Below are 72,089 nucleotides of genomic sequence, written 5' to 3' on the forward strand. Positions count from 1 at the left end.
CTTCTGAAAGTGCTGTTGAAACAGAGCCAGCAGATAATGCAGCAGGGGGTGTGGCTTAGGGGTGAAAACAAAATGTGTCTTCTGCAGCTTCCCCATAAACAGTTTCTAAATTGTATCAGAAGTTGATGTAGCCTCTGGCGATATTCAAAGTGAGCCAGAGCTAGTGAAGAGCCACAACACTCCCAAAAGGCTACAAATCCACACAAACCACAGGAAAAAATCCAGAACTTGCGTAAAAATTGTCCCACATCCACTCCTTATCTTATGAAGCTTGTAGGATATCCCATGAGCTCCTTATCTCTTCCTAGACTTATTATTTACTGAGAGTCAACTCAGATTTCTGGGTCTTTATCTAAATGCTTAGTTATATTGGCAGTAAACATTTAGCCCAAAGGCCTTGACAACACCTACCAGCCACTATAACAATTGGCACTTTTAGTTTGCAGAGCGTAATATACAGTTCTCTTTGCTTAACATTCCATATAATTTTTCAATTCACCAGGTGCAAGGTTTACATTAGTCTTCTGGGACTCAGTCTATATACAGCAAAGTAGAGTAAAAAGAAAATGCCCAGAAGACTTTTACACCTTGAAAAGAAGTTTGCCTCTATTTCTTTTACTTCTGCGAGAGTCCCAAAACGGCTATGGCTACTGAGGCGGCATCTGCAATGCCAATAGTGAACACAAAACGAGTGACATACCTCAACACACATGGCTACTCGTAATGCGCGTTTACACCGCAGTTAGTTCATCCAAAAATTATCCATAGAAGTAGTGTGATAAAACGCAAATACACCGTGGACATCCTGTGTTGTGGCGGACCTCTCTCGATAGGCGGACATCTTAGGTGGCACCGTAGCCACGCCCCCTTCATGTTACACTTTCACTTTTTATATTTCATGTTTGTCCTAGTCTCTGCTGAAATATTTGATGGAGAGTCTGTTCGCCAGTGTAAAAATTAGACTACCCAGGTGAGTGATGGCGAAACGCTTAATTCAAATCTATAGACTATCCTTATCTCAGGAGATTCCAAATGAGCTTCACATTCCAACTGCCACTTATGAACAAACCAATGCAGCAGAGAGGAGTTCAAGAATCGACAAATGATATGGTAAAAGGGAAAAATACTGATAAGGGAAACAGAAATATTTCATTATATATATACTATACCAAATATAATTAAACAAGATTACAATGAAAGTGTATCTAATCACCTTCTAGAAGTGGTAAGCAATAGGATTAGCTTAGATTTAGTAAAAAGGCATCAATAGCTTTATTATGGAGCACTTTGCATACCAATGTTTATGAGTCGCGAATATATAGATAACTTAGAATGAAGAAACAGGCCTACTACACACCCACGCTTCACATGCTAGTAACGGAATTCTACTTTTCCAGTAGGAGATTTCTCCAAAACGATACAAGGGGACTTCTAAGTGCAAGCAGGTTCTCTCATTTGTTCTTTTACACCGGCAATACCCGCACACATTGACATTATAGTAGAATTATCATTAACATGGGATAGCAGAAGAGTGGGTTAAAAAGTTCCTGCTAAATGCTCCCATCCCAGAAAGGCTTCTAATAAGTGCATGAAACATGTTGACCACGATAATAAGACCTATAAGGTTACCTTTGTTTTAGGTCTGCCTAGGGACAGCCTCAGCTGTCTCGCCGGTCTAACATTTCCAGAAAAAGCATGACAATATACATACATAGAGTGACTTTCAAGCAGCTCTCTTCATCCATTGGTCTGGTCAACAGTCATTTATATTTTGCTTCCACCCAACACAGCATTGGGGAAACGGGTAAGTCAATTCCAGCAATTGACGAGTGTGCACTGCGAGTGTTGCTATTTTTCCTGATCACACGTGCAGAGCTTCTGGAAAAGGAGTGCACTTCAGTGCCAGGGCGTGCTTGCCTAGAGTCTTTTTTAATGTTTAACATTGAAGTGGAAGCATAAAAGTTTATAAATAAATAAATAAATAAATTGCCTTTTACACGTGTTTACCTGTTAGCTGCATGCGCAGAACAGTTGTACATCTAATCTAATTGATATGTTAGAAGCCAGGCAGACCAAGCTCAGCCTCTTACCGACCATAGACGCAACGCCTTCTTTGTTTACTGAACCATTTGCTGTGGGTTGGCCCCTCTCTGATGCTTCATTTAATTTCTGTGCCAAGTTTCTAGCACAAAGCAATGGTTTCCGAGCTCACAGTGGCATCTCTGTTCCAGGGCACTTCGAACCTTCGAGCTGTGATACATTGTGCCCAGCCACTGAAGTTGTTTCCTTTTCTCTGCGGGTGATATTTGAAACCGCTCTTATCATTTGGAGCTGTAAGAGCTGAAATTAGGACAGCTTAATATTCTTTGAATGTGTTTTCCTGTCTGTTTTTTATGTTTGAATTATTGCAGCGCTTTTGTTTAGGGAGGCCTTATTTTCACATGTAAATGAAATCACCTGTACATCTAAGCTCAACTCGGGTGTAGCATCTAGCTTTGTGGCTAGTTTATCAACACTTGTGATTAGAATGGGAACCAGTCTCTCCTCCCCTCTAGAGTTTTGATCCACATACTGCAAACGAAAATGATGAATAAATATGTGCTACTTAACAATTTCACAGTGGTTCCAGTTTAGATTCACAATGTTTTCTCCTTAATAAAGGAAATATATGCAGGGATAGCTGATGACTAATGAGCAGGGGGATGGTCTTTGCTGCGAATGGCTCGTGACTGGACATTTGGCCAAGTCCACGAGCAAATTCTCAAAGGCCATCAACTCAATTTTAAGTATCCCCCGACCGAAGAATTTAGGTGCTATTGAAGCTATCGTTAAGATTTTTAAATTACAATGCATCCCTGTAGCTACTTATGGGGCTGAAGTTTGGGGAGCGGCAAAGAACCAGTGTATACAGCAGGAAGAAAACCGGTTCTGTAGAAAGCTGCTGGGCGTACTAATTTCTACCCCTAATTATATTTTGCACAAGGAACTAAATTTACATTTTATTTTTGATTTTATTAGCGCCCGACCTGTGTTATTTTGGCACTTTGTGTGGACGAATAATTTAGCCACTCTGACACAAGAAATTATAACTGATTGTCTAAACTGTGCAAGGGGAATGGAGATTCCATGGCTCTCGTCGGTCTATAAAAGTTTGTGCGTGATAGAAAAAGGTATCATCTTCACTGACCCAAGCAAAGTTAACTTGGTACATAAGAATGACCTGAAGAAAGCACTTTATGCACTTTGCACTACGGACAGAACTAGGAAAGAATCATCAGAGAAAACCACAGTTGTTATGTATATGGGCAGGGAACTATATAGATACCCTTTGTCATTATATTTAACTCTGCCCATGGCACACTGGGAAAGACGTCTCTTGTTCTGACTGAGGGCTGGATTATTAGATTCTTGTTAAACTTTCCCCTGGGCCACCACCCAAATGCAGTCAAAATGAGTTGCCCTTGTGACGGGCTAAGTCAACAAAATTATTTTCATTTTTTCGTCATTTGTAAGTTCTATTTGAAGTATATAAAATGGCTTTTAATTCCCCTTTTTAAAAAATATAGACCAATTACTATGGAAGAATCTTACCAACTGCTGCTTACCTTGGACAATGAGGAGATAATTTATTGCACTTTCACTTTTTTGAGAATTGCTGTTTGTGCCCGCAAAATGACGGACAATGCCTGAGTTTTACTAACTTGTGTAATGATGTTTTATGACAAAATTCATTTTTATATGGATTTTATGATAATTGTGTAATTGTGTATGTGCTTTTATGAATTCTTGGAATTCAAATAAAGATTTTTTAATTGAATTGACTAATGAGCATCTATGACATTTTGCACAAGGGTTGGTGTTATGGTGTTCTAATCTTGCATAGTGAGGCAATTCTGCATCGATCTGATATTTTTAGGGAGAGTGACTACTGGCATGTAGGCTGTTTTCACGAACACAAGACACACAAGCATACAAGGAAATACAGATTTGTGATTGAAATTTTGCTTCCTACGTAAAATGTTGAGCAAATATTTATTCAGTGAAATGTAGCTGCACATTCAAATGATGTGAAATAAAGTTGCATATAGCTCAGAGGAGCATCACATCATTTGTTTGCAAAAGAGAGAAATATAATAAAACATTGAGGGGTTAAATGGCTTGCTTAGACAGGTAATAATTCAGGACAAGAGTAAACTTAAAAGAAATTCTCAAGAGCGCTGGTAGAGACAATATATAGATTTAAAATATATGTCTCATTGGAAATATTTTTATGTCTGTGCTGATTTTCAGTGGCACCCTGATGTTGAGCCAAATAATGCTATTTAGGAGGCTGCTTTGAAAAATTCAACATATTAATCTGCAATGCAACACCTGAAATAGGAGAGAGGTGCATTGACAGGCATTTGCGAATATGGTCATTAAGGAGTACAAAAAAGGTGATTGAGATAAAAGACAGCACCACATTCAAGCACAGTAGCAATGTGATTGGAAGCACAGCAGATTAGTGTTGCTATTTGGAGTGATGTTTGCAACCACTATGGAACATTACTACTGTATCTATGGAAATATGTATACCAGTTCATGCACCATTAGCACAATGTTGGATGTTTTCATTGCAAGTATGTGGCCACCACATTCAAGAGGTAGTACGCGTTCTCTTTTACATTTTTGACCTTTTATTCGCGTTGTTTTTGCTAGAAAAAGGGAATAAATAAAATCAAAAACCATTGAGCCAGAAAAATAATTTCTTGCCAATACCAGACCTACTGGCTTTGTCAATGCTTACTTCTTTTTTACCTTGAGCACATGAGGCAAAAACAAACAATCACTAGCCTATTCGATACACAATGCACAATACATGCATGTGTTCACCGCTATCTACAAGATCAACCCACACGTGAACACACCTCACAAAGAGCTCATGGCAACCTCACCAGCAAAATTGTTTGCAGAAGAAGAAGCGACCTATGGAGTATGAGTGAGAAATCCGCACCCCACATCAGATGATAGAAATAGAGCACGATTAACTGCAAGCTTGCATATGCATTGGAGACAAAAGGATTTCAAGTCTCTAGAAAGGTGCTTGTTATAGGATTGTGCTATTCTCACATCAGATTGGGAGTAAAACCCTTGCACTGCAGGAGTGGTTCTTAACCCGTGTTACCTCTTGGGGTTCCCGAGACTTCTCAGTGGGTCCGTGACTGCTTAAAATATTAAATAATATTAACAGATAAAGAAAGTGTACAAAAATGAAAAAGCAAACTTTACAGCTGAGCATTTTAAAACGTTCTATAAATGTGAAGGAATCTGAAATCGGAGGCCAATATTTTAATTTGAATTTGTGGGAGCAGTGCAAGTGCGTCGAAGAGAATATAATATGGACGATGAGTGGCCTAAATTGAATTTATAAAAGCTCCAACCTTCCTATTAAAATTTGAATACAGATTGTTTTCTATTTGGTTGCTTACAATTTAGTGATTGAAATATTTAATCTTTTGTGCATTTTTTTTATCAATGTTTGTTTCTGTATATTGTGTGTATTGTTTTGCAGTGCAAGTCATCAAAACATGCTTAGAATGGGGTCTCCGGCTTCCAGTAATGACCAGGTGTGAATCCACAGATTCCAATAAATGATTCATTGGGGATTCACGGGTTACAGAAATAATTAAGTGGGGGTCCACCGACGTCAAAAGGTTCGAAACACTAAGCTGCAGTGTTAAAGTTAAAAAGAAAACCTCCTTATTTTGCATTGGGCTACTAACCCACGTTACTTAATACCTACTTTCAAACACTATCAAACTCGCTCAGTCCCTGTAGAACTACTGCCATATAGTCTTTGCAGTTGAAAAACGTTTTCAACAAGCATGGACGCACCATACATTACTTCTAGAAATATAGCAGATGATTCAACAGTATTAATTAGAGTTGATCAATAAAACTGTATGTGTGATCTGTAAGTATACAGGGAGGTATGTGCAAGGGTTATTGTTATACTTAATTTATTATGTTTGATTAGTGAAATTTTAAAGCACTACTATCCATCCAGCAGTGACCCTTTGTTAGATTTGGGGGTCTCTAGTTGCCATAGGTAGGTACCTGTGACAAATAGGGATCCTTGCGTCTAGTCAGGATAAGAGGGTACACTCCTAAAGTAACCCCTGCTCACCCCCTTGGTAGAACTTGGCACGAGCAGACAGGCTTATCTCAGAGGCAGTGTGTAAAAGCATTTGTGAACACATACAGTAACCCAGTGACAACACTACAGATGGATACCACACAGGTTTCATATCAAAAATAAGTATTCTTTATATATGCTTATCACAAGACCACAAATGACAAAACTCCACAATACTGTACTTAAAATGGTAGAATTAGCTTAGTTCTCTTTAGTTCTTAAAATGCGACACATTGAGTCAATGTACCTTAAGATGCGTAACGCTACACAATGAAAGTGTTGCAAGGAAGGTGATGCGTCGGTTCATCACATGCAAGAACGGTGATGCGTTGGTTCCCATCTGCTGCGTAGGGGACAGTGATGCGTCGGCTCTTCTCTGCGAGGGGAGGTGATGCGTCGGTTTCTTGCTGCGCTTCTGTGGCTATGCGGCCCGCAATGCTGTGATGCGATGAAGATCCAGTGCAAAGAAACAAAGATGGCGTCTTCTTCTTGGTGCAACACGATGCGGACCCCGACAGGCCCTGTGACACGCTTCTCTGTGATGTGGCGGCGTCTGCTGCGTCTTCGATCTTCTTCTCCGCGATGCGCGGTGCTTCGACAGTGATGCAAGCTCCGGCAGGCCCTGTGACACGCTTTCCGGTGATGCAGCAGCATCTGCTGCAACGTTGATCCTCTTCTCCGGCGATGCGAGGCGCTTTCGTGTTGTGCAGCGGTAGTTCGGCATCACGCTTCTAGCTCGTGAGTCACGCTTTCAGCTCCTTGCGACACGCAGTTCATCAGAAAGCCCAACACAACTACAGGAACTTCCAAAGAACTCTTGGGGAGCTGGTGGGTGAAGTCTGTTGTCCCTGAGACTTTAGCAGGAGGTAAGCTCTTTTCTCAAGCCCTTGGAGATCCTTTCAAGTTGATGAAAGTACACACAAAGTTCCTCTCTCCTTTGTTTGGCAGTCAGGCAACCACTGCAGGCCAATCCCCCAAGCAGCACTTGAGCTCCTCTCCTCAGCAAAGGTTTCTTCTTGTTGTCCAAAGTGAACTAAAGTTCTGGGGTCTGGTTCCCCCTTTTATACACAGTTTATCTTTGTTCTCTGAAGGCACAGAGGCCTTTGCCTAGTCCAAAACAGTTCTGGTCAGTCCTGGAGCACTCTGTTTACATGACTCCTTCTTTCCTTTCACAGTGTAGGGCAGAGAGACCAGATGCACCACAGGAGGTGGAGCCAGCATTTTGGAGGGAAGGCACAACCCTATTCAGGTCTCAGGTGCAACTCCTCCCTCCCATATAGATGCAGATCATTCTATTCAGCACTTGGCTGACTCACCCTGTCTCCTGGAATTCCCCAGCCCATGTCACTCAAACTCCAGACAAGGAATACACAACCTAGCAGAGGCAGGCTTGGATAGTTAGACACAAAATACAAATACCTACTTTCTAAAAGTGGTGTTTTCAAACGCAGAATGTTAAAACCAACTTCACTAAAAGATGCATTTTATCACTCTGAGTTCAGGCATACTGAACTCTAATTTCTACCTAGTTCCCTGAGTCAGTTAGGATTATAAAATGCAATAATCAAACTTCCCATTTTGGCCTATGGGGAATAGGTAGCCTTGCAATAGTGAAAAACGAAATTGGCTGTAATTCACTATTAGGACATGCAACACACATCAGGGCACCAAGCCCAAGGCAACATCAAGCGATCAACGGTTTGCTTTGTTGATGTTCCCGCCAGAGTCCGAGCACAGAGCCTGACAAGACCTAAAATTCCAGACTTCCTTCAGCCCGATCCACAGCCACAGCAAAGCTGAGACCCGTGGGACCGGCCATCTTGGAAAAGCCTGCAAATTGCTTCCCGTGCAACTTCTGAGGCACCCTTGAAGTTGTGCATTGTGGATTGAAAAGCGCCAGCCCCGAGCATCATATGCACCGAAGATCAGCCCTCCACACTCCATGAGTGCCGCGTGGGGCCCTTCTGCATTTTCCTGCTTGACGCATCTGTCCAGTCACTTGCCTGTTGGCTAGTGACCTCTGTGGTGATGAACCTTTGAATCTACACCACTGGCCTGGTTGCTCCAGACTGGCCCCTACTTCCCTGAAAAGGAGAAGCTCATCAGACCTTTCTGGTCTGATCAAGAAGCTATCTTTGATTCCTGCGTGGGTTACCTTTGCCAAGGCTTGTTGACTCCAATCCGGAAGCCGACACCGCTGACAACGAGATCCTTTTTAAGACAGACCTTGCCCAGCTCCTGGTTGTCGTTGACACCTCCTGGTCCACGTGGCTGCAGAGACAAGCTTCAAGCTGGACTCCTTGACCAAAAGGGAGATTCTTCAGTCTTCTATCTTCAAGTAGAACATCGAAGGTCAAGAGTTTTGTTTCAAGTTTCAGTTCAGGATAAATCTAAAGTCTCTAGGCTCAGCTTCTACCTATATACTAATCTGAGGGACTGGATTACCTGCTAGGTCCCTCCTATGGGTGGGACCAGGGAAGGGGGCGGTTACACCCCTTTCCCTTTGTCCAGTTTTGCTCCAGAGCTGGGGCTGGAGTGCCCCAGCAACTGGTTTCAACCGGACTATGCATGGGGCACCTAGTGTGCCCCAGGCAGTGTCTCATTTCATTCAGCCCTCCCTGCCCCAATACACTATGGCCTGTCTGGGGTGGTGCTAGCACCTCCCAAGACAAGAAACCTATTGTCCAAGCCTCCCTCGCTAGAAGGACTCCCAGCAGTAGGAGGTCAGACTTGTGTCTGTGGCAGCAGCCTCCATTTTGTGATGCTGAGGCTCTGGTTAACTTTAACCGGGTTTACTAGGAACAATATGTCTTCTCCCTCTAGAAGGGTGGAATGCTACCCCCGTCACCAGAACTGGTGAGGGGGTAGTATTCCAAAGCGTATGACACCTTACACAACATGTTTTGATAAAGCCAAACCAAAGTTAGCATTCAACCGCGAGGATGATAATGCACTTAAGAGTATATAGTATGGCTATATCATAGAACAGCTATAAGGACATGGTCCCGAAAGCTGCAGACAGGCTCAGCTCATGCTAGAGCCTCATCTCACATAAAACCAAGCACTTTGCCTCCAGGATTGTTAAGGCCTGCCATAGGAGTGACTTATAGGTATATATGTGTCTATATGTAATGGTAGGTATAGGGATACTATACCTAAGCAAGGGGTGCTTACACGACCTTGCCCCAGCTGAGTAATCAGCCATATGTGTCAATGTGAGTGGCCAGCCAGGGGTGGCATAATACATGCTGCAGCCCCTGAAAGGCCTTGGATGCACCTATGCCCTGGGTACCTATAGTACACTGTACAGGGCCTCATAAGGTGACCCAATGTCCAATTGGTAATGTACCTAAAGTACATGGTATGACTTTAGAGAGAGCACAGCTGGGCTGTGGGTCTGATTAGCAGGCCTACAGCCACATTAAGTCGAAAACCAGTAAAGCAAAAAGCAAAAAGTGGGGTGACCATAGGAAAGCATACCATAGGAAAGCAGACCCTACTCTACCTCTACCTCTACTACATTTATGTGTTGTTGTTTTTTTATTTTTTTATTTTTTTTATTTCAAATCATTTTTATTTCAAATCGAAACAAAGTACAAGACAATACAGTACAATAAGGATCAAAGAGGTAAAAAGGATATTACAATGATTCATCATATGCGAGACCTGAACAAGCAGGGAAAAGAAAAGGAAAATGGTGGGTGAATCATTGATTCATTAGTTTCGTGGACAAACCTAAATAACAAAAAGAGACGTCAGCAGTGGTCATGTTGTGACATACAAATTATATATACATGAATACAATCTCAGTTGCGAAACCATCAGTTGGCGCGCTTTAGGGACAAGTCTTAACTCGGAGGGTTGCGGATTAGAACAGGATGACTTGAGCCTAGTTCATTGCCCTAAGGGGGGGTCGAACGAAAAGGAGGAAGCATCCAGGCCTTCCAGAGTTTTTTATGGGAGATGCGGCCCGGCGAAGAGTGTAATGTAGGGTTATCTGCACCTTTTAGGAAGGACAGCCAATCTTGCCACATTTTGAATGTCACCTCCGAAGGGTTCTTCCACTTACACAGAATAACCTTGCATGCCAAGGTGAGGAGGAGATCAAGGAGTTGACGATCCACCGGATTTGCCAGATGTGGCTCTTGAATCCCCAGTAGAACATACGCAAACTCTCTAGGTGGATTGAAACCAAAGATGTGTGTAATACAGTCAAATATTCTGTTCCAGTAGCCCTTCAGTAAGGGGCAATTAAACAACATATGTGCCAAGTCCCCCACCCCTGCCTCACAGTTCCAGCAAATTGGGGAGTCCCTTAGGCTTGTCTTAAAGAGTCTTTCAGGCGTCCAATACGTTCTGTTAATTAACATATATTTAGTCTGTGACAGAATAGGCGAAATTTTGTTTCTAAATGCAGTAGTGTGTATTATCTCCCAATCAATGCTCATACCTGTCGAGTTCGATTCTGCTTCCCATCTCGTCTCATTCTTCTTATTAGCTTTCTGAGGAAGTGGAAGGAGCATTTTATAGACCTTTGAAACGAAATGTCCAGTTTTATAGATGCGTGGAACAGAGCCCCACAGCCATGGTTCAGATGAGGACAAGGAGCGAGCAGAGAGTATTGCTTTTAACTTCAGGAAGTCATAAAAGTCTAATTGTGTGAGGGCATGTGTGGCATGTAGGGACGAGAATGGCAGGGGGTCAGTTCCCTCGAAAAGGTCACTTGCTAAGTTAATACCTTTCGCGGACCAGTGAGCCCAATGAATCGGTGCTCCGTTGATTTTCAGTAGTGGGTTGTACCAGAGAGCAATTGATGTGGATTTTTTGATCTTTAGGCCTTTGTGGTTTACTTGGTCAAGTTTCAGGAGAGCCCTTCTTGTGTTCAAAAAAATATATTTGGAGTGGGGTAGATGTGTAAGGTCCATGGTGAGTAGGGCCCTGAGTGGGATATTGCCCAATATCGCTTTTTCAATGTCTATCCACAGCGGAGTGTAGTCTGAGTCTTTGATTAACCATAAAGCTCCTTGTTTACATAAGAACGCTGTTTGGTAGTGTCTGAAGTTCGGGAGACCCAGGCCGCCTTTATCTTTAGCTAGTTGTAGCTTTTTCATTGATATCCTTGGCTTCTTCCCTTGCCACAGAAACGTACCAAACAGCTTCTCTACTCTGTGGATAAAGTCATCAGAGAAAGTCATTGGGAGCATACATGCTATGTAGTTGACTAAAGGGGTTACCATCATCTTCAGGGTTTCAGCCCTGCCCCACCAGGATAAGTATTTAGGAGACCAGCCGTCTAGGAGCTTGTTTATTTTGTTTAGCACAGAGTTCTCATTAGTGCGAACTGTAGAGATTAAGTCGCTATCAAAGTCTAACCCCAGGTATTTAAAGCAGCCCGGCTGCCATGTGAGTCCCGAATCCCCTATCATGTCCTTAGTCCCAGGATTATTGAGTGACTTGACTTCTGTCTTGTCTTTGTTTAATTTGTAGCCGGATACTTTTGAAAATTCATCAATAGTCGTAAGTAGGGCCGGTATCGCTTCATTCGCCTTCTCTGAGACTACCAATACATCATCAGCATATGCTGTTAACTTTATGACACAGTCGTTAAAGGGGATTCCAGCTATAGTCTTGTTGTGTCTAATTTGATACAGGAATGGCTCGATCGCCAACACGAATAGTGACGGGGAAAGGGGACATCCTTGTCTTGTGCCTTGGTGTAGTCGAAAAGGTGACGAGAGTGACCCACCCGCCCTACCCTTCGCTACAGGAAAGAAGTAAAGGGACAAGATCATCTTTATGATTGAGGGGCCTAAATTAAATTTACGGAGCACGGCCTCCAGATACCTCCAGTCTACTTTATCGAATGCTTTTTCAGCATCTAGTGTTATTGCTGCTGTGGGAGTAGATAGGAGTTTCGCTTTCTCTAAAACATGGGCTAGTGTCCTGGTGTTGTCACTAGACAACCTGTTTTTCATGAATCCTGCCTGGGAAGAGTGTATGAGTTTTGGTAGTATTATCTGGAGACGTGCCGCCAGGATAGAGGCAAAGAGCTTACAGTCAAGGTTTATGAGGGAAATGGGCCTATAATTTTTAGTTAGGGTGGGATCTTTCCCCTCTTTCGGAATAACTGCAATGGTGGCCTCTGATAGGGTGCCCTTAGCTTCCCCTGTTTCGCTTATTTCCTCGAACATGTTGAGTAGAGGCTCCGCGACTGACATGGAAAAGCATTTGTAAAATTTCGCGGAGAAGCCGTCCGGACCAGGGGCTTTACCACATTTTAAAGATTTAATGGCCGACTGAACTTCCATTAGCGAGATCGGGCCGTTTATGTCTGTTTGCTCTTCCTCAGACAAAGAAGGGAGATTGCAGTTATTCAAATACTCATTAATCTTTTGGTTTTCCACTTCTGCATTCTTGGAGTAGAGTTTCTCATAAAATTCTTTGAAGAGGTCTGATATTTTCGTTGGGTCGGAATGGGGAACACCCATATGATCAGCTATGGAGTTTATTGTGTTCTTTTGTATTTTAAATTTGAGGTACGCTGCCAGACTTTTACCTGCTTTGTTTGATTCACACAGTTTGAACCTTTTCCTCCTATCGAGCCAGACCCCAGCCCTTTCACTTACAATTTTATTATATTCGTATTTTTTATTGGCTAGCTTGTTTAGTGACTCAGCTTTTCTGTCCTGCAAGTACTTAGTTTCTAGTCTTGCTATTTCTTTCTCTAGTTCCTCTAATTTCCCATTATGGTTCTTATTCATGGCAGATTTAATCTTGATAATTACACCTCTTAAGGTACTTTTTAGCGCCTCCCACCTAGTTAAGTCGGAGGTATCACCCCTAGTATTGTGGACCAGATATTCTTTGATAGCGGTTTCAATAGATGCTCTGTGTTGTTCGTGTTCAAGGACCTCATCATTGAGCCGCCATGTTGACTGACGGGTAGACGGTTTTATGTCTGAGATGGTGAGTGTAATGCACGAGTGATCGGACACAAGCCTTGGTTCTATTGAGGTTTCTACTATTCTGGGTGTAGCGTTCTGTGTGATAAATAGATAGTCAATCCGTGAGAATGAGTCATGGGGTGAGGAGTAAAATGAGTAGTCCCTGTCTACCGGGTTTAGCAGGCGCCAAGAATCTACCAGGTGAAATTGCTCACATAAGTTTTTGAATGCTCTATGAGATCTATTACTACGGAAGGGACAACGCGAATCTCTATCCAGGGTCGGGTCAAATGGTAGATTAAAATCCCCCGCTAGAATGTGAACTGCCAAATCCGGTATCTTTTCGATTTGTTTTGTAAGGTCCGACCAGAACTTCAAGTCGCATGTGTTTGGTGCGTATATGTTTGTAATATAGAATTCCGTCCCATCTTTTAGGAGTTTGGTTGTGACCCATCTCCCCTTGGTGTCAGACGTAGATGAGAGAAGGTCAATGTTAGATTTTTTGGAGATCAGAGTTACTACTCCATTCTTTTTCCCAATCGGATCTGAGCCCGTGACATCCCTGAAAAATGTATTCCTAAGAGTATATAGCTGTTTAGCCTCCAGTTTTGTTTCTTGGAGCAGTGCTATGTCTGCCTTTTGCCTGCGTAGGTAGTCTAGGATTTTTTGGCGTTTTACTGGATTGTTGAGGCCTTTGACATTAAGGGAGAGTACCTTTAGCTTCCCCATCTGATTTACTCCCAAAGGTGTGCTAATCACTGGCAAGGGTGTAGTCATTTTTAGAGTGTATGATCGTCAGTAGCCCAATTATGTAGATTGAAACCCTGCCTTTTGTCGTTCCCATCTTCGTCGGTGTTCCTGTTATCATTGTTGATCCGCTGGAGTACCCCATACCGTGATAAACCTCCCATGTTTGTGTGGACACTAAGATAGCAACTATACTGGCTGTAAGCAAAGCATGACCTTCAGCAGAATATATTCAAGTATGCAGTCCTTCCTAGTGACAGTGTAAGAAAAGAGCGCATAGACTGACGACGAGATGCAACCACTGCTTAAAGTTAGGACATTCATTAAAATCAAAATGTAAACAACCCCACATATAACCCAACCCCAACCCCCAAACCCCCCACCCACCCCTCCCCAAAAGCAACTAGTAGGCATGGTGACTTGAGAAAAATAACAACAATTAAAACATAAATAAAAGCCATTGTTATTTGCAATACTAATAGCTTAAACTCAATAAATGCGAGACCTATTGCTTGCATTGCAATAAAGGGCCTTCTCAACAGCTTTTTATTGGTGGTGGTGTTGGCGGTGGTATTTGTGGTGGTATTGGTGGTGGTGGTGGTATTGGAGGTGGTGGTGATATTGGTGGTATTGGTGTTGGTGGTATTGGTTTTGGTGGTGTTGGTGATGGTATTGGTAGTGGTGGCATTGGTGGTGGTAGTATTGGTGGTATTGTTATGTTGGAATCTAGGACCCTAGTGAAATTTTCCCGATTCATGCCCATATATAGGTATAATTCACCCAATCCTTATATAGGCACAAGGAATCATTACCTTATTTAGTCGTAGCCTGTGCAGCCCAAATACGGCATGGCTACTTCCACTAAACTCCGAGAATCCACAACGATTTCTTGGGAAAACCAGCCTTCGGCAGTCAGGGACTTCCCCCTGCTTGAATACTAAATTATCCAAAAACTCCTGGAGTTTTCAAGGAACTGAGGCACTATTGACAATATTATGTCCAATCTTACGTCAGAGTCGGAACCTTCACAGTATAAATGTGCCTACATTTGCCCAGTCAAACACACAGTGGTTTAGGAGCAGATCGACTAACTACTTGCCTGAAGCCCTGCAGCAGCAAGTGCCGAAGGAAGACGACCCTCCAGCTGACGCACTAAGAGACGCTGTCTTTTCTCCAGCCGAGAAATCCAGCTCCGGTGTTTCCAGGCTACCCTTGCGGGTATCTGGGAATTCGAGCCCTGAGGGAGGGATACAAGACCTCCTTCATTCTAAAACCAAGGTACGGAGCTGATTAGACCCCTAGAGAATTCTTGGAGCAGATTCTTGGCAGAAAATTACTAGTCTTAAGCTACACCACACTTACTCCTCCGTCGTACTAGACTTAGGTTAAGTACACCGGGGTAGGCGTATTTTAGAAGCACCAGTTGAGTACTTTTAGCCATCATTTTATCACTGTATGTATTTTATGCATTTTATGTATTCTATGTTTATGGTTTAGAAACCATATCATGCTTTTACAGTACTATTTTATAATACTATTCGTATTATATGCCTCGTACTTCTTAACCAGCATTTCAATTCTAGCAGTGCATCTCTCATACTTAAGAAATAAGACTGTTCAATAAATACTTTTATTGAAAACGCCCGTCTCTCTATTTCTAAAAGCAACTCTGGTGAAACGAAGCATGCATGATTGACTGAGTGAAATAGCCGTCTATTGTTTCCGCGACTCTAGAGATACGTTTCATTCTGAGGAAACAAAGTTGTCATGTTATATCGTTGTCAGAAACTAATCCCTTCTTGTTTATTCGAGAAAGTTTCTAGTGACCTCTGAGCTAGCTGGCACTCACAATTAAGTCTAATATATACGATAGAGACCTAGTCAACTTCAGTCCTACGTCTAAACTATAGTATATGTTATTCCAATGCGCAGAGCCTATTTTGAATATATTGGAACTACACTACATGGCGCCCAACATTTGGTAAGGCGATAATTTAACGCTAGATACTAAAGTAACTCAGTCGTGCTTTTCACACAGACCCCTTTTTCCCGTAAAATACTCCAATAGACATCTGGAGTGGGTAAAAGGTTAATATCCGCCAAAACTGAGTAGGACGAAAAATCCTATGTATTAGTTTTTGGTTTATTCAACGTTGAAGGATACAGTGTTCCAAAATATTGTGCACCTAATCTTTGTTTCCTTGAAACTTGTTCTGCAAACTCTCAGCCGACTAAAATGCTGGATAGTGATACCGAATTAGAGAGAGCTGCAGCAGCAGCTCAAGCGGATTTAGATGACGCTGCTATCCTAGAAAATGGCACGGATGCTATACTACTCCCGGTAAATGTAAGGAAAAGTATAACTTACAGACTCATAAATAATGGAGTATCATCAAAAGGTGACAGAGCAATCTTTGTAATAGAGGCACATGAATATCCGCAGAAAGAGGTATTCTATTCTTGGATTCAGTTTCCAGAAGCTAATGCAGGAACACGTGAGCTCCACTACTACAAAACAGAGGAATCTCCAATGGAATACGTTCCTTTCGAGGACATTGAAATTCCATTAACTTACCAAGAGCATCAGCTCTGGTTTAAAGGTGCCCTAAAACATGAAAATCACATTACCAGGTTCGGTCCACTAGGTAGACCAGGAGCAACATGGCCGGTACTAGTCAGCTGTAAACCACATCCAGACATTGAAACGGTGTCAGATGCAGAATTTTTAGCTCAGCTAAAACAGTTCATTAAAATACATAGACAATTGGTTCAATATGTCATGCAGACATTAACAGTCCAACCAGCTGTAAGAATTCCACAGCACACCCCTCACCAGGGTAACACAAATAAAATTACACCACAGACTATACAGTCAGTCATTGGTAAACTTCCAGCAAAACGAGAACAAATTCCGTTCTGGTTAGCACAAATTTCCTGATAGTACACCTCATGAGAAACACAGGATTCTGACAATCTATTTACCTATGGGGATTGCACCACACGTAGAGGATTGTGACACTTGGGGCTCAGTCTTTGCTTCAATGTACACTAAAACACATGGTGTTCCGTCCTTGGCGGTGATACCAGACGTTCTAAGACAGATTCAAAATGAATACGGTCCAGAACCGGCCTTAAATCTAGGTATGAAATTACTGAAAGATTTCAAACAGGTCTCGGCTATACTATTAGCCAACATTAGAGATGAAGCAGCATCAGTGGCAATCCGCCAGAAATTAAAAGAAACAGACATTACTGAGCAACTGTATGAGCTTGCCAGAATCATTGAAAAATCCGATGAAGAGCTAGGTAGAGATAGTTTGGGTGGAAACCACTAAAACCACAACTAACAGAAAATACTGAAAAAGTTTTTATTAAAAATAATGTCACTACTCCTAAAAAGAAGTGGGAAAACAGTAAACAGACACTTCCTAGAGAGAAGCATTCTCAGTCCAGAGATAGGTCTCCCCAAAGGAGAGTTAGGTCTCCTGAACAGGGAGGTAGGTCTCCCGAACGGGAGCCCTCTGAAAAAAGGTATAACCTTAGAAATAGGGATACTTTAAGAAAACCTGACAGATATCAAGATAATGATACACGTCCCTCTCGATCTTTTCAGACTTCCTCGCAGAAATAGGAAAGAAGAGGACGGTCAGAACACAAAGAAGAACGCGTCAAGTCCAAAGACAAAGAAACCGTTCACCATAGTAAAAAAGCTCAATTCACCAAAAAGAAGGTAGCAAGCATAAAGATCAGACATGCCGAGGATTCTGAGTACCCAACTCAAGAACGGGGAGTGGGCTCAGACAATGCTAGACAGCGCAGCATAAGTAACCATAGTTTGCCAGATCCTGAAGGATCATCTGGAGACAGTGGACTTGATTGAATGCATTCAAGTTGAAACTGCCGACACCAGGGTTAGTGTACCCCACAAGTTATATGAAGTGACTCTCCGGATGGAGGGGGACATAACTAGAAAAATAAAAGCTCTCTTTTGGGACAAGCTTTCCAAGGGTTATGACATACTTCTAGCTGAAAGAGACTGGCCACCTGCAGTTGTTAGGGAGTATCCACATGGCGAAGAGATAATTGAAAATGGGGTGACATCTCACCCCAACCAATCGCACAACTGTACTGTAGCCACCATGGCAATCCAATATACCATTTTTGTTAATTTATTTGTTTTAACTTCATAATCCTACTTGGTTCCATCTTTTTCAACTTTATTTGATGTTTTATCCGTATATCCCATCCACACGTGGAATATAAAATCCCATTTTTCATGTTTCTAGAGTTCAACCTGTGTCCATCCGGACCTCTTGAAAGAACACGATAAGTGCCAGGTTCATTTTGAAACAGCGTTTATTAGATAAAAACCCAATGCATTCTGGGCGATTTAAAGCCCTTCGTCGGGGGTCTCTGTAAATACACAACAAAACGACACCAATTAACATTCAGCATCATGTTATACCATCATTTGATTATATACAGATTATCATAAACCAACAGTCTATGCAGCTTCAAAACTTTATAAACAATGTAACCCATTCTCACAACCTCATGCCTTGTCTTCCATTTTCCATATGGCGCAGCTTTTACCTTCCAGCCAAATCGTATTAAAAATCTCAATCGCATTTTCCACCCTGTTGTCCACGAGCAATCTTACATCTATACCTCATGCCAAACAGTATATGAAGCCTTTCCATTTCCCTCCCCTCTGTTCCTCTACAATCAGTGCTAATCCCCTTCTTACTTCCGCATCAGTATACAGTATATAACCCTACACGCTGTAACCATCCTCACCAACCCTGTCTAACTTTTCGTTTCAAATTCTAGAACGTCGGTGCAATTACTCATACTAAATACTTCTTCCTTAAACATCACCAAATCTTTAACACAACTTCTACGCCTCACTTTCCATATCCCTCCTCACCCTTCCAATACCTGCTTCATAGCGTGTAAGATCCCACGTCCTCATCTTAGACCAAACTAACAAGGTGTACATCGTCCCCATTTGACCTCTTTCCAAACTGCCTTCGAATTGGCTTACTAAACAATTTTCCCACCATGGTGATAACGCAAATGTTCACACTAATTGTTTTTATCATGAGCGGACTTCATTACCCTACCCATAATTCAACACGTTAGCTGTAAATCTGTCACAAACATTCAACTGTAGGAACGCACAATGTAATCAATTAACAGTAACATTATTGCTCATATGATGTGAATCATGCGCTTTTGTGTATTCATGTCCTTAAAAATAAGCGTCCTTTACCAAAAATGAACCTTGATGTTTTTCCGGCCGTGTGGATTTTTGCTATTCATTTTCTTCTCTTGTATGTCTCTCCTCTGTATTCTTCTCCTCTTTTAACTCAGCGGGTGCAATCCCAATGTTGGGCAGTAGGTATGAATGTTATGTTGAAAGAGTGGGATGCACACCTTTGTGTGTAAAGTTATACCATTTTATCCAAACGTACTATAAGGGTGCGTGCTGATTGGAATGATGCCAGGCCCAACTAGCATCATAATTTATGAACAACATATGAAAATGGGGGGACATCTCACCCCAACCAATCACACAACTGTACTGTAGCCACCATGGCAATCCAATATACCATTTTTGTTAATTTATTTGTTTTAACTTCATAATCCTACTTTGTTACATCTTTTTCAACTTTATTTGATGTTTTATCCGTATATCCCATCCACACGTGGAATATAAAATCCCATTTTTCATGTTTCTAGTGTTCAACCTGTGTCTATCCGGACCTCTTCAAAGAACACGATAAGTGCCAGGTACATTTTGAAACAGAGTTTATTAGATAAAAACCCAATCCATTTTGGGCGGTTTAAAGCCCTTCGTCGGGGGTCACTGTAAATACACAACAAAACGACACCAATTAACATTCAGCATCATGTTATACCATCATTTGATTATGTACAGATTATAATAAACCAACAGTCTATGCAGCTTCAAAACTTTATAAACAATGTAACCCTTTCTCACAACCTCATGCCTTGTCTTCCGTTTTCCATATGGCGCAGCTTTTACCTTCCAGCCAAATCGTATTAAAAACTCTCAATCGCATTTTCCACCCTGTTGTCCACGAGCAATCTTATATCTATACCTCATGCCAAACGGTATATGAAGCCTTTCCATTTCCCTCCCCTCTGTTCCTCTACAATCAGTGCTAATCCCCTTCTTACTTCCGCATCAGTATACAGTATATAACCCAACACGCTGTAACCATCCTCGCCAACCCCGTCTAACTTTTCGTTTCAAATTCTAGAATGCGGTGCAATCACTGATACTAAATACTTCTTCCTTAAACATCACCAAATCTTTAACACAACTTCTACGCCTCACTTTCCATATCCGTCCTCACCCTTCCCATACCTGCTTCATAGCGGGTAAGATCCCACGTCCTCATCTTAGACCAAACTAACAAGGTGTACATCCTCCCCTTTTGACCACTTTCCAAGCTGCCTTCCAATTGGGTTACTAAACAATTTTCCCGCCATAGTGGTAACGCAAATGTTCACACTAAGGGGCCTATTACGATTGCAGTTTTTCCGCATCCTCCGAGCCGGCGGAAGCCACCGCCGGCCCGGAGGATGCGGAAAAACTGCAGCGGACCCACCAAAGACCCACCGCCACATTAGGATGGCTGGTGGGTCCTGGTTTCCGTCCGCAGCTTTCCCGCCGCGGTTGGCTTACAACCGCGGCGGAAAAGCTCTAATTTATGGTGACAGTGTCTCTCAGACACTGTCAGCCATATTAGGATGGGCTGTTAAAAATGCTTTTCTGCGGCGGGTTTTCCGCTGTGGAAAAGCATGTGTAACTTCACTGCGGGGGCCCGTTGCGGGCCCCCTGGGTGAATGGGGTGTGGGGGGTGCACATGGGGGTACCTATGGTACCCCCCTGCATTTGTATGCAGAAATCGGTAGGCACCGCACGGTGCCTGCCGCTTTCTGCAAACAAATGCAATGTTTGCATTTTTACCATTGCGGCAGATGCAGCTTGAAGCCGCACCTGCCGCAATGGTAAAAATAGAGGATGTGACCGCCAGGGTGGCGGTCTTATCCTAATTGCACAGGAGGGAACTCCGCAGGCCATGCAGAGGTTCCCTCCTACTCTATGGTGGCGAACGGACTGCCAATCTGCCAAGAATCTGCCAAGAAATTCTCTGGGTGGAGTCACTCCATATGAACTAATGTTTGGTACTAGAATGATAATCGAAGACCTTGATTGTCAGACTTCAGTGGTGGAACAAAAACCCTTTGATGTCAAAGATCGTTTGACTGTTTTACAGGACTTAAATGAAACAAGAAGAAGTCTGAGTAATACAATACAGAAGCAAACAACCACTGAAGAAAAACCACCTGTCCCAGCAAGGCCTGTCTGGATTCCAAAGATTGGGGATCTGGTCAGAGAGAAAATCGCGGAAAAGAAGGAATTTTGGCCTTCTTATAGAAAAGCAGTACCTGTCTTGGCAACCCAAGGAACAAGATCAGTAGTACTACCGCCCCTTGCTGGTAAAAGGGAGAACAGAGTTGTATCCATCGACCTGGTCAAACCACAACATGTGGCCAAAAATAAGTAGTAGGCCCAGTGGACTCCCAAGCTGTAGCAGAAGACCAAATCTCGCTACTATCCAAGAGGTTCAAACTGAAAGACTTATCACCTTTGATAAACCTGCAGTAAGAAAAGAAGGACTATGTAACAAAGCCATGGAACTAGTGCCTCTTGAGACCCAAATAGCAGTTTGTCAAGAAACACCTGTCTACAATGATGTAGCGTCTGACTATACCAATATGACAAAGGAAGAAGCAGCTCCAGTGATTTCAAGTAATCCTGATGCAATCCCAACAATTGAGAGAACTGCTTCTGTCTACTTTATCAACTTCGATAACTTTTCTGAGGATCCCAGTGAACCTGAGGATAAGCCAGCAAAGACAAACTTCAAAGAAAAAATAACAGAAGTCCTTCATCTACTGGAAAAGACATATCTGGTTTCACCATGGATTGAAGTTTGGATTGGATTAGGTGTATTTTTCCTCCTGCTCTGGCTCATACTGGTGTTAAGCTTGGGAAGGATGATTGATGGAAAATATAGTACTATGGACACAGCAAGTAAGAAAATCAACTTGGTCCTGAAACCTTACAAATCATCTCATCGTGAAAGAAGAGGCCTGTCAGTGGTGAACATCACAGCCGTTCCTATACCTGGGGGTATAGCATGGGACAGAACTGTGGTCCTGTGGAACTGTGGACATCTGTGGTCCTGTGGAATTATTGAAGATTTCACATCAGTTTAAGGTTTCTTTGAGTGACTTTGTCGCACCCAGTAAATTTTCTGATGATTGGGACTTTGAGAATGTGAACAATATGATGAAAGATTTAGAAATGTCAGCTAAATTTACAGAACATGACTACTTAGAAGGGTCATCAGATTATGAACAATGTATTGTTTTAATCATTATGGTCACCATTATTTGCATAAATCTCAAAGCCCTAGGAATGTTTTTACATATAATCAATGGGAACATTGTCCAACGTCACCAAAAGGCAGCTATAAAACATTCCAAGAAAGGTTTTCGTACTTCTCAGGCTTTAATGTTACCAATCCAGAACCGTTTTATTTGAAAAATATAAATAAGACAGGTATGAAAACAATGTTGACCAATACTAAACAAATTTATTCTGCAAACTTTTATGCTCAGTTGTCTACATTAGGTTTTGACTTTTGGAAAGACAACATCGAGACAAAAACTGTCTGGGGCACGAAAGACTTGCAGGTGCAAGGTTTAGAAGCCCTGTTCAGAGCCTGCATTATACCAGAACAAATAATGTTTTTAAATGACACTGTTCAACAAACTTCTTGTCTTGGCCTAGCTAAGATAATAGATTTAAATAAACCATCTATACCTAAACCCACATCTGACAGTGATAATGCTACAGAAGAGGGGGTAAAGTTACCTTATATTTTAAAACAGAACAGAACAAATCCTGATTGGAAAAAATGGTTAATCTGGCCCACAGACACAAATAACTGTCAAGAAAGATTCCTGAACAAAACAAAGGGTTTAAAAAGGAATAGGCCAGATCCAAGATATTCCCAGCGACAACATCCAGGGATAGTAACCACTTACAGTGTAGGGAAACTATGCCTTGAGTGGCTTCAGAAATCTACACTTCCAGAAATAAAACAACACTTATCTTTACTTAAAGAAAGCAATGATTTGCGAGATTTCTTAATGGGGCCTCGCAAACCACGGCAAAAATGTTTCATATACGCCGGAATATATGCGGCATACAACGAAATATGGAAAGTGACGCAAATGGAAACTGCAGAAAGAATACAAGAAATAGATCATATTAATTTAGAAAAAAGCCTCTCTGTAGTGGACAATGGGTTAACGACTCTGTCCTCCAGAATTTATTCTTTGGACAGCATCGTGTCATCTGCCATTGACATCATAGAACAAGACTTGCTAATGTTACAACATGGCCAGTCTCAATTACGTTCTATCATGCTGCTAGGCTGGACGTTGCAAAATCTGCGTTCAGGCTATGTGCCATGGCATCTAATCAAGACCACGTCATTGTTTGCTGTATTTAACCTTACAGATAAACAAATCTCTTTGGCATTGAAATGGAAACTGCAGAAAGAATACAAGAAATAGATCATATTAATTTAGAAAAAAGCCTCTCTGTAGTGGACAATGGGTTAACGACTCTGTCCTCCAGAATTTATTCTTTGGACAGCATCGTGTCATCTGCCATTGACATCATAGAACAAGACTTGCTAATGTTACAACATGGCCAGTCTCAATTACGTTCTATCATGCTGCTAGGCTGGACGTTGCAAAATCTGCGTTCAGGCTATGTGCCATGGCATCTAATCAAGACCACGTCATTGTTTGCTGTATTTAACCTTACAGATAAACAAATCTCTTTGGCACAAAGAGGAGCAGACTATACGGTGCTGAGCATTGAAAAACTCAAAAGATTACAATTAACAGTTTCTGAGAAACCTGTCATTGAATGGATAATTCATGGCACCATTACGATACCAGTGACGTCTTTCCTGTTTCAGTATTGTCTGGAGTATATACCAGCGGGCCTGTATGAAAGGTTGGGTAAAGAATACATTAAGTCGACCTGGGTTTTACCATACACACACAGATGTTGGAATAGGGGACATGAAGTATTCCTTAGTGGTAATAATTGCCAAAACTCACTGAGTGGTACACTTTTGTGCCAGGGTATTCATTTGCACGGAGCCTGCGACGGTTCTGCAAATAACTTTTCATGCCATCTGCACGATTCCCCCTCCACAGCAATAGGACCAATTTTCAGGCAGCTATCCAATGGCAGCTACGTTATGCTGAACAATCACATCTGTTGTGGCATGTTGCCAGGAAAAAGTTATCTTGTAACTGTGTCATCCACGGTCACTTGTTGTGTGCAAGTATTGAATCCAAAAAGCGAGACGGAAAGGGAGACGGCTTTATGGCCTTCACTGAATATCTCTTCTATACGAATTTATACTTTAAGCCGAATGAAAGCCATTCTTTTACAAAAAAATGTGCCACTGACCTCGTCTAGAGAAGCGTATGATCTGCTAGTATCAAGGTCTTCTTCAGAGATACATGCATTATTATCAACAAACTGCCCAGTACATTTCGCAGAAATGGTAAGTCAAATCTTAAATTTGTCTGATACCAGCGGCATCGCACATGTATTTAAGACGATTTTTTTCGGGACTGTTAACACCATTTGAAGCAGTCCTCGGCATTTTTCCAAATTTCGTGCACTCTTTGTTCGGCGGCCTACCTTTCCTCTTGGGAATAGTAGCAGGAAATCTATTTTTATTCCTTCTGCTCCGATATGCCAAGTCCGGCCACCAGCAACACCCAGACCACCTCTTTGCCATGAGGTATCGTGAGAGGATTTCAAAGAATCTTGGCTTGGCTCATTTAAGAGATCTGAACATACCTTGGTTTCTTTCGTTCAGACCAATCTGGCAAGATTGCATCTTACCTGTTCTTTGGTGCCTGCTTTGCGGACAGGAATGCATGTTGGACATTTATCTTACACTTCCATCAGTACTGCCATCGGATGTTGATGCTTGGCTAGGTCCTGTAACGACTCATGCATCGTGTTGCCCCCAACGGCTGCCAATTCTGATGACGCCATTCATTGAGGTCTCACCGGCAAGTCTGACTGAGGGTGAGATACGAGAAACTACAGGCACACAGGTACCATCTACTACGGACATTGCTAATGCAACAAACACTGACGGCGATGATCCACACTTCTGCACTTTTGATCTGAAGTGGTTCCACTTTCACCTACTATGGTAGACGGTTTATTTGCCAGCCTAGATGATCTGAAGTTTTCTCCTGACACTCCTGAGAATAACTTTTGATTAATTCTCTCAGCGTTCCCTGAACTCTGCAATTCGGCCTTCATTTTTCAAAACAATCCAATAATTTGAACTTTTGGCACAGAGTAATCTGCTTAAAGTAGAACTATTCTTAGAGAACAAGATTTTGTGTTTGAACTTCCCAAAAAGACAATATCTGGCTTCAACCTCGAAAACAAACACAGTTAATAAACGTATGCTTTGGGACGGATTTCAGGTATCAAATTGATGAATGTACTTTCGTTTTATTAAATAAGAGGATATATGCTCATGATTTATGCTTGACTTCAAATGACGCCTATAACTTTTGCATACATTGATTTTTTTTTGTCTGCACATTTATTGGTCCGAGGTATTCGTTAGAACATTTGGCGCCCTGGTCCTACGATTGTCGAGGCGAGTGGACTCCGTCAGAGACCAAAGGATCATGCAAAGGACGTTGAGGCTGAAGAGAGAGCTGATGCTACTGACAACAGAGCCACCTCCTGGCATCACATGCTGGCAGAACAGCAGCCAGCTGGACGACCTGCGAGCACAAATAGTTGGTGGTGCGGATACGCCATACGAAAAAGGAATTTTCAGCCTGGAATTGGTCATCCCGGAGAGATATCCATTTGAACCCCCGAAAATCCGTTTTTTGACTCCCATCTATCATCCCAACATTGATACTGCAGGAAGGATTTGTCTGGACATTCTCAAACTACCACCAAAGGGGGGCTGGAGACCTTCTTTGAACATATCCACCGTGCTCACGTCTATACAGCTGCTGATGGCAGAACCCAACCCTGGTGATCCCCTCATGGCTGATATTTCATCGGAGTATAAATACAACAAGCAGATTTTCTTAAAAAATGCTGCCATCTGGACAGAGAAGCATGCTGTTCAGAGGAAGGAGAATCTGGAAATGTCTGCCAAAGTGGAGATCCCTGTAGGTGTGTGTACCTCCTCTGAATCCCAAAAAAGACCAGCAACCCTTGTGGATGGGAAAGCTAAAAAAGTCTGTCTGGAACCATGATGGTGTGAATGAGGCTTTGTTCAGCGTGAATGGCCTTCATGTGGTTTGCCACCCGAGGCAAAGCCTGCTGTTGGAAAATTAATAGAAGATTTCTTCTGACATGACTAAAGCATAACCAAAAGATTACAAGTTAAACATTGTACTATCTCTAGTTCTAATTGGAATATAATGCTGCTTCATGAAGTCGCGCTTCAATTCTCGTTTCTCTTGAGAGTGCCTGTTCCTAGAAGAGGATAAAAGGCCATCTTTTTTGTTACCTGAACGGTGGCAAAAGTATCTGTGTAGAGGCCCAGAATTTGAAAAGCGCAATGAATGTTACTAGGATGAAGCTCCCTTTGTTAAAATGCATAGGAAGCCTGCAATATGTGTAGTCACTACAGTGTAACTGTTTTGGTATGTGAACAAGCCTATTCAAATGCATGTTTGTATTTTGGGGTGGGACTGTGAACACTTTGCTTTAGATATGTTCAGTGCTTTAGTATTATTGAACTTAATAATTGTGGAGTGGGTGTTATGTGGAAATCTAGGACCCTAGTGAAATTTTCCCGATTCATGCCCATATATAGGTATAATTCACCCAATCCTTATATAGGCATAAGGAATCATTACCTTATTTAGTCTTAGCCTGTGCATCCAAAATACGGCATGGCTACTTCCACTAAACTCCGAGAATCCACAACGATTTCTTGGAAAAACCAGCCTTCGGCAGTCAGGGACTTCCCCCTGCTGGAATACTAAATTATCCAAGAACTCCTGTAGTTTTCAAGGAACTGAGGCACTAGTGACGATATTATGTCAAATCTTACGTCAAACTCAGCACCTTCACAGTATAAATATGCCTACATTTGCCCAGTCAAACACACATTGGTTTAGGAGCAGATCGACTAACTACTTGCCCGACGCCCTGCAGCAGCAAGTGCCGAAGGAAGCTGACCCTCCAGCTGACGCACTGAGAGACGCTGTCTTTTCTCCAGCCGAGAAATCCAGCTCCGGTGTTTCCAGGATACCCTTGCAGGTATCTGGGAAATCGAGTCCTGAGAGAGAGATACAAGACCTCCTTCATTCTAAAACCAAGGTACGGAGCTGATTAGACCCTTAGATAATTCTTGGAGCAGATTCTTGGCAGAAAATTACTAGACTTAAGCTACACCACACTTACTCCTCCCTCGTACTAGACTTAGGTTAGGTACACCGGGGTAGGCATATTTTAGAAGCACCAGTTGAGTACTTTTAGCCATCATTTTATCACTGTATGTATTTTATGCATTTTATATATTCTATGTTTATGGCTTAGAAACCATATCATACTTTTACAGTACTATTTTATAATACTATTCGTATTATATGCCTCGTACTTCTTATCTAGCATTTCAATTGTAGCAGTGCATTTCTTATGCTTAAGAAATAAGACTGTTCAATAAATACTTTTATTGAAAACGCCCGTCTCTCTATTTCTAAAACCAACTCTGGTGAAACGAAGCATGCACGATTGACTGAGTGAAATAGCCGTCTATTGTTTCCGCGACTCTAGAGATACGTTTCATTCTGGGGAAACAAAGTTGTCATGTTATATGGTTGTCAGAAACTAATCCCTTCTTGTTTATTCGAGAACGTTTCTAGTGACCTCTGAGCTAGCTGGCACTAACAATTAAGTCTAGTATATAGGAGATAGACCTAGTCGACTTCAGTCCTACGTCTAAACTAAAGTATATGTTATTCCAATGATCAGAGCCTATTGGGAATATAGGCACTACACTACAGTATCGGTGGTGGTGGTGGTGGAATTGTTGGTGGTGGTATTGGTGGTGGTTGTGGTATTGGTGGTGGTGGTGGTGGCGTTATCGATGTTGGTATTGGTATTGGTGGTGGTGGTTGTATTGGTGGTGGTGGTGGTATTGGTGGTGGTGGTATTGTAGTATTGGTGGTGGTGGTATTGGTGATGGTATTGTGGTATTGGTGGTGATGATATTGGTGGTGGGGGATTGGTGGTGGTATTGGAGGTTTTGGTGGTGGTGGTATTGGTAGTGGTGAGGCTATTGGTGGTGGTGGTATTGGTGGTGGTGGTATTGGCGGGGGTATTGGTGGTGGTGGAGATGGTATTGTGCTGGTGGTATTGGTGGTGGTATTGGTATTGGTTTTGATGGTGGTGGTATTGGTGGTATTGGTTTTGGTGGGATTTGTGGTGGTGGGATTGGTGGTGTTGGTGGTGGTATTGGTAGTGGTGGTATTAGTGGTGGTGGTAAGGTAGTTGTGGTGGTATTGGCGGTGGTATTGGTAGTGGTGGTGGTATTGGTGGTATTAGTGGTGATGGTGGTGGTATTGGTGGTGGTGGTGGTATTGGTAGTGGTATTGGTGGAGAAAATGGGCAGGCCCGGACCCCTCCATGGATGCAGGAGAAATTGGACGTTGAGTGGCTTGGAGACTTTTCTAAATAAAAAGATGCAACAAATAGAGTTGGTTAGAACAAAACAAGGTAGAAACCGATTGTGAAGTCCGTGCTGTGGACACAGGGAAAAAGCCAGATTAATTGTCGCCTCATCTGGTTTGCAGTTTAAGCGGGGCACATCTGTATGTAATGAGTGTGACCCCCCCAGAAGCTCGTATCTGCCCCAGGGCACATCTGTAAAGTGCGGCCCTCAGAATCTGATCTCTGAACCCAGGGCACATCCTGTTTCCTGGCTCTGAACCCCTGCTCCTCAGTCCAGTTGTGATAAACGAGGAAAAAACACAGCCTTTGTGTGCCTTCTGTCAGGATTGCTGCTGAAAGTGCTGGCAGCTCTGTTTAAGCTTTTGTTTCTAAGAATACTTATTCTTGGATGACTGTGTAAGGAGAGAAATATCTCACGACTTGTGTGCTTCAGTACCGAGAACTGAAGGAGCCGACAGACGTTGAGATGTGAGTTCTCAGTTCTTTTTTGTTTTTTTGTTTTGTAAGAAGAAAATGCCATGATGTATGTATTTTCTTTATTTGCATAGGGGAGCTAACTGCAGTGTCCATCTAGCGAAGGTAAGGTATAAAGAAAGCATGAGCTGCATATATAATGTGATAAGGGTAGCCTAACAGAAAACAAAGTGGACACCAATCGAGTCACTGGGAGAAGAGACTTTGAGAAGAGGAAAGAAAGATGAAAGAGGATGGGAGAGAAGCGCATAAGATTACTTTATTATGTCTGTAATACATTGAAGGCTACAATACATATATGGAAATGTTAGATGGGACTGCTCCAGTCACCTATGATAAGAAAGTGAAGTAGCTACTGTACTGTAATAATTTATTACAGTTGAGCTGTGAGAATACCTGCAGTCAAGGAGCACATTTACAGTTTCTGTATAAACCTAAAAGGCAGAACTAGTATTTCAATTCTTCCCTGAAAATGAGCAGTCACTTCCAGGGAGGAATCTTTGATGGCAATATGTTTATTTTTCTGCTGCTGTAGCTCATTAAAAGAAACCAGTATCTCTGCATGTTACAGCACCTTCTAAATGACAACTGTTTTGGCAAATGACTTATACCAAGCTACTTATATGTTTTTGCATCAAAACACTACCTGCATATTGGCTTGTTTATTTGTGCACTAAAGAGTCCACAGTTATTCCAGATATCCCCACCCATACTATATCTTTCAAATGGACTTGCAAGAGATGAAGGATTTAATTTTTGAGGTAAAAGGAGAACGATGTGCCCATGTACTATAAGGAATAAAATACCAGGTCACCTCTGAAATATTTGATTTTGTGGAGAAGTGTGGCTCACTGGTTAGAGGAGGCAGACCCTAATGCAGAGGTCAGACCCGGGACCAGGGTTCAATTCCCGATGCGGCAGGGTCTTGAGCTCAAAATGTCCACGGACTTGATAATTCTCGCCTCGGTGCCTACTCGAATCATGGGTTCACACTCTGCAACTCTGGGCAATAGTTCGCTTACTCTCCACTATGGCCCTACCGCGATGGGATGCCTGGTCTTCACCTTGGGGATGCCCAGTAGGGCTTATCTCGCAGGGAAAGCCAGGACGGGTTCCCAAAGCAAGCGCTAAGAGACATAACATAACATTTTAAGAAGGAGCTTGGCCATCAGCCTCGTTCCTCTACATGCTCAGGGAACCCTTCAGTGACTTGCAATTAATGTATTGTAGAGGGAGCTTGGTTCCACAAAGAATGAAACCAATGCTAGTATGCTTCCCTGATGGAGAGTATAGTGATCATTTCCTGTCATAGTGAAGGAAGTGGCCCTCAGGACCACCCTGGTTACTTACAACCACCTGCTATGCCTTCCCAAGTAATGAAGAGTCGGGCAGACAGTAGAGAATACAAACATACATTTATTAGCAATACTCTACAGAGGAGTCCAATCTGACCTGCACCCTAAGATGTCTGCCGAGGGACTAACTTCCCAACAGTCTACAACATGTAATGATTTTTCCCCAGAGCCTCCAACTACGCCCACAGTGGAAAGTTACCGGCTTGGGCCAAACATGAACAAAGAGGGCACAGAGGGATGAGCTACCACCTGCCAGATTGGTAATTGTTATCTGCAGCCCAAGGTTACTGTGCTGGGCCTCAACGTCGACTAATGTGAGAGCAGAGCTACACACTTGGATAGGTATGCAAGGACAAAGTAGCCTATTCATTAGTAAGTTGAGAAACAGCTTTGAACAGAAGAGAAAATAATAACGAAATACAGTGTTCTGCTGAGGCAAGCAATACGAGTATTGAGGCCTAGTTCAGGCACAGTCAAAACAGCCTAATTGGGATTACAAAAAACAAAATGGAGTCACTCGCTAACTGAAGCCTGCACATTACGGGGATAACTCAGTGGGTTACATAACGTGAATTCAAATGGCATCTATATAGCCACACACTGCTAACATAATTTAGCATGAAACAAGTGCATTGCGGGAATAGGACTTTCACATCTAACAATAGCATGGACTTATTTCCCTGGTTGCGAGACAAACTGTCACCCACCAGGAGAGGGTGGGTTATAAAAAATCAAAGCGTACATCGATCACGCACTCTGTCTTTCTCACTAATACGAAAAGTTTCTATGTATTGGCTGCATAAGTTATTTCCAACAGCGTCTTCTGCTGGGAATCACTCTTATTAAACTATTGAACAAGGGCATAACACCCTGGATGGTTATATAAAGAGTGGGCTGCAACAAATGTACATCACCCAAGCCACCAAAATACTCTCAGGCGCTGCAGCTGCCATTCAACTCTTGTGTGTGCAAAGTACTGTGGAGCAGATTTACAAGCCCCTTGCACCGCTGGTGCACCACCTTGCTAAGTGATATTTTCAAGAACAGGTAAAGTCACCCTCGTGACTTAACCTGTGCTAGTAAATATCACCCCTGTTCCCGCATCACTTTGCGTGTTAGGGGCGTGACATGGGTGTTGCTGTGGATGTTCCCACTCAACACCCATGTCCACTGATGCATTTCCAGATTTACGAGAAATCGTAAATCTGGAAATGCTGCAGAATGCTATGCCACCCTAGAGGTGGAGTAGCGAGGTGCAACGAGGAGAAATGTTTTAATTTCTCCTCATTTTTTTCCTGTTTCAATGCGTGCTGCCTTCTACAGCACACATTGGAAGAGAAAATGACCGCAATTGATTGTTTTTGTGCAGGAAGGTGCCCCTTCCTGCACAAAAACAATCTCCCCACGATACAGGCATACTTGCACCACATGTACAACGGTGCCTGAGCCGGCGCATGGCCGCAGTTTGTGCGCCAGCACAGGGGGAAGCACAGAGATGCAACATATTTTTGTAAATATGCTGCATCCCTGTGCTCCGAAATTAACGCAGTGTGGCGCAGCAAAATGTCTTGCTGCACCGCACTGCATTAGTTTCTTGTAGATCTGCCCCTGTGTTCTGTTCCCATTTTAGTGGTAAATAGTGCAGTATATCGAACTTCAATGACCAGCATACAACTGGACTTCTTGATCTTATGACCTCTGACTCATAGCACATTAGTACTAAGCTCGTATTGTACTGTGTGGAAAAAAATTAGGGGACTTTTAATACATTTGGATTGTTTTTTTAATTTGTCTGTAAGACCTTGTTTTTATGAAAGATTCCGCTGAGAATAACATTCTTCTGCCGTGAAAGGTTTCCTAATGGTCCAGTGGGAAGAGGAGTGACTTCTAATTAAAATAAAAAATGGCAGCCACTCCTTTTTTTACCTATTTGTTGACTTTTGTTACAATCGCCGCACTTCTGCTTTAACTGTAAACATAAGCTAAAGCGTGGGTGCCCCAATTGCTTCAAAAGTAAAGAAATACAAAAAATATTTTTTTTCCATTTCTTTGCTTTTGAAGTAATCGCAGCACCTGCGTTTTTAGCTGAAGTTGTTTAAAGCTGAAGCGCGGTGAACGCATTGTAAAAAAAAAGCAATTCCATTTTTAAAACAAGCATTAGAAATGCAATAGGTCTCGGATTTATTTGAGTTAGAGCTAATAGCATTGTAAATGGCAATGTCTTTTAGCCATGTGTTATGGAGTGTATGCATGTGGTGTGTAGTGAAATTATGTGGGTTGGATTGGAATTGTAGCAATGGTGGCATGCTGCGCTTTAGATGAATATGTTTAAAAGTAAAGTGCACCATACTGCGATTGCTACAATAGTTAATTGTGGATGCGTTAACAATTGATGTGTGCACTGATGGTTGGTGGTGTGTGTGCCTGTAAAAATTGTGCACTGATGGCTGGTTGTGTGTGTGCTTGGTGGAAGCTTGCACTGCCGGCTGGAGGTGTGTGTGCTTGGTGGAAGCGTGCACTGATGGCTGGTGGTGTGTGTGCCTGGTAAAAGCGTGCACAGATGGCTGGAGGTGTGTGTGCCTGGTGAAAGCGTGCACTGATGTCTGGTGTTGTGTGCCTGGTGGAAGCCTAAACTGACAGCTGATGGTGTTTGTGCCCGGTGAAAGCGTGCACTGACGGCTGGTGGTGTTTGTGCCCTGTGAAAGTGTGCAGTGACGGCTGGTGGTGTGTGTGTGTGTGGTTGTGTGTGTGGTTGCGTGTGTGGTGGTGAGTGTGTGGTGGTGAATGTGTGGTGGTGTGTGTGGTGTGTGTGTGGTCTTATGTGTGTGGTCTTATGTGTGTGGTCTTATGTGAGTGGTTTTATGTATGTGGTTTTATGTGTGTGGTCTTATGTGTGTGGTCTTATCCTGCGCACTCACTCTCACTCTGCAGTTATTCTGCACTCACTCTCAATCTGCACTTATTCTGCACTCACTCTGCACTCACTCTCACTCTGCACTCATTCTGCATTCACTCTGCACTCACTCTCACTCTGCACTCTTACTCTGCACTCACTCTGCATTCACTCTGCACTCACTCTCACTCTGCACTCACTCTGCACACACTCACACTCTGCAGCACTCACTCACACTCTGCATCACTCACTCACTCTCACTCTGCACTCACTCTCACTCTGCACTCACTCTGCACTCTCACTCTGCACTCACTCTCACTCTGCACTCATTCTGCACTCACTCTGGACTCACTCACACTCTGCACTTACTCTCACTCTGCACTCACCCTCTGCAGCACTCACTCACACTCTGCAGCACTCACTCTCAATCTGCAGCACTCACTCTCACTCTGCACTCACTCTCACTCTGCACTCATTCTCACTCTGCACTCTGCACTCACAATCTGCACTCTGCACTCTGCACTCTGAATCTGCACTATAAATCTGCACTATGAATCAGCACTCTGCATTCTGAATCTGCACTCTACACTCTGAATCTGCACTCTGCACTCTGAATCTGGATCCTGCGCTCTGAATCTGCACTATGAATCTGCACTCTGCACTCTGAATCTGCACTCTGGATCTGCACTCTGAATCTGCACTCTGAATCTGCACTCTGAATCTGCACTCTGCACTCTGAATCTGCACTCTGCACTCTGAATCTTCACTCGGAATCTGCACTCTGCACTCTAAATTCTGAATCTGCACTCTGCACTCTGAATCTGCACTCTGGACTCTGCACTCTGAATCTGCACTCTGATTCTGCACTCTGATTCTGCACTCTGATTCTGCACTCTGAATGTGCACTATAAAACTGCACTCTGAATGTGCACTCTGAAACTGCGCTCTGAATCTGCACTCTGCACTGTGAATCTGCACTCTGCACTCTGAATTTGCACTCTGAATCTGCACTCTGAATCTGCACTCTGCACTCTGAATTCTGAATCTGCACTCTGCACTCTGAATCTGCACTCTGCACTTTGCACTCTGAATCTGCACTCTGATTCTGCACTCTGATTCTGCACTCTGATTCTGCACTCTGAATCTGCATTCTGAATCTGCACTCTGAATCTGCACTCTGAAACTGCACTCTGAATCTGCACTCTGCACTCTGAATCTGCACTCTGCACTCTGAATCTGTGCTCTGCACTCTGAATCTGCACTCTGCACTCTGAATCTGCACTCCGAATCTGCACTCTGAATCTGCACTCTGCACTCTGAATCTGCACTCTGAAACTGCACTCTGAAACTGCACTCTGAATCTGCACTCTGAATCTACACTCGGAATCTGCACTCTGAATATGCACTCTGATTCTGTACTCTAAATCTGCACTCTGCAGTCTGAATCTGCACTCTGCACTCTGAATCTGCACTCTGAATCTGCACTCTGCACTCTGAATCTGCGCTCTGCACTCTGAATCTGCACTCTGCACTCTGAATCTGCACTCTGCACTCTGAATCTGCACTCTGCACTCTGAGTCTGCACTCTGCACTCTGAATCTGCGCTCTGCACTCTGAATCTGCACTCTGCACTCTGAATCTGCACTGTGCACTCTGAATCTGCACTGTGATTATGCACTCTGAATCTGCACTCTGAATCTGCACTCTGCACTCTGAATCTGCACTCTGCACTCTGAATCTGCACTCTGAATCTGAACTCTGAATCTGCACTCTGCACTCTGAATCTGCACTCTGAAACTTCCCTCTGAAACTGCACTCTGAATTTGCACTCTGAATCTGCACTCTGAATCTGAATCTGCACTCTGAATCTGCACTCTGCAATCTAAATCTGCACTCTGCACTCTGAATCTGCGCTCTGCACTCTGAATCTGCACTCTGAATCTGCACTCTGAATCTGCACTGTAAATCTGCACTCTGCACTCTGAATCTGCACTCTGAAACTGCACTCTGAAACTGCACTCTGAATCTGCACTCTGAATCTGCACTCTGAATCTACACTCGGAATCTGCACTCTGATTCTGTACTCTAAATCTGCACTCTGCACTCTGAATCTGCACTCTGCACTCTGAATCTGCACTCTGAATCTGCACTCTGCACTCTGAATCTGCCCTCTGCACTCTGAATCTGCACTCTGCACTCCGAATCTGCACTCTGAATCTGCACTCTGAATCTGCACTCTACACTCTGAATCTGCACTCTGAAACTGCACTCTGAATCTACACTCTGAATCTGCACTCTGAATCTGCACTCTACACTCTGAATCTGCACTCTGAAACTGCACTCTGAAACTGCACTCTGAATCTACACTCTGAATCTGCACTCTGAATCTACACTCTGAATCTGCACTCTGAATCTACACTCTGAATCTGCACTCTTAATCTACACTCTGCACTCTGAAACTGCACTCTGAATCTGCACTCTGAATCTGCACTCTGAATCTGCACTCTGACTCTGCACTCTGATTCTGTACTCTTAATCTGCACTCTGAATATGCACTCTGATTCTACACTCTGAATCTGCACTCTGCACTCTGAATCTGCACTCTGCACTCTGAATCTGCACTCTGAATCTGCACTCTGCACTCTGAATCTGCACTCTGAATCTGCACTCTGAATTATGAATCTGCACTCTGAATCTGCACTCTGAATTCTGAATCTGCACTCTGCAATCTGAATCAGCACTCTGCACTCTGAATCTGCACTCTGAAACTGCACTCTGAATCTGCACTCTGAAACTGCACTCTGAATCTGCACTCTGCACTCTGAATCTGCATTCGGCACTCTGAATTCTGAATCTGCACTCTGAATCTGCACTCTGAAACTGCACTCTGTATCTGCACTCTGAATCTACACTCTGAATCTATACTCTGAATCTGCACTCTGAATCTACACTCTGATTCTGCACTCTGAATCTGCAATCTGCACTCTGAATCTGCACTCTGAATCTGCACTCTGCACTCTGAAACTGCACTCTGAAACTGCACTCTGAATCTGCACTCTGAATCTGCACTCTGAATCTACACTCGGAATCTGCACTCTGAATATGCACTCTGATTCTGTACTCTAAATCTGCACTCTGCACTCTGAATCTGCACTCTGCACTCTGAATCTGCACTCTGAATCTGCACTCTGCACTCTGAATCTGCGCTCTGCACTCTGAATCTGCACTCTGCTCTCCGAATCTGCACTCTGAATCTGCACTCTGAAACTGCACTCTGAAAAAGCACTCTGAATCTACACTCTAAATCTGCACTCTGAATCTACACTCTGAATCTGCACTCTGAATCTACACTCTGCACTCTGAATGTGCACTCTGCACTCTGAATCTGCACTCTGAAACTGCACTCTGAAACTGCACTCTGAATCTACACTCTGAATCTGCACTCTGAATCTACACTCTGAATCTGCACTCTGAATCTACACTCTGCACTCTGAATCTGCACTCTGCACTCTGAAACTGCACTCTGACTCTGCACTCTGAATCTGTACTCTTTATCTGCACTCTGAATATGCACTCTGATTCTGCACTCTGAATCTGCACTCTGCACTCTGAATCTGCACTCTGCACTCTGCACTCTGAATCTGCACTCTGAATCTGCACTCTGCACTCTGAATCTGCACTCTGAATCTGCACTCTGAATTATGAATCTGCACTCTGAATCTGCACTCTGATTTCTGAATCTGCACTCTGAACTCTGAATCTGCTCTCTGCACTCTGATTCTGCACTCTGAATCTGCACTCTGAATCTGCACTCTGAATCTGCACTCTGAATTCTGAATCTGCACTCTGCACTCTGAATCTGCACTCTGCACTCCGAATCTGCACTCTGAAACTGCACTCTGAATCTGCACTCTGAAACTGCACTCTGAATCTGCACTCTGCACTCTGAATCTGCACTCTGCACTCTGAATCTGCAATCTGCACTCTGCACTCTGAATCTGCACTCTGCACTCTGAATCTGCACTCTGTATCTGCACTCTGAATCTGCACTCTGCACTCTGAATTCTGAATCTGCACTCTGCACTCTGAATCTGCACTCTGAAACTGCACTCTGTATCTGCACTCTGAATCTGCACTCTGAATCTACACTCTGAATCTGCACTCTGAATCTACACTCTGATTCTGCACTCTGAATCTGCACTCTGCACTCTGAATCTGCACTCTGAAACTGCACTCTGTATCTGCACTCTGAATCTGCACTCTGAATCTACACTCTGAATCTGCACTCTGAATCTACACTCTGATTCTGCACTCTGAATCTGCACTCTGCACTCTGAATCTGCACTCTGCACTCTGAAACTGCACTCTGAATCTGCAATCCGAATCTGCACTCTGCACTCTGAATCTATGCTCTGCACTCTGAATGTGAACTCTGCACTCTGAATCTGCACTCTGAATCTACACTCTGCACTCTGAATCTGCACTCTGAAACTGCACTCTGAAACTGCACTCTGAATCTGCACTCTGAATCTGAACTCTGAATCTACACTCTGCTTCTGCACTCTGATTCTGCACTCTGAATCTGCACTCTGCACTCTGAATCTGCACTCTGCACTCTGAATCTGCACTCTGCACTCTGAATCTGCACTCTGCACTCTGAATCTGCGCTCTGCACTCTGAATCTGCACTCTGAATCTGCACTCTGCACTCTGAATCTGCACTCTAAATCTGCACTCTGCACTCTGAATCTGCACTCTGAATCTGCACTCTGAACTCTGAATCTGCACTCTGAATCTGCACTCTGAATCTGCACTCTGAATTCTGAATCTGCACTCTGAATCTGCACTCTGAATTCTGAATCTGCACTCTGCACTCTGAATCTGCTCTCTGCACTCAGCACTCTGATTCTGCACTCTGAATCTGCACTCTGAATCTGCACTCTGAATTCTGAATCTGCACTCTGCACTCTGAATCTGCACTCTGCACTCTGAATCTGCACTCTGATTCTGCACTCTGAATCTGCACTCTGAAACTGCACTCTGAATCTGCACTCACAAAGTCATCTGGCAGCTTCCTACTGTAACAGACGCATAGGCCCTTCAGGTCGGCACTCAAATTGCCTGCGGTCCCTCCTAGAGTGTAGAGCGACAGGCAGCATGAGATGTGTATGCGGCCCAAAGTTGATGAATACTCAAAACAGTCTGGAATGAGTCCACGGGACATCTTGTAGCACAATCAAGCGCTGCTCCATCATGGTCAGCGACAGGCCGGGCCTCCTCTTCCCTATGACTGCGAGGCATCACGGGATGAAGACGGAGCAGCTCTGCAGCTAATTAGACAAGAAAACTTACAAGGAACTACATGCATGGCTAAATAGTCTGGAGTGCAGGGAGTGTCGGCGCGATCCATCTCTTTCCCCGTCCCATACACCTATGACTGTAGCGGGTTGAACATTAACTCACTGGGATGGCACTTTTCTCGCCCGTATCCTGGCACATGCAGAGAGGCGACTGAGGAGCAACTGGTATTTTTCAAACGCAGTTCCTCGCTGCATTATCCGCCAGGGCATCAATCTTCAGCTCAATTGTTGCGAAGAACAGCACAAGATGTTTAAGCATTTAGATGAGAAAATGCACTGTGCGCACGCTTTCCATATCTATGCAGCCATTTCCTCTCTCGTGGCTGTATTTGTTTTCAAAGGGGAGGACTGGGAAGGCGTTTTGAAAGGACGCGAAGGAAATGGTCATAGAATTGCAGTAGAATGGATTCCTCATCAGGAAATGTGCTTTGAGCTGCAGTCAGATAGAACCGTGCCCGATAAACAGATTCCGTGCGTGCTCTTTGGACGCCGTAGCGCTGAGTGCACTGTTGATGTGCCTCACAACGTTTAGTAACATATATACAGCATGGATGGGTCTAGGAGGAATGAAATAATGACCCGAGACACATATTTGGAAAACTTTCAGGGTCGGACTGTTGTTTAAACAAGCAGAACATTGACGATACCGCGGCCGTCGCACTGACACATGAAAGGAAGCAGAAACCAGTCCTTCTGAAACGAGCAGTGGTGCGCACCCGCGCGCCACTGCTAACATACCTTTTGAATTATCGCGGCCGTCAAGCCGCGATCATTGAAGAAATATGGCCTTCTGGTGTGCGTGACCGCACGCAATATGCCATAAGCGGAGCTACTTTCCCGCCTATAGCCTATTGCGTGCTCTCTTCCGAAAACACACGCACGAGAAGGCCAATCGAAATTAAGCTACCAAAAAAAAAGACGAAAAATCACGAGCAGCCAGGAATTTGTTAGGTAGGTTTTCGGAGACGCTAACAAAAAGACTCTTGGGCTCCGCCCACACTGCTACACAGTGTGACGTAGGCCCGAGCCCTAAAAAGGCATGCAGCTGCATGTAAATGCATTGTAAAAACAGTAACTAAAAACGAGTGGGAGCACCACCTTCACTGCAGCTCCGATCAGAGCACAACAGATGGTCTGTAGGGCCGAAGGAAATGAAAGGAGTACACCAAATGCATGAGGATTGTTAAAGGGGCAGTCTTTCAATGAATAGCAATTGCAAAAAGATAACAGAGTGACCAAAATAAACAGGCAACCACAAACACAGGCAGGAAAAGAAGATACATATAGTCCCACGAAACACAGATATGCAACCAAGGTGTAAAGATACAGTAGTCAGGCCATGCTGTGTGGGAGGAAATGAAAGACAAAAAAATGAGGGACAAAAGGAATGACTGACCAAAAACAACAGAGGATTTTTAAACGACACTGAAACAAACAAATGAATAGCAGTGGGTGGACTTGACCCCCAGAAGAAGATACAATAGGTCTTGAAAGCTCAACTTAAAAAGGAAATCCAGACAATGCCTCAATACCTTGCTATTCCAATCCTCATTGGGACTGGACTTCTCTGATCTTTCTCAAATGTATTACATTTCTCCATGCTCTGTCCTACCTTCATGGCAATGTATACCTGTTTGCTGGCTATACTATTAATGCTTAGACACCCATTGGGCATGCTTGAATATCACTTACGGAAATGTCCCTCGAACATGTCCAATAATTGATCCAGATATTGGACAATGCTCCTGATGAGATAGTCTTCCCTGTCTCTCATTTATTCATACTTCCTTGCCTTCTCTCTGGGTAAGCAACTTGTGGTTTGAGCACTTTACACATATAAAAACTAACCGAAAATAAATGATACATACAGGGACTGTTGATTGAAATCAACAACAACAATGGCATGAAACAACAAGCATGATTGATACGATTCATACACCAAATATTTAAAAAGCTTTATAGTAAAGCAGCAATAAAACATAGTCCCCTCACTTTCACACCTGAAGACAAAGTGCACACTTCATGAAAGTAGATGTTAAACACCTTTACCAAATTGTACCCATGTGCAAACAAAGCCTAGAAGGGACACTAGGCATTGGAACGTACAGTAGTCCATAAGACACTGAAAGATGTCAAAGAATCTATCATAAAATAAACAGTGAAGTATGCAAGTGTACTCATACTTAAAACATCTTTCCAATCTATAAAACACATGCTCTGCATTTTGAGCTACCATAACTCCCACCGAGTGAACTGTTGCATCATCAAATAGCAAACATTACTATACCCATTGTGGGTAGGGATAATTCACACAATTTCATCTACCAATTCTACAGCATGTTCTTTTAAATATATGTCGTACTAAATAACGTATATCACAGAGAACCCACGCAAAATACAGGAATGGCATATTGATAAGAATGTCTTCTAAAATGCAATATTGTGCTGGGTATCCGGTACATGAAGCACAACCAGTCTTGACCAGTAGCTTCCTGCATCTAGTGTCATTTAATTGATGTGTGACACAATGCCACCAGCTCCCATTAGAGAAAGAAAAAGGTAAATCATCATGGTGGAGATTTAAGAAGACAAACAGCAATATAACCTTAATTACACAAAGGTAAAATACCTAACCTGGTAAACCTAAGGAGGCCTGTGGATCGTATAGGCCTATTTCTATACTAAATGTGGATTACAAAATCTTCACCACAGTTTTATCAACTAGGTTGGCCTCGATTGCCCCTTTGGTTCTTCATTCTGATTAGAAGGGCTTCCTGAAAGGAAGACAACTCTATGAACTGACTTATGATTTAATTGGCGCAATGGATATGGCAATAACCAGCAATCTCCCGTTGGCCGGCCTCACGCTGGATGCAACCAAGGCCTTCGACAGAGTTAACTGGGTGTACCTGTCGGAGGCCTTGGCCAAATTCGGCGTGGGCGAGGGGTTTCGTAGGGCGATAAGCCTGCTGTATAATAATCCATCTGCGCGCCTCCTAGTCAATGGAGATCTGTCAGACCCTTTCTTTATTTCTAGGGGGACCCGGCAGGGATGCCCGCTTTCCCCCTTGCTTTTTCGATTTTTATATCGAACCCTTCGCGCAACAACTAAGGGAGGAGGGGACCATCAAACCTTTTTCCTATCAGGGTTGGATGGGAAAGGTAGCATTATATGCCGATGATGTGCTCATTTTGACATCAGAGGTTACCACCGCACTTCCGGTTATCTTGAGATAGGCTCATATATTCGGACAAATGTCGGGATCTGAGATCAATGCAGCCAAGACTGAAATGCTGATATGGAATGATGATGACTCTGTAACAGAGTTTCAGGCAGGCACCTCAATGCGGTACTTGGACTTGACGATTGTGAAGGGCATTAATAAACTTGTCCAGGTTAATTTAGCAGCAGTTGTCAAAGAATGCCGTAAGCTTCTCCAATCATGATCGCACCTGCCTCTTTCATTATTAGGTAGAGCTAACCTCATTAAAATGTCGATCCTACCCAACATTTCTTTTTTATTTAACACTATTCCTTTATATTTTGATCAAACTATTTTAGCCAAGTTTCAGTCCAATATTTCATCTTTTATTTGGATTAACCATCTTCCAAGAATTGCATGGAAAAAGCTACGACGGCGAAGGGATAAGGGGGGCCTGGCGGCTCCAGACCTGAAGATCTATGCATGGGCCTTCCAATTATCCCATTCCCGAATATTGCTGAAAGTACCCTCAGCCTCTGGGGTGGGCTCAATGTTTGCAGCTATGTTGGATGGAGAAAGAGTTAATCATTCTGGCATTCTTTTTAAATTTGGCAATCCCAAGTTTAAAAAAAAATCAAACTAAAGACTCTTCAAGGTCTTGCAAGAACATGGGCGAAGTTATGAAATCTATAAAACAAGATTACCTCTGTGAAAACATACCGCTGTGGGGGTTACCTGAAAGCCCCGCTTGGCTTGAAGAGTGTCTAGCTATTCCTTTGAGAGTGGCAGGCCTGGAAGTTTGGGGAGACCTCTTTTATGAGGGGGATCTACTCTCGTGGGAACATCTGCAGGTCAAGATCGGCCCAACTTTTCACTATTCAAATATCTGCAAATGGCTAGCTGGACTCAAGCTTATAAAACTTCTTCCGCCAACAGGAATAGGTTCAGACTTGGAGGATACAGTCCAGTGGTATCTAACTTGGTAAACCTTGGTCCAGCTAAAAAAGAAGTATCCAAGTAGTATAATCTCATACTGGATGAGTCGGATGGCGACTTCGTTCTGCCGGAGTCGCTGTGGGGCTCTTTACTGATGGACCACAATCTACAAGATCTTTGGTTGGCTTCATTTGAACTCTTGTGGAACATTGTCAAGCCTTCTTGGTTACGCAGGAATCACATCTTTACCCTGCATAGGGCATACTATTCCCCTCTTAGACTGTCTAAATTTTCAGAAGGAGATTCAGTGTCTTGTGCTAAATGTGGGCTTGTTGCTGCATCAGATGCACATATGTTTTTTGAATGCCCTCACTTAGCCACATTTTGGGAGGAGGTTGGCAACTCCCTCACAGCATCATTGGGAACAACCGTCACTATAGATTTATCTCTTGTGATATTTGGCGTCCTAGAGGGTGTACAGAGTTCAGCCAAAAGCCTAGTATTTTATGCAATGCTGTTAGCAAGAAGGGAGATCTGCAGGAAATGGAAGGACTCTTCACCTCCTACCTTCAGAGAATGGCAAATTTCAGTCCTGCAGAACTCACGTACTGATCTGGCTAGGTCAGGCAATCAGAGCAAAAGGGCTTTCTGGCATTTATTATCATGGGTCCTTTGAGTTAACCAGGGTTTTTTTTTTCCCCGGGTCCAATGATTGATCTCTGATGCTTGCACCTTGGAACAGCCGCTACTCGGTCTTAGCCCGGCCCGATTTGGCTGTCACTTACACCAAGGTTTGCAGTAGATGGGTAAATCGTGGATCCTGTGCCTCTCTGGAATACAGACTACAGCTGAGGGATGGATGGCCCCCCACTACGTTTGTGTCCCTTCCAGTTTTTCTGATAAACTGAGACAGCTGATCTCTGTTAATTCCTTTTGGCATTAGGTCTACATGGTGGTTGTGAGGACAAAAAAAACAAGCATTGGAAATGCAATAGGTCTCGCATTAGGAAAGTTTGAGCTATTGGTCTTATAAATGACATTTTTTTTATTTATGTTTTGTTTTTTAAAATAGCTAAATTAATAGCTTTGTCATTTACAATGCCAATAGTTATAACTTTCGCAAATGTGACACCTATAGCATTTGTAATGCAACATGTTTTGTATTTACGTGACTTAGATGAATTGATATTACAAACAACAATGGTTTTTGATTTATTTAAATAATTAATACTTAAATAATTTATTTAATTTGTAATGGCAATAGCTTAAACTTTTGTAATTAACTTTTGTGAAGATTATGTTCAGTGTTTTTTATTGTGACGAAAATTCAAGAACAGAAGTGAAATATTAACATCTTTTTGTGATTTGTAATAAAGCTTGAAAACAGCTTGAAACATTGAAAGAACATATTTGAACCAGTGATGCTGTGGTGGTGCTGAGTTATGCTGTTGTTGCGCTGAGTGATGAGGTGGTTGTGCTGAGTGATGCTGTGGTTACGCTGAGTGATGCTGTGGTTGCGCTGAGTCATGCTGTGGTGGTGCTGAGTGATGCTGGTGTGGCACTGAGTGATGCTGGGGTGGCGTTGAGTGATAATGTGGTGGTGCTGAGTGATAATGTGGTGGTGCTGAGTGATGCTGGGGTAGCGCTGAGTGATAATGTGGTGATGTGGTGATTCTGAGAGGTGCGGTGGTGGTACTGAGTGATGCTGGAGTGGTGCTGAGTGATGCTGTGGTGGTGCTGAGTGGTGCTGTGGTGGTGCTGAGTGGTGCTCTGGTGGTGCTGTGGTGGTTCTGTGGTGGCGCTGAGTGGTGCTGTGGTGGTGCTGTGGTGGTGCTGAGTGATGCTGTGGTGGTGCTGAGTGATGCTGTGGTGGTGCTGAGTTGTGCTGTGGTGGTGCTGAGTGGTGCTGTGGTGGTGCTGAGTGATGCTGTGGTGGTGCTGAGTGATGCTGTGGTGGTGCTGAGTGATGCTGTGGTGGTGCTGAGTGGGAGATGGGGAGAGGGAGAAAAAGGAGAGCAGGGAGAGGGAGAGGGTAAAGAGAGGGAGAGAGGAGAGAGAGTGGGAGAGAGGAGAGAGAGAGGGGGAGAGAGAGACGGAGACGGGGAGAGAGGAGAGGGAAGAGAGGGAAAGGGAGAAAGAGAGAGGGAAGTGATGGAAAGGAAGAGAGGGTAGAGGGAGGTTAGGAAGAGAGGGGGAGGACGAGAGCAAAGGACGGAGGGGAGAGAGAGGGGAGGGAGAGAGAAAGGAGAGCAGGCAGAGGGGGAGATGGAGAAAAAGGAGAGCAGGGGGAAGGTAAAGAGAGGGAGAGAGGAGAGAGAGGGGGAGAGAGGAGAGAGGAGAGAGAGGGTGAGAGGAGAGAGGAGAGAGGAGAGAGGAGAGAGGGGAGAGGAGAGAGGGAGGGAGTGGGTGAGAGAGGAGAGAGGGAGAGGGAAGTGAGGGGAAGTGAGAGAGGTAGACGGAGAGAGGGAGAGTGAGAGAGTGAGGGGAGGAAGAGAGAGGGAGGACGATATGGAAGGAGGGAGAGGAGAGGGAGTGGAGTGAGAGAGGGAGAGAGAGAGATGAGAGCAGGGAGAGGGATAGAGGAGGAGAGAGTGAGAACCATGTTATCGACGTATGTTTGCTGGCCCAGAAGTGGTGTATGCGTGCACGGTCTGCTCTTTTTGGAAGCACATACTCGTGCGTGTGGCACGCCCCTGCTCGCTCCCGCAAGGTGGATGCCGCCACAAGCATGAGTATGTGCTTCCAAAAAGAAAAGAGCGACGGCTAAAGGTCCTCCTATGCAGAGCATGCGCGCTGCATAGGTGAGAGGGGAGAGAGTATTTAAAATGCCAGACAGAGACCAGTAGCAAAGGGATAAAACGAACATTTGGAGTGCTACATTAAATTGTCAAAGGGTTACAAACATAGTTCAAAGTGTGGAGAGACCGGAGCAAGAAATTAATATATTTCAACAAAAAAAGTAAACAAAAAAAATAGTAAAAGATAGGAGACAGACCGATCTCTAGCTAAAAACAGCACAGAAGAGGAATATGGGACAGGAAAGTCTAATATCTTAAGGTCATAAACACAGTGAAAGGGGGAAGGGGGAGACCTGCGAGAGAGACATTAAAATATCTGAGGGGAAAAAACACTGAAGGTAGAAACGAGATAAGAGAGAATGATCAAAAACAAACAAAAGTAGTAGTAAATGGGAGATGTTAAAGAGTCCAGCATCCCAAGACATTAAATAAAGTACAAGAATGCTGCAGAATCGAAACATTAAATATTCCAGAGGTATAACATCGTAGAACAAAGAGTCAATATGGGTATGACAGTTAAATACCTCATGTATACACACCATAGAAAATGAGCAGGACAGCTATAAGAAAGACATATAAATATCCAACAGTCATGAATACATTACCGGAGGAAAGAAACACAAACATCAGCGGCATAAACAAAACAGAATAGCAAACCAAACACGGAATTCTCTTTGGATACACAGACACACACTTATACATATATATATATTCACTGAAAAAACCATAGGTTATAGACCATATATAGTTAGGAATTAGCATTTACAAAACCTTGAAAATTCACTGAAAAAACCATAGGTTATAGACCATATACAGTTAGGAATTAGCATTTACAAAACCTTATTTTACTCACACAAAACCATTGAAATTCGCATATATAGTTAGTTGCACTAACTATATATCGCGCACCCGCAATCCACTGCTGATCATGTCACACATTACATCATTCATGACATGGTCAGTGACATCACTGATGACATCACTGATGACATCTCAAATGACATCACTGATGAAATCACTGATGACATCTCAAATGACATCACTGATGACATCACTGATGACATCTCAAATGACATCACTGATGACATCACTGATGACATCTCATTTGACATTACTGATCACATCACTGATGACATCATTCATGTGATTATACGATGAAGCTCTTCAGACTCTAATATAACCTTAGATACACTCAGTGTAAACAGACACTCACCATGGAGTTACTCACACACCTAGTCAGTCATGCAAAGAATCAATCACACCTCCATTTCCTCAACTATACAGTTATACACACCTTACTTATTCAAACATATACTAACACATATTTACTCTCTTATACAATCCCTGATACAAGTTCACAATTATCCATACAGCCACTCACACATTCACTGGCTCTTATGCACAGTTATTTATATATGTCAACTCTCACATGTACTGTGTTTTACATATGTACTTACTTTGACATGTAGCACTGAGATATCCATTCACTCACCAATACACTCATGCACACAGTCAACCGCCCATACAGCTGTTTCCACATGCACTTTTGAACCCATACATCTAGTGAATCAACTGCTCACACATCTATGCACAGAGTCATACACATCCCAGCCACCCACACACACACTCAGTCTCCAATACAAATACTTGGGCAACCAATCAATAACCCATATAGTTACTCATATAGCTACTGATCAACACATGCAGCAGTTTACAGAACAACAGACATAATGATGCACAAATTAAGACAGTTTAGTCACTAACCCATGCACTCAGTGAGACACATTTAATCACTCACTCATACAGTCAGTCATGCACCTACTAAATCCTTTATCCAGACACTTATACATCCACTCATTCTTCAATATGTAAGACATATTCACTGGATGTTGTCATCAATGATGTCATCAGTGATGTCATTTGAGATGTGATCAGTGATGTCATCAGTGATGTCACTGACCATGTCATGAATGATGTAATATGTGACATGATCAGCAGTGGATTGCGGGTGCGCGATATATAGTTAGTGCAACTAACTATATATGCGAATTTCAATGGTTTTGTGTGAGTAAAATAAGGTTTTGTAAATGCTAATTTCTAACTGTATATGGTCTATAACCTATGGTTTTTTCAGTGAATTTTCAAGGTTTTGTAAATGCTAATTCCTAACTATATATGGTCTATAACCTATGGTTTTTTCAGTGAATTTCAATGGTTTTTTAATAGCAAATATCAAAAGCTGTAAAATGTATTCTTCTTTTAAAGGAAAAATATATTTTATATGTATTTAATATAATTGTTTTATGTATATCAATTTTTTGAGGGAACGAATTTATCAACTATCATGCTGAAGAAGAGTGTGGGGAAAAAAAAACAAAGAGGAGGACTAAGAGGAAAGAACAATCAGTTCAAAAATACAATTGCTTTAAAGCATGAAGTGCTTTTCCACACATTTACATTTAAATAACCCATATTAGAACATACAAAATATCTACAGAGGAGACGGTGTACATTGAATTTTAGACTCTTCATTGGTACCTACATGTTGGTACTTACATCACCCACACAACACAACAGCTCTATTCAGAGCTACCCTACCTCAAAGCACTCTAAAATATTATTTTACTATTTCCCTTGGTTTTCCCCTTGTTACGCTTTCCGGAACGCTACCCAGTGCGTGGACCGGGCGCTAACCGTGCGAAAATTTGAAAAAAAAGGTGTTTTTTTTTTTACATATATGGGCCTCCTCAGCCACCCTCAGAAAACCTAGGGGGTCAGGATATGTCTCCCGTGCCCCCTTATACCCATTCCCAACATTGTTTATCCTCCATCTTGTAAACACAGCAATGCCCCTGCGCTATACAAGTATATAAAACATTTAGAGAAATGACATAAATATAGAAAGCACTTTCATTTGGTATGTATCCACACTTTAGGAATCGTTTTTTTGAGAATCAGTTACTCCAGGTTCAGGTACAAAAGTTCCGAAAAAGAAAGAGAATTGTTCTGTCCTTGAAGTTAAATCATTGGTTTATTGTTCCTTTGTTAATGCCGCTGGGGGTCGCGTAACTGTCTGGTTAATTCCGATAACGAACGAGACTCCTCCATGCTAACTAGTTACGCGACCCCCAGCGGCATTAACAAAGGAACAATAAACCAATGATTTAACTTCAAGGACAGAACAATTCTCTTTCTTTTTCTGAACTTTTGTACCTGAACCTGGAGTAACTGATTCTCAAAAAAACGATTCCTAAAGTGTGGATACATACCAAATGAAAGTGCTTTCTATATTTATGTCATTTCTCTAAATGTTTTATATACTTGTATAGCGCAGGGGCATTGCTGTGTTTATGTTATTTGTGTGGATCCTCTAGATCCAACTTTGAGCGGTTTTGCGAGATTACCGCCCGCCCTTTTGCCTGTACCCACCACTTTACGGTGCTCTCTACCGTGCGGACACACTGGTGTGCGCCTAATTTTCCCTGGTTGATTCGAAAAATCTCCTTGTTGCTTACATATCCTCCATCTTGTGACTAAATTCGTCCGAAACACAAGATGGCGGACTCCCGTTACGCTACCGGTGAGCTACCCGGTTCGCGTACCGGGTAGCGCTTCCACCGCGAAAAATCGAAAAAAAAATAATTTTATTTTTTTGCCCCGCGGGGCCCTTTAATAGCCCCCACATCAATCCTAGGGGGTCAGGAGGGGTCTACCTTGCCCCCTTTCCTTCATTTCCCCCTTTGTTTATTTCCACCTCTTGTCTCTTGATCCTACCGAGAGACAAGATGGCGGCCGCTCCGGACTGTTTAGAATGTTGACAGTCACCGGAGAGCCAATCCGGTTCTCCTCGCGAAGTTCCGTTACGCGTCTGGTACGCGAACCGGGGCGCTAACCGGGACGCTGTCACAGATATTTATATTTTTTTTTAACGTTAATTTCTCAAAATCCACTGGAGCACATATCTTGAGACCTAGCAAAGGCACATTGGGCAAACAGTCTCTACAATTTTGCCAAGTTTCATAGAAATCCATTCAGCCGTTCGAGCTAAAAGTGAGTCCAACCGCCCTATGGAAAACTCAATGTTAAAAACACGTTTTGGGACCCCCCTTTTTTCTCGGCCCCCGCTTGACAACCCCCCCCAAACTTTCAGGGGACGCTCAGAAACGAAATGTGCCATTTTCCTGACAATTTCAGCCAATTTTATTCAACATAGAATTTTCAGAAATCCCTATTCAAAAAAATCCTAACTATATATACCTACTGGCGACCGCCAGTAGGTAATATATATATATATATATATATATATATATATATATATATATATATATATATATATATATATATATATTACCTACTGGCTATCGCCAGTAGGTATATATAGTTAGAATTTTTTCCCTATGGGACTTTTGAAAATTCTATGTCTAATAACTTTGGCGTTTGTGGACGGAATCGGCTGAAATTTTCAGGAAAATGGCACATTTTGTTTCTGAGCAGCCCCTGAAAATTTGGTGGGGTTTCGTCAAGGGGGGGCTGAGAAAAAAGGGGGGTCCCAAAACGCGTTTTTCCCATTCATTTTTCCATAGGGCGGTTGGACTCACTTTTAGCTCGAACGGCTGAATGGATTTGCACGAAACTTGGCAAAATTGTAGGGACTGTTAGCCCGATGTGCCTTTGCTAGGTCTCAATATATGTGCTCCAGTAGTTTTTGAGAAATTAACGTTCAAACCAAGATATATATCTGTAACAGCGCTCTGGGCAGCGATCCGGTCCGCTTACTTTTCGCTTATCGGAACTTTGCGCGCAGAAAGCTGATTGGCTCTCCGGTGTCTGTCAACATTCTAAACAGTCCGGAGCGGACGCCATCTTGTCTCTCGGTAGGATCGAGAGAGAAGAAGAGGTGGAAAACGAAGGGGGAATTTAATGAAAGGGGGCAAGGTATCCCCCTCTTGACCCCCTAGGAATGTTGTTGGGGTTATTAAAGGGTCCCGTGGGGAAAATAAAAAAAAAATGATTTTTCACGGTAGAAGCGCGGCCGCGAACTGGTAGCGAAACGGGAATTCGCCATTTTGTGCTTCGTAAATTAAATTACTAGTTATAAGTGGGTGCGGGAGACGTATCCTAATCCCCTATGTTTCCTGAGGGTGGGTGAGGAGGCTGATATATGTTGATACATCTCTTCCAGCGGCTGTGCGTGAGCTTTTTTTTTTTTTTTGCTGCGTGACAGTCCGGAGCGGCCGCCATCTTGTCTCTCGGTAGGATCGAGAGAGAAGAAAAGGTGAAAAACTAAGGGGGAATTTAATGAAAGGGGGCAAGGTATCCCCCTCTTGACCCCCTAGGAATGTTGTTGGGGTTATTAAAGGGTCCCGTGGGGAAAATAAAAAAAAAATGATTTTTCACGGTAGAAGCGCTTCACGGGCCGCGAACTGGGCCGCAAACTGGTAGCGAAACGGGAATTCGCCATTTTGTGCTTCGTTAATTAAAGTACTAGGTATAAGGGGGTGCGGGAGACATATCCTAATCCCCTATGTTTCCTGAGGGTGGCTGAGGAGGCTGATATATGTTGATATATCTCTTCCAGCGGCTGCGCCATCTTGCCTTTTTTCGAATGCCACAATTTTGTCGTGCACGGCAGCCATTTTAGATGCCAGGCTGGTCCCAGGCTATCACCTACCCCTGCGGATGTAGTTTATGGCCCCAGCTGTAGAGAATTCAGACATGCCAATCCTCCTGATTCAGGCGTGTGAGTACTGATTTCAGTGCTAGTCTCCCGCCTCCCGATTTCTGCAAGCAAAAACCCGGGGGCATATTACGAACAACTAGCGATAATTTTTGTCTATAACTTGTTTAGAGACAAAAATTATCGCCGCACATCGGCGATTTTTATCGCAGATAAACCTTGCTATTATCGCAGAAAAGTCAGCGATATTCATGTATTATCGACCTAATGCTCTTAGCCATGTTATCCACCTCCCATTGGATAACATGGCTAAGAACTGCTCAGGGCAGGTGTTAGATTTTGGAGATATTCGCGCTTAGCGCGAATATCTCCAAAAGTTGGTAATAGAAGGTAGCGATGTTAGGGACTGTTTCCAGTCGCTAACATCTTGGCACGCCACTTTGCATGTCATTAGTGATAAGTATCACTGACATGCAAAGCCGGGCCCAAGATGGTCGCTATCTCCTTTTAGGTGTCACTAACTGGTGTTAGCGACAGTTTGATAATAGGGAAATAATTTTATCTCCGCTTTCATGGTTTTTAAAGCCAAAAAAGCGGAGATAAACCCCCTTGATAATATGCCCCACGATTCCTTGGGGGTTTCAGCTGACAGGGCTTGGTATTGTGTTACATGGTAATTTTTCCATGAAACGTCAGAGGGTCGATGTAGGGGTTCTAGAAGAGGTGATAAACCATTTAAGCCTCATGAACAAGCGCATGGTCTTTTAAAGATTTGTGAAGTACTCGGGGCGGCGGTGTGTGTGTGCCCTCTTTCAGGAGCGGGCGGGGGGGCACTGCCAGCAACTTGCCAGGTCAGGTAGTGTTCAACACGTGCATCACCCTTTCTCTGCCTGCTATTGCGCTCCATGCTTCGGAAAGGTAAGAAAAAGAACGTGCATTTGAGTTTGAAATGTCCGATCCTGCAGCAGCACACTTCCAAAGCCCACACATGACAATAACCCGATTCAAGGCCCCATTCACCCGTTTTTCAAAAAATAGATAACACTCCAACAAATTAAGGTTATAAAACTTTATTAACTTTTAACGATAATGAACAGAACAAAAACTAAAAACATTTAAACATTTATTAACACAAAAAGCAACAATGGTTAGAAGCTGTCTTTTGTGCGAATAGTCCCAAGGCAGCACAACGTGCAGAGTTCTGGACGGCACCCAGGTGATGTCGCCTGGGTGCCGCACTGGTTTAGGGATCCTACAATGCTGCTCCGAAAATTGGCGTGGGGCGTCCCGGGTGGGGCGGGGGGAGGCCTCGTCAGTAGCGGTCTGTTGTGCGAATAGTCCCAAGGCAGCACAACGTGCAGAGTTCTGGACGGCACCCAGGTGATGTCGCCTGGGTGCCGCACTGGTTTAGGGATCCTACAATGCAGCACAGAAAAACAGCGTGGGGCGTCCCGTGTGGTGCGGGGGGAGGCCTCGTCAGTAGCGGTCTGTGTCCAGTGTCACATGGCTGACACAACATGTACGACAGGCACCCAGGTGATGTCCAGTAAACTGCCGCACTGGTTTTGGTATCCTACAATGCTGCTCCGAAAATTGGCGTGCGGCGGCCCGGGGGGGGGGGGTGGGAGGCGGCGTGAACGGGCCTCCCCAGGTGGCGGCCATCTAGCTGAGTTGCGCTCGCTCTTGCGGCCACAGCGTCTCGCTCACCATGTTGTGGAGTTGCTCCCACTCTTGCAGTGCAGCGATAGGCGGCTGCCACATGGCTGTCAAAATGGCGGACGGCTCTTCGGTTTTGGGCCTGGTCCACTGAAATGGCCCTGGGACACCTTGGAAGTCGGACGCTTGCCTGCTAGGGCTTGGGCTCCATTCTCGAAAAGCGTCCCCTCAGCCGTGAAGATTGTATAAAAGTCTTGGGGGCCCCCGACTCCCGCAGGCTTCCGGTGGGGAGCGGCTGACATGATTGCTCGCGGAATGACCACGACGGAGCCAAGAGATGGTGGTGCTCTCATGCTGACGCCAGCTTCAGTCTGAATGATCCAGAAACAAGGTGGGGCTTTCATCGTTTGGGAAAAAAAAATGTTCTAAACCAATGAAAAGTGTTATTTTTAGGTCATATGACCAAGCCTTCCATCTTTAGGAAACCAAAAGTAAAATGAACCAATGAAAAGTTTTATAAACAAGTCACATGACCTGTTATGCGACATAGGGCTACAAAAAGCGTAGAAAATCCGTTGGCACGTGAGGCGGCGTCAGTAGCGGACCGATGTGCGAATAGGCCGAAGGCAGCACAACGCGCCGAGATCCGGATGGCACCGAGGTGGTGTCCAGCAAATTGCCGCACTGGTGTGGCCATCCTACAATGCTGCGCCGAAAGACGGCGTGTCCAGCTGAATTGCGGTCACTGTTGCGGTACAGTGACTCGAACGCGCCGAGATCCGGATGGCGCCGAGGTGGTGTCCAGCAGATTGCCGTACTGGTGTGGCCATCCTACAATGCTGCGCCGAAAGACGGCGTGTTCAGCTGAGTTCCGGTCACTCTTCCGGCACAGTGACTCGAACGCGCTGAGATCCGGATGGCACCGAGGTGGTGTCCAGCAAGTGGCTGCACTGGTGTGGCCATCCTACAATGCTGCGCCGGAAGTCGGCGTGGGGTGCCCCGTTGGCTTATGAGGTGATGTCAGTAGTGGACTGATGTGTGAATAGGTCGGAACCAGCACAAGGCGCCAAGATCCGAATGGCAAGTCCTGGATGTTGAGTGCCTCAGTTGAGATTTCTGAGCAGTGCTTGTAGAACTGTCTGAAGCTTATTTGCACCTGCTGCAGCTTCACTAGGTCCGGCGGAACTTGTTGCCTTTTCCTTTCTGCTTCTTTTCCTACAATGCGTTTCTTCTGAAGACACGACCAGGTCCCTGAATGTGTGCAGGGGGACGCTATTGAATGAATGAACGCGTCGAGATCTGGATGGCACCGAGGTGGTGTCCAGCAAATTGCCGCACTGGTGTGGCCATCCTACAATGCTGCGCCGAAAGTCGGCGTGGGGTGCCCCGTTGGTTTATGAGGTGATGTCAGTAGCGGACCGATGTGTGAATAGGTCGGAACCAGCACAAGGCGCCCTGCACTGTTGAGCCTTTTTCAATGTCTGTTTTTTGTTCTTTCCCCTCCATCAAAAACAAAACAAAAATACAAGGCGCCAAGATCCGAATGGCAAGTCCTGGATGTTGAGTGCCTCAGTTGAGAGTTCTGAGCAGTGCTTGTAAGACTGTCTGAAGCTTATTTGCACCTGCTGCAGCTTCACTAGGTCCGGCGGAACTTTTTTCCTTTTCCTTTCTGCTTCTTTTCCTACAATGCGTTTCATCTGAAGACACGACCAGGTCCCTGAATGTGTGCAGGGGGACGCTATTGATTGAATGAAAATGGCGGCTTGACACAAAGCTGACTCAAGCGTTACTGTTGGTGCTATACAGACAAAAATTGGTTTTCAGTTTGTACATTCTTCAGGTTTTTTTTTCCATCCAAGTCTGATTGAGAGTTTGTAGAAAAATGGCTTCAGATTTTCCACATACTACTCTTCAACATTCTTCCTAAATGTAACAATGTGAAACTCACTAGGAGAACGGCTGTTTCTGTTTCCTTTCAAAATGCTGCCACCAATATTTTCTGAATGGAAGACACCATCTTGTAACATAAAGGGCCGAAAGGGGTTCTGGTCTGGCCGATGGTTGGTGGAGACATTTTGACTATATCTTGGACCTGCCCGGCCTCGCCCAAAATGGCGCCGGTATAAATGGGACTCGTAACTCTTTGCCCGCAAATGTATATCTAGAAAATGTTATTGTAAGTGGCCCTGTCGTATTTTAATTACAAAATGTACGTCCACCGATTCCGCAACTGTTAGACACCTTTGTTCTTGTCACCTAATGGCCCGCTCGTTACGTTCTTCTACAGTGTAAATGTCTCCTCATCATATACGATTTGAGTTTGCTCCGTGGCCGGCCCACGTGGTTATAGGCCCGTATTTGTATACTGACATTTTCACAATAAAGGTTTTTAAAACAAAACACGGTAGTAGTATTTTCATTTGTAAAGTTTTTACTTTTAGTGACTGTTTTCGAATCAGTAAAAGGCAAGTGAAATAAAGCAGTCCAATTACATGACGGATAAAAGGTATAATATGTAGGAACGCAGTAAAGATAAATGGTCAAGGGCAGTTGTGTTTTTCATGTCTGCAACATAAAGTGATCGATAAGAATCTGATAATCAGGCGTATTGGCGACTAAGACAGCAGGCCGAATCTCTTTTACTCAACGGCTCCGTCATGGAAGGAAGAAACGCCCTTTTTCTCGAAAAAGGAATATATTTTACTTGCAAGACAGTTGTAAATTTTCCGGGAAAGTACATTAGCCTGGAATATTATAACATATGTTTGAAAAAAAAATATTGTTCGAAAATAATAAAAAGCGTAATTTTTAGGTCATATGACCAAGCTTTTCATCATTAAATTAACAAAAGTAAAATGAACCAATGAAAAGTTTTATTAACAAGTCACATGACCTGTTATGCTTACGTTACGCGCTGCGCGCCGCGCCTCGGATCACTTCCGGGTGCGCTAACGCGGCGTGTCATAAAACGCATTACGCGACAAAGTAGGTCAAGAATATAGTCTAAATGTCTCCACCAACCAGCGTTCAGAACACAACCCCTTTCAGCAGTCCAAAAAGTTCTGTTAAATGACAACAGAGGGGACAGGCAACAAGAACCATCAGTCAAAGAGGGGAGGGCAAGTTCTTCTCTTCCGGGTCATGTTGGGGCGCTACCGGAACTGATCGAATTGGTAGTCTACAGTGTTTCTGGATGTTTCAGACTAAAGCTGGCGTCAGCATGAGACCACTACCATCTCGTAGCTCCGTCGTGGCCATTCCACGAGCAATCATGGCAGCCGCTCCCCACCAGAAGCCTGCGGGAGTCGGAGGCCCCCAAGACTTTTGTAGAATCTTCACGGCTGAGGGGACGCTTTTCGAGAATGGGACCCAAGCCCTAGCAGACAAGCGTCCGAGTTCCAAGGTGTCCCAGGGCCATTTTAGTGGACCAGGCCCAAAACCAAAGAGCCGGCCGCCATTTTGAGAGTCCTGTGGCAGCCGCCTATCGCTGCACCGCAAGAGCGGGCGCATCTCAACTACATGGTGAGCGAGACGCTGTAGTCGCAAGAGCGGGCGGAAAACAGCTGAATGGCGGAAGAGGCACAGTGTAGCAAAAGCGGGCGGAATGGCAACTAAAACGATAAAGGGGCGCCTCACTACAGCTTGTCTTCAGGTCAAACGGATTGTGGGACAAGGTCCAGAATTGAAGAGTCATCAAAAGGCAAAAAGTACCGCCGGACCCCGGGAGCCGGCCGCCTATGTCGGGGGCGATCTCAGGCTACACCAGTGCTATAAGACTTGGGGAGGGTGTCGGAGCCAAGCGTCTTCTCCGAGTCCATGGCCATCACAGCGCCCCTCAGGGGCCTCCGTCAAGCTGTTTAGGAAGGTAACATATCACATTGTTTTCTAATGCAGTCAGGTCCACAAACGACACTCACTTACTTTGAGAATAGTGAAGCTGCAGTAGGTGGAAATAAGCTTCAGACAGTGTTACAAGCGCTGCTCAGAACTCTTAACTATGGCACCCAACATCTAGAACTTATGCTATTTGAGAATGGTAGTGACATCGAAGCATCTCAGGGACCAAAACCATTAACGTACTTTCACGTATGAAAATCTTACTTGGGGAGGGGGCAGGAGCGAAGCGCCCCCTCCCAGTCAGCGCCACCACACCGTATGTTGAAAATCTGAAGCCATCGTTCTACAAAGTCAACCAAACTTGGATTGAAAAATCTAGAAAAATGTACAAACTGAAAACCAGTTTTGGTCTGCATAGCATCAGTAACAACGCTTGAGTCAGCTTTGTGTCAAGCCGCCATTTTGATTCAACAAAGCACAGGCATTGAAAAAGGCTGAAATTCAGAACTCTAAACTATGGCACCCAACATCCAGGAGCTTGCTATCCGGATCTTGGAGCCTTGTGCTGTTTTCGATCTATTCACACATCGGTCCACTACTGACATCATCTTATAAACCAACGTTATGTAAATAGTTTTTTAATAAAATGTTTTACCCTGTTTCTTTGCTGGTGTGTTGTCTATATTTTTAATATTTGCATAGGGTTTGTCATTATTTTGTGCGGGATGGGTGATGGAGCCGAGCTGTCTTGCAGCCCTCATGGTGTGGAGCTCAGTTCATCTCACTATTTTCGTATTTCTCAAGAAGGGTTGTTCCTAATATTTCTATTTTAGCGAGGTCAAAAAGAGATCCAATTAGTGGCCTACTGATTTTGCTCGATTACTTTTATTTTTTTACACGATTTTTCACTATCTGCAAAGACTAAACAGAGTATTGCGACTTTGTGCTTGTTTGTAAATAGAGAATGATCCAAAGAGAACCAATTCTAAAACAGTAAATGCTTGGACAACAATCAATCAAATGGAGAGACAAGGAGGTACGACGGATTACAACGGGGGTAAAGGCCTGCGTTAACTACCCTTCTGTATCTGCAAAGAGAGAGTACTACTAAGGCAAAAGAGGGGAGGGGGGGGGCAGCGTTCAAAGCACATCAGCGTGCATAAATACGAAAATGTTTTTATCTATCACGTACTTGACATTTTAAAGCTTTTCATATTTGCTATTAAAAAACCAATGAAATTCACAGAAAAAACCATAGGTTATAGTGGATATATAGTTAGGAATTTGCATTTACAAAACCTTGAAAATTCAATGAAAAAACCATAGGTTATAGGCCATATATAGTTAGGAATTAGCATTTACAAAACCTTATTTTACTCGCATAAAACCATTGAAATTCCATATATAGTTAGCTAACTATAAGCGCTAACTATATATCGCGCACCCGCAATCCACTGCTGATGATGTCACATATTACATCATTCATGACATGGTCAGTGACATCACTGATGACATCACTGATGACATCTCAAATGACATCACTGATGACAACTCAAATGATATCAATGATGACATCTCAAATGACATCACTGATGACATCACTGATGACAACTCAAATGACATCACTGATGACATCTCATTTGTCATCACTGATCACATCACTCATGTGATAATACAATGAACCTCTTCAGACTCTAATATAACCTTACATACACTCAGTATAAACAGACACTCACAGACTGTCACTCATCCATGGAGTTACTCACACACCTAGTCAGTCATGCAAAGAATCAATCACACCTCCATTTCCTCAACTATACAGTTATACACATCTTACTTATTCAAACATATAATAACACATATTTACTCTCTTATATAATCCCTGATACAAGCTCACAGTGATCGATACAGCCACTCACACATTCACTGGGTCTTATGTTCAGTTATTTATATATCTCAACTCTCACATGTATTGTGTTTTACATACGTACTTACTTGCACATGTAGCAATGAGAAATCCATTCACTCACCAACACACCCATGCACAGTCAACCGCCCATATAGCTGTTTCCACATGCACTCTTGAACTCATACTCCTAGTGAATCAACTGCTTACACATCTATGCACAGAGTCACGCACCTCCCAGCCACCCACACACACACTCAGCCTCCCATTCAAATATTTGGGCAACCAATCAATAACCCATATGGCCACTCTTATAGCTACTGATCAACACATGCAGCAGCTTACACAACAACAAACATACTGATGCACGAATTAAGACAGTTTAGTCACTAACCCATGTACTCAGTGAGACACATTTAATCACTCACTCATACAGTCAGTCATGCACCTACTAAATTCTTCATCCAGACACTTATACATCCACTCATTCTTCAATATGTGAAACATATTTAAACTTTACAGACACATACAATCACTGGTTGTTTTGATCAGTGATGTCATCAGTGATGTCACTGACCATGTCATGAATGATGTAATATGTGACATCATCAGCAGTGGATTGCGGGTGCGCGATATATAGTTAGCGCTTATAGTTAGCTAACTATATATGGAATTTCAATGGTTTTATGCGAGTAAAATAAGGTTTTGTAAATGCTAATTCCTAACTATATATGGCCTATAACCTATGGTTTTTTCATTGAATTTTCAAGGTTTTGTAAATGCAAATTCCTAACTATATATCCACTATAACCTATGGTTTTTTCTGTGAATATATATATATATATATATATATTACCTACTGGCGATAGCCAGTAGGTATATATAGTTAGGATTTTTTTCCTATGGGATTTTTGAAAATTCTATGTCGAATAACTTTGGCGTTTGAGGACAGAATTGCCTGAAATGTTCAGGAAAATGGAACATTTTGTTTCTGAGCAGCCCCTGAAAATTTGGGGGGGTTTCGTCGAGGGGGGGCCGAGAAAACAGGGGGGTCCCAAAACGTGTTTTTCCCATGCAATTTTCCATAGGGCGGTTGGCCTCACTTTTAGCCTGAACGGCTCAATGGATTTACACCAAACTTGGCAAAATTGTAGGGACTGGTAGCCCGATGTGCCTTTGCTATGTCTCAAGATATAGGCTCCAGTGGTTTTTACGAAAATTAACTTTGAAAAATATATATTGGGCTACATTGGGCTATATATATGTTGGAGCCCAAATGTAGCCCAATGTAGCCCAATGTAGCCCAATGTAGCCCAAAGATGGCCACCAGAGACAAAAAAACAAATGTAGCCCAAATATCAGCCAGATGTAGCCCAACTATAGCCCAATGACAGAATGTCCCAGAGTGTTCTAAAGAACAACTAGAGTGCTAACATTCCTACTTATTACAAAGGTATGGCACACCTGAAGCCATCTTGATTGGAATAAAGTGGTAACTCTTAAAACATTTAATTTAAAAAGGAACAAAATGAGGGGGTTCATTTTGCCATAGAAAGTATGATTAGCGAATATATGACGAAATCCCGCATACCATCAGTCCGCAAAAAAAATCCCGCATGTACTATTAGGCCGCAAATTAAAATAACGAAAACTTTTAGAACGAATATGCCTTTAGCATACACTAAACAACTAAACTACCCTAAACCCTAAAACACTACCCCCAGCATGACCCTACACTACACAAACAGTACAACACTACCCTAAACCCTAAAACACTACCCCCAGCATGACCCTACACTACGCAAACACTACAACACTACCCAAAACCCTAAAACACTACACCCCAGCATGACCCTACACTACGCAAACACTGCAACACTACCCTAAACCCTAAAACACTACACCCCAGCATGACCCTACACTACGCAAACACTACAACACTACCCTAAACCCTAAAACACTACCCCCAGCATGACCCTACACTACGCAAACACTACAACACTACCCTAAACCCTAAAACACTACCCCCAGCATGACCCTACACTACGCAAACACTACAACACTACCCTAAACCCTAAAACACTACCCCCAGCATGACCCTACACTACGCAAACACTACAACACTACCCTAAACCCTAAAACACTACCCCCAGCATGACCCTACACTACGCAAACACTACAACACTACCCAAAACCCTAAAAAACTACCCCCAGCATGACCCTACACTACGCAAACACTACAACACTACCCAAAACCCTAAAACACTACCCCCAGCATGACCCTACACTACGCAAACACTACAACACTACCCAAAACCCTAAAACACTACCCCCAGCATGACCCTACACTACGCAAACACTACAACACTACCCAAAACCCTAAAACACTACCCCCAGCATGACCCTTCACTACGCAAACACTACAACACTACCCAAAACCCTAAAACACTACACCCCAGCATGACCCTACACTACGCAAACACTACAACACTACCCAAAACCCTAAAACACTACACCCCAGCATGACCCTACACTACGCAAACACTACAACACTACCCAAAACCCTAAAACACTACCCCCAGCATGACCCTACACTACGCAAACACTACAACACTACCCAAAACCCTAAAACACTACCCCCAGCATGACCCTACACTACACAAACACTACAACACTACCCTAAACCCTAAAATACTACACCCCAGCATGACCCTACACTACGCAAACACTACAACACTACCCAAAACCCTAAAACACTACCCCCAGCATGACCCTACACTACGCAAACACTACAACACTATCCTAAACCCTAAAACACTACGCCCAGCATGACCCTACACTACGCAAACACTACAACACTACCCTAAACCCTAAAACACTAGCCCCAGCATGACCCTACACTACGCAAACACTACAACACAACCCTAAACCCTAAAACACTACCCCCAGCATGACCCTACACTACGCAAACACTACAACACTACCCTAAACCCTAAAACACTACCCTCAGCATGACCCTACACTACGCAAACACTACAACACAACCCTAAACCCTAAAACACTACCCCCAGCATGACCCTACATTAAACAACCACCACAACTCTACACTACACTAACACAACACTACACTACACAACACTACACTACACTACACAATCACTAACCCACGAAAAAATTAACACAAACCCACTTACCTCTCTCGTCATCGTGGTTTTCACAACGCAAATGCATTTACCATACATGCCTTTAAAACGTAATTCTTTGTAAAGGCATGCGCGATAAATGCACATGCGTTTTGAAAAAATGCGGGATAATGGTATGCGAGGTCAATGACCTTGCGGGATAATGGTATGCGGACTGAAAGTCTGCGGGATAAAAAATGCGGGAAAATGGCTGCAAACCATGATTAGCAGCAGACTTCCCTGGTGAGCACTAGCTTTACTACAGTGATCTAATGAGCAACTAGAGTGCTAACATTCAGAATTTATGGCAAATGTGTGAAACATCTGAATGCCTTCTTGATAGAACCAAAGTAAACAAGCATTGAAAATGCAATAGATCTCGCCCTCGTTTAAGTTAAAGCCATTCTGTTTGTAATGAGGTGGCTTTTTAGCTTTGCTTTTATTAGTGTTTTTAAAACTTTCATGTAAATAACATGCATATGTATGCATATATGTATATGTATGCATGCATTTATATTTATATAGATATGCAGATTATATATGTTTATATATGTATATTACCTACTGGCGATAGCCAGTGGGTATATATAGTTAGGATTTTTTCTCTATGGGATTTCTGAAAATTCTATGTCTAATAACTTTGGCGTTTGTGGACGGAATTGGCTGAAATTTTCAGGAAAATGGCACATTTCGTTTCTGAGCAGCCCCTGAAAATTTGGGGGGGTTTCGTCAAGGGGGGGCCGAGAAACAAGGGGGGTCCCAAAACACGTTTTTCCCATTCATTTTTCCATAGGGCGGTTGGACTCACTTTTAGCTCGAACGGCTGAATAGATTTACATGAAACTTGGCAAAATTGTAGATATGGTTTGCCCGACGTGCCTTTTCTATGTCTCAATATATGTGCTCCAGTGGATTTTGAGAAATTAACGTTTAAAAAAAAATATATATCTGTGACAGCGCTCCGGTTAGCGCCCCGGTTTGCGTACCTGACGCGTAACGGAACTTCGCGAAGCGAAGCTGATTGGCTCTCCGGTGTCTGTCAACATTCTAAACAGTCCGGAGCGGCCGCCATCTTGTCTCTCGGTACGATCGAGAGACAAGATGTGGTGAAAAACGAAGGGGGAAATGAAGGAAAGGGGGCAAGGTAGACCACTCCTGACCCCCTAGGATTGATGAGGGGGATATTAAAGTGCCCCGCGGGGCAAAAAAAAAATTATAATTTTTTTGCGATTTTACGCCGTAGAGGTGCGTCCCGGTACGCGAACCGGGCAGCTCACCGGGCAGCTAACCGGGCAGCTAACCGGCAGCGTAGCTGTCAACATTGTAAACAGTCCGGAGCGGCCGCCATCTTGTCTCTCGGTAGGTTCGAGAGACAAGATGTGGTGAAAAAAGAAGGGGGAAATGAAGGAAAGGGGGCAAGGTAAACCCCTCCTGACCCCCTAGGATTGATGAGGGGGATATTAAAGTCCCCCGCGATTTTTCGCGGTAGAGGCGCTTCCCGGTACGCGAACCGGGCAGCTAACCGGCAGCGTAACGGGAGTCCGCCATCTTGTGTTTTTGGAGCGTCTGGTTCGCGTACCGGGTAGCGTCCCGGTAAGCGTAACAAGGGGAAAACCAAGAGAAACAGTAAAAAAAAAATTAAGGGAATAGATTTCCAGCAAACTTGACAAAATTGTAGGGACTGTTTGTTTGATGTGCCTTTGCAAGGCCTCAAGATATGTGCACGTGTGGATTTTGTCTAATTAAGGTTAAAAAAAATATATATATCTGTAAGCGTGCTCCGGCACGCTTACGTTACGGGTTTTGTTTGCGCTGCAGAGCCGATACGTCACGGTTATGCGACGCGTCATGAGGCGTCTCACGTGGCTACGTGATACGTCACGTAATAAAGAATATATTTTACAGCTATAGATATTAGCTTTTAAAAAACCAATGAAATTCACTGAAAAAACCATAGGTTATAGACCATATATAGTTAGGAATTTGCATTTACAAAACCTTGAAAATTCACTGAAAAAACCATAGGTTAGATACCATATATAGTTAGCTGGACATTTTATTGACATAAAACCAATGAAATTCCATATATAGTTAGTTGCACTAACTATATATCGCGCACCCGCAATCCACTGCTGATGATGTCACATATTACATCATTCATGACATGGTCAGTGACATCACTGATGACATCACTGATGACATCTCAAATGACATCACTGATGACATCACTGATGACATCTCAAATGACATCACTGATGACATCATGACACACCAATACCAGTTACTACATACGCACTCACTGATTCCTACGTCTACACACACATTCACTCATTCACCCATACAATCACTCATACATACAGTCACTCATTATTACAACACTATCATATGCACTCATACACCTATGCAGACACTCACACACTGCCACTCATCCATGGAGTTACTCACACATCTAGTCAGTCCTGTAAAGAATCAATCACACTTCCATTTCCTCATCTATACAGTTAAACACAGAACACCATACTTCAGTGACATCACTGATGACATCACTGATGACATTTCAAATGACATCACTGATGACATCTCAAATGACATCACTGATGACATCATGACACACCAATACCAGTTACTACATACGCACTCACTGATTCCTACGTCTACACACACATTCACTCATTCACCCATACAATCACTCATACATACAGTCACTCATTATTACAAGACTATCATATGCACTCATACACCTAGTCAGTCCTGTGAAGAATCAATCACACTTCGATTTCCTCATCTATACAGTTAAACACAGAACACCATACTTTTCACACATATACTAACACATACTTACTCTCTTATACAATCATTGATACAAGTACACATTGATATGCACAGAGTCACACACCTCCCAGCCAGCCACACACACACTCAGTCTTCCATACATCCACTCATTCTTCAGTATGTAAAACATATTTAAACTTTACAAAAACACACAGACACTAGATGATGTCATATATGATACATATATATATTCACGAACTCCGTTCCCCACACGCTGCAATTTTCCCAGACGTGGGGCAAGAACAGACACGGACCACAAGGTAGTAGATGCCGGTTTATTTCAGTGCTGTCGCCATAACGTTTCTGCTCTCAACGAGCCTTGATCACATGACAACGTGATAATAGTGTTGATTTCTTTTAAAGTGCTAGTGCCACATTGTAAATACGTCACACGGGCTGGACATAGATAACAGACTAGTAAAATACATATAACGTCATTGATAAAAAGCAAATAGATACTTTAAAACATGACAGTTAAATAAAGGCTTTCATGGGGATATAAATATATGTTAAAAATGAATTCATACATATATAAATATCAACACTGTTTTTCCCAATAAATTGCTAAAAATATATGTGCAATATAAAGCCAACCTGTAAACATAGACTCCTTATGTAAACATTTAAATCACAAGGTATTTAAATAAGTACCATTGAGGTACTAGTCCTGAGACCAGACTAATCATCAATCACGGGATAAATCCCTATGTATAGATGCCAACCTAAGGGACATGTACCCAAACTTGTGCTTAAAAATAAAGTGCAAAAGTGCTTTGTGCTATGAAGTGAAAATCTAAGAATAAAAATGAATCTGGACTTGTTCCACTGGATCAAACTGAGCCCAGAATTGATCACAGAGGAACCGACCACACTGCTGGTTTTTATGTCAAAATAGCAACTGAATGTACGGATAATAATGGCATGAACTAATACTTAAGATTCAGAGACATATGTTAGCTTTAACTAGATACCAGAATGTACATCACTTTAGCAGCATAGATAATTTATACAGTACAGTGAAAATATGTGCAAATTGTTGTTCAAAGTTTTCAAAACCATCCTGAAAAATAAAACAATAAATAACTAGTAAAAGTTAAAAACCGTTTAAAATTCATGTATTACAACAATATATTTTGGCATTGTGACTGGGAAGCTTTAAATTTTATACCTGGAGGCCTTAGTGTAAACACGTATACATATCTTCCGTAGGATTTAAACCGTTAGGTTGTTTACTGTCTAATTGGAGAATGTATTTGGTCTCAAGTTTTCTTAATTGGGCCTCTCTGTTGCCTCCTCTTCTACTTGCACATATCGAATCAATCACATAGTACTGTAGCTGATTGCTATTACTTTGGTGGAATTCTTTAAAATGCCTTGCTACAGGATACGTGTTGTCCTGATTTGTGATGGCCCTAAGATGTTGTAGTATTCATTTGTGTACCGGGAGTTTGGTACTCCCGATGTATCGCAGAGCACATGGACACTCGAGAATGTAGATGGCAAATTCTGTTTTACATGTAAGGACCTTGTTGATAGTATGATCCTTATTGCCGAAACCATCTCTAAAGGTCTTTTTATTAATGCCATGTGCACAGGCCTTGCAAGTTTTGCATTTAAAGAAACCTTTGTTCGTCTGCCACCAAGAAGTTTTGTCAAGTACTTCAGGACTAGTATCTATTAATTTGTCCTTCATTGAGGGTGCACGGCTATATGTAACGGAAGCCTTACTGGGAAGCAAATCACCTATTACGACATCCTTCAATACAATAGGCCAATTTCTATTGATAATCTTACGCAGTTCTGTATGTTGATTGCAAAAGCCCATTATGATTCTAAATGGCTCTATTGGCAAAGTACTGGAACTTATAGATACCGTCTGTAGATTAGTAGTGTCCTGTGTAGTACAGTATTTACTAAGCAACTGAGATCGAGTTGTTAACATCGATTTTTGGATAGCCTTCCTGATAGTTCTTTTGGAATAGCCTCTTTCCAAGAATCTAGCCATGCTGGATTCCTGTGCCAACTGAAGCTCTTTGTCATTGCTACATAACCTTCTTACCCGGATCATTTCCCCATAGGGAATGCTTGCAATTAAATGAGCCGGATGTGCACTGCCTGCATGTAGCGTGGTATTACCTGCAGTGCTTTTTCTATATTGGCGTGTTTCAAGACCATTTGTAGTTACAAACACTTCTGTATCTAAAAAGGCAATTTTTTCTTGACTTAAAGTTGCTGTAAACTTAAGGTTACAGGAATTTATATTGATATTGGACACAAATTTTAGTGCATCTGTTTCGCTGCCTCTCCAAATTACGAATAAATCATCAATATACCTGTACCAAGTAATCACATTGTTAGCGATGATTTCTTTGTGCTCAACCAAGAGGACCAGTTCCTCCCAAGCTCCATTGTGTAAACATGCGTAGCTTGGTGAGAAACTGGCCCCCATGGCTACTCCCTGGAGCTGTTTGTACAGTAAATTATTATACATAAATACATTGTGATGTAGACAGTATTCCAGCATAGCAATCAACATTTCATTATGATTTTCAAACATTTTGTCTCTGCGCGGTAGGTAATATATATATATATATATATATATATATATATATATATATATATATATATATACACACACACACACCCACAGATAGAGAGACACACAATTAATAAAGGCGAAATGATGGAAACATTAAAATAAAATTTATATACTCCATAGCAAAGAGGGAATAAGTAAATTCGAGTCATTTAAAAGCCGCGTGACGGACAAGTTCACAGGAGAGAGGGGAAATACAACTGATCTATAAATATGTGATGGGTGTAGCAGAGGACGTGAGAGACCATTATACCCTTTCACAAGCACTGTCAAAACAAAAGCCCAAGCAGCGAGCAAACCGCACAAGCTGTTGTAGATGTCTTGAGTGACCCACAAACAGCAGAAAGTGAACTGAGATCAATCATAAAATAATCCATAACGAGCCCACTAACAGGCACGTTTTTTTTGCAGATTTAATAGTAAAAACAACTAAAAATACAAAACACAGGCTTAGTACAGTTGTTGGTGTAAAAAAAAACAATTCCAGCCTAATGCAAGCGCTAAGTCACAAATGTCCAAAATCAGACAGTAAGTAAATCACAGAGATAATCACTGAATTAAAATGACAAAATTTAAAATTGACTTAATAAAACAAAAATAATAATGTATGTGTAATAACGTCATTATTATTTGCAACGCCAATAGCTAAAGCTATCAGTAATGCGAGACATATTGCATTGCAAATGCATGTTATTTCGGTGGCAAGGCCTATTTTCTGACCCTGCCCTACTCCTACATGGATGGACTGCTGCACACTGAGCACTGGAGACTTACACATAGCTCAGCATACACAAGTGAAAGCATCAGCTTCTAAATAGATTCTTGGACTCCTCCGATGAACATCTAGACTTAAGTCAGGAGAATACATAATTGCGGAGGTCTAGAACGTTACCGCCTTTAAATACTGCGCTGGCTAAAAAAGTGTTTATTTCAGCACCACGGTATGAACAGAAATCTTCATAGCTCTGCCATTCTCAAGCTTGTTTACAGAAACACTCACAAAAGCGACCAGCTGAATGGAGTCACTTCTGCAATGTGGGATCTATCAGTTGCATAAATGGAATAAAGCTAATAGATTAACACAACGTATTATTGTTGCTGATTTTGGAACTCACACATAATATAATGCTACACACAAAAATGAACTATGCTGCTCTTCCCTGTAGTATCTGACTTAGTGAAAAAGGCATCCCATGCCAAACACAACAAAAGTCTGACACCAAAAGTCGAAAAGATCAACTGTACAAAACAGAGATCAGAAAAATCGAAAGTACTGTTAGAATTAGAAACAAACTGAATGCCCATACCTCCCTTGCAACGTAACGAGTAGCTGTTCTATCTTCTTTTGCCCTTTTTGCAAACTCAATGCAAAATAATCTACAAACATTCAGACCGGCAGAAGTTTGGTACACGGAAGTAAAATTATTGGGTAAGAGGAAATGAGGAGACTGTCTGAATGAATGTGACAAGAGAACGGCCTAATAGAACAAGACGGAGGGCATTGCTGTGGGGAGGGGGGAGGAGAAATGCGTCTCGGCTGCAGCAGGGGGTGGAGCAGGGAGAGCGGCCTTTGAAATGCACTTCACACGGCCGGCCAGCCGTGAAACTGAAAGCATGGCCGGCCGGTCGTGAAAGCCTTTGATGCCGCAGGGGGTGGAGCGGCACCAAGCTGGGCAACAGATCGCTGACAATTTGATGCTGTGCACGCGCATTTTAGGTCAATGCGCTTGCGCATTGACCTAAAAGCGCACGGGCACAGCACCAAATTGCCAGTTAGTTAAAGTCTGTTTAAAGCCCTATAGTCTCGCTCCGCTCAATGCGCATGCGCATTGATAGGTCCCGAGACATAAAAAGGTAAAATACCTATACTTACATCATGCAGGTTGCCAATATTCATACCATTTGTCTTGTACGCTCACAGATAGACACACAGAGGCATGATCAAAGCCTGTTTGTATGCATTTATGTGTATAGTAGTCCTATAATGCAAATCTAGCCAATAGTCAACTAACCACTGTACAAAAACAAGCATGTCAGCGAGTGATAGGAGAGGTAGCTGGATTGGGGATGGGTATTGTATTGTGATGTTGTGTTCTTTAAAGAGATGAGTCTTAAACTTTTTCCTAAATTGGAGCAGCAAATAGGCCGTTCTGATGGATACAAGAATGTTGTTCCAGATCCTCAGTGCATAGATGAGGAAAGAACAACTGCAGTTATCCCAATGCAACTATTGCTCTTGCATTTGCATAACTTACTAGTGGTCAACACACATTCGTATGAAGTTGTCACAAACCCTTAATGTTTTTCACAACAATTTGCATGGATCTACATCCATGATACATGATTAGGAAATTATTAAAAAGCATGGAACATCATACTCAATATTGTAGGTGGTATCTGTGAAATGTAAATGTAAATATAAATGTCATGGTACTTATAGAGCGCACTGACACCAGACGGTCACCTTGCGGTCTCGCCTATGCAGCTTCCTGGCGCTGATACTCATACCGCTGTGGAACCCCTCCTGCCTTTCCCTGTGAAGTGTCCACTCCTGGGCACTCCCAGGGTGAAGCCAGGCATCCTTAGCGCTGTTGGGGCCGGTGTGGAGGTTAAGCAAGCTATTGCCCAAAGTTGCAGCATGGGGCCCGTGATTAGAATAGGCACCGAGGCGAGAATTAACAGGTCCGAGGAAATTGAGCCCGAGACCCTGCCGAGGCAGGAATCGAACCCTGGTCCTAGGCCAGAACTCTGCATCAGGGTCTGCCGCTCTAACCATTGAGCCACACTCCTCCACCTGTGGTACTTCTATGCCATCAACTTGTAATTTCTGCATCATCACACGTTCCAACTCAAGATGAAGCTTCTAGGTGTGACCTGTACATTGCATGTGTGAAATGCCTTGTAGGGCAGTTGTGTGGCAATGTAAGCTTTTAGGCATTATGATGATGTACAGTGTCATAGACAGGGAAAACATTAATATTCCATGTCTTGTACATTAAACTTGGTACTTGGTTATGGGTGATCCTAGTGCACAAAAGAAACACTTGGTGGCTATACTGTACAAATTACTTTTTTTTATCTTGGTGGGTGTTCATTTTCACTACCTGGTAGTACTTCTCTGAATATGGGGGATTTTGTAAACAATCCCTCTTCACTAACACAGCCAAGACATAGAGCTAATAAGTGCCTCCTCAATGCCTGTCCTCTGTTTCTGCAGTTTCTGCCAAGTACTCCAATGAAGCACTGGATGGAAATGGCACTCCCAAAAGGAGTGTTGTGTAGCATTTTAGAATCCAAGCATAATTTACTGATTCATATCCTTATATAGGTATAAATCACATAGACATAGAAATCATACCCATATTTAGAAATACCCCATCCAGTCCAAATACAGGCATGGCTACTTCCACTAGTTCCAAAAAGCCACAACAATTTCTTGGAAAACTAGGCTTCAACAGTTAGGGACATCACCTTACCTGAATCTTGATTTGTCCTAGAAATCATGGAGTTTTTAAAGAACTACCATTCCCTTGGGGTTCTTTGATGACGGTATTATGTCTGACTTTACGTCAAACTAGGCACCTTCAAGGTATAAATATGCCTACACTTGCCCTAGCAAACACACAGTGGTTCGGAGCAGCTCGAAAATCTACTTGCCCGTCACAGCTCGCTACAGCAAGTGTCGAAGGAAGCCGACCCTCCAGCTGACGCACTGAGAGAGAAGCTGTCCTTTCTCTCACTGAGAATCCAGCTCCAGTGTTTCCAAGCTCCCCTCACGGGGTGTTGGGAAATTTAGTCCAAGACAGAGATACCAGACCTCCTTCATTCTAAAACCAAGGTACAGAGCTGATTAGACCCTAAGAGAAATCTTGGTTAGATTCTTGGCAAAGAAAAACTAAACCTATGCTACACCTTACTTACTTCTTCCCTCGTACTAGACTTAGGTTAGGTACATGGGGGTAGGCGTATTTTAGAAGCACCAGTTGAGTACTTTTTAGCTTTGTTATTTATGTATGTATTTATCTATGGTTTAGAAACCATACAATGCTTTTACAGTATTATTTTATAATACTTTTCTTACTGTACGCACTATACTTTGCAACCAGTATTACGATTGTAGCAGTTCAATTTACTTGCATGAGAAAGAAGACTGCTCAATAAACCCTTTTATTGAAAACGCCCGTCTCTCTATTTCTATGCACCTCTGATGAAACGAAGCATGCACGATTGACTGAGTAAAATATCTATCTATTGTTTCCACGACTCTGAAGATCAGTTTTCTTCTTGGGGAAACAAAGTTGTCATGTTTATGCTGTTGTCAGAAACTAATCCCTTCTTGTGTATTCGAGAAAGTTTCTAGTGACCTCAAGCTAGCTAGCACTCACAATTAGGTCTAATATATTCGATAGAGACCTAGTAGACATAATTCCTACGTCAAATCTATAGGATATATTATTCCAAAGGGCAGAGCCTATTGGGAATATAGGAACCACACTACAGGAGTTGTGTGCAATCACCATGCCATTGAAGGGAATCTTGGTGCCCACTTCCATGGGCGTGATATTGATCCATGCACACCATCCAAAGTGAGACAAGCAAACTGCTGGTCCTAAATCATGGAGAAGTCAGCCCTTCTAAAATTGGTCT

At 43.0% G+C, this 72,089-nt stretch overlaps 1 protein-coding gene across 1 annotated transcript; it reads left to right on the top strand.

Moving 5' to 3' along the window:
* The first annotated feature begins 25,622 nt into the window (after positions 1–25,622).
* On the top strand, positions 25,623–26,699 carry LOC147708264 (ubiquitin-conjugating enzyme E2 T-like). Its single transcript, XM_086925330.1, has one exon. It carries the CDS (start codon positions 25,723–25,725, stop codon positions 26,308–26,310), a length of 588 nt encoding a protein of 195 aa, XP_086781456.1. The 5' UTR covers positions 25,623–25,722; the 3' UTR covers positions 26,311–26,699.
* The last annotated feature ends 45,390 nt before the right edge of the window (positions 26,700–72,089 follow it).

The sequence above is a fragment of the Lissotriton vulgaris genome, chromosome 6 (genome assembly GCF_964263255.1).
Source record: "Lissotriton vulgaris chromosome 6, aLisVul1.2, whole genome shotgun sequence".
Taxonomy (NCBI): Eukaryota; Metazoa; Chordata; class Amphibia; order Caudata; family Salamandridae; genus Lissotriton; species Lissotriton vulgaris.

Coding starts and splice junctions, on each gene's coding strand:
- LOC147708264 (XM_086925330.1), top strand. CDS start 25,723: ATGCAAAGGACGTTGAGGCTGAAGAGAGAGCTGATGCTACTGACAACA.